This window comes from Hypomesus nipponensis, chromosome 24 (genome assembly GCF_054491055.1).
Source record: "Hypomesus nipponensis isolate SF chromosome 24, ASM5449105v1, whole genome shotgun sequence".
Taxonomy (NCBI): Eukaryota; Metazoa; Chordata; class Actinopteri; order Osmeriformes; family Osmeridae; genus Hypomesus; species Hypomesus nipponensis.
This window is the reverse complement of record NC_140384.1, coordinates 7,968,411-8,036,596: the sequence shown is the minus strand read 5'-3', so window position 1 is coordinate 8,036,596 and position 68,186 is coordinate 7,968,411. Positions and strand designations below refer to the sequence as shown.

Below are 68,186 nucleotides of genomic sequence, written 5' to 3'. Positions count from 1 at the left end.
GCCACATAGGTCACCATTTCTGACGGCCGTCAGAATGTGTGACCAGCAGAAAAAAAAAACGATTTTGTAAGAATATGTGTTCCCACCGTTACTGCTTCCCAAATCTAATAAAACTTCGAAAGATGGTTTGGGGTAGTTATTTCATCAATTCACACTAATCTGGAGCAATTTTTTCCCATTTAGAGTCATCATAGAGCCATTGCCACATAGGTCACCATTTCTGACGGCCGTCAGAATGTGTGACCCACATAAAAAAAAACGATTTTGTAAGAATGTGTGTTCCCACCGTTACTGCTTCCCAAATCTAATAACACTTCGAAAGATGGTTTGGGGTAGTTATTTCATCAATTCACACTAATCTGGAGCGATTTTTTCCCATTTAGAGTCATCATACAGCCATTACCATAGAGGTCACCATTTCTGACGGCCGTCAGAATGTGTGACCCACCAAAAATAAAAAGATTTTTTAAGAATGTGTATTCCCACCGTTACTGCTTCCCAAAGCTATTAAAACTTCGAAAGATAGTTTGGGGTAATTATATCATCAATTCACACTAATCTTGAGCATTGTTTTCTGAATTAGAGTCATTATAGAGCCATTACCACAAACGATTTTGTAAGAATAGGTGTTCCCACCGTTACTGCTTCCTAAACCTTATAAAACTTCGAAATATAGTTTGGGGTAGTTATTTCATCAATTCACACTAATCTGGAGCATTGTTTTCTAAATTAGAGTCATTATAGAGCCATTACCACATAGGTCACCATTTCTGACGGCCGTCAGAATGTGTGACCCACCAAAAATAAAATGATTTTTTAAGAATGTGTGTTCCCACCTAACTGCTTCCTAAAGGTATTAAAATTTCGAAAGATGGTTTGGGGTAGTTATTTCATCAATTCACACTAATCTGGAGCGATGTTTTTCCATTTAGAGTCATCATAGAGCCATTGCCACATAGGTCACCATTTCTGACGGCCGTCAGAATGTGTGACCCACATAAAAAAAAACGATTTTGTAAGAATATGTGTTCCCACCGTTACTGCTTCCCAAAGCTAATAAAACTTCAAAAGATTGTGGTAGTTATATCATCAATTCACACTAATCTGGAGCGATGTTTTCCCATTTAGAATCATCATAGAGCCATTGCCACATAGGTCACCATTTCTGACGGCCGTCAGAATGTGTGACCCACATTAAAAAAAACGATTTTGTAAAAATATGTGTTCCCACCGTTACTGCTTCCCAAATCTAATAAAACTTCGAAAGATGGTTTGGGGTAGTTATTTCATCAACTCACACTAATCTGCAGCAATTTTTTCCCATTTAGAGTCATCATAGAGCCATTACCATAGAGGTAACCATTTCTGACGGCCGTCAGAATGTGTGACCCACCAAAAATAAAATGATTTTTTAAGATTGTGTGTTCCCACCGTAACTGCTTCCTAAAGCTATTAAAACTTCGAAAGATAGTTTGGGGTAGTTATTTCATCAATTTACATTAATCTGGAGCAATGTTTTCGGATTTATAGTCATTATAGAGCCATTGCCACATAGGTCACCATTTCTGACGGCCGTCAGAATGTGTGACCAGCAGAAAAAAAACGATTTTGTAAGAATATGTGTTCCCACCGTTACTGCTTCCCAAATCTAATAAAACTTCGAAAGATGGTTTGGGGTAGTTATTTCATCAATTCACACTAATCTGGAGCGATGTTTTTCCATTTAGAGTCATCATAGAGCCATTGCCACATAGGTCACCATTTCTGACGGCCGTCAGAATGTGTGACCCACATTAAAAAAAACGATTTTGTAAGAATATGTGTTCCCACGGTTACTGCTTCCCAAATCTAATAAAACTTCGAAAGATGGTTTGGGGTAGTTATTTCATCAATTCACACTAATCTGGAGCAATTTTTTCCCATTTAGAGTCATCATAGAGCCATTACCATAGAGGTAACCATTTCTGACGGCCGTCAGAATGTGTGACCCACCAAAAATAAAATGATTTTTTAAGATTGTGTGTTCCCACCGTAACTGCTTCCTAAAGCTATTAAAACTTCGAAAGATAGTTTGGGGTAGTTATTTCATCAATTTACATTAATCTGGAGCAATGTTTTCGGATTTATAGTCATTATAGAGCCATTGCCACATAGGTCACCATTTCTGACGGCCGTCAGAATGTGTGACCAGCAGAAAAAAAACGATTTTGTAAGAATATGTGTTCCCACCGTTACTGCTTCCTAAACCTTATAAAACTTCGAAAGATAGTTTGGGGTAGTTATTTCATCAATTCACACTAATCTGGAGCATTGTTTTCTAAATTAGAGTCATTATAGAGCCATTACCACATAGGTCACCATTTCTGACGGCCGTCAGAATGTGTGACCCACCAAAAATAAAATGATTTTTTAAGAATGTGTGTTCCCACCGTTACTGCTTCCCAAAGCTAATAAAACTTCGAAAGATAGTTTGTGGTAGTTATATCATCAATTCACACTAATCTGGAGCGATGTTTTCCCATTTAGAATCATCATAGAGCCATTGCCACATAGGTCACCATTTCTGACGGCCGTCAGAATGTGTGACCCACATTAAAAAAAAACATTTTGTAAGAATGTGTGTTCCCACCGTTACTGCTTCCCAAATCTAATAACACTTCGAAAGATGGTTTGGGGTAGTTATTTCATCAATTCACACTAATCTGGAGCCATTTTTGCCGATTTAGAGTCATTGTAGAGCCATTACCACATAGGTCACCATTTCTGACGGCCGTCAGAATGTGTGACCCACCAAAAATAAAATGATTTTTTAAGAATGTGTGTTCCCACCTAACTGCTTCCTAAAGGTATTACAATTTCGAAAGATGGTTTGGGGTAGTTATTTCATCAATTCACACTAATCTGGAGCGATGTTTTTCCATTTAGAGTCATCATAGAGCCATTGCCACATAGGTCACCATTTCTGACGGCCGTCAGAATGTGTGACCCACATTAAAAAAAACGATTTTGTAAGAATATGTGTTCCCACCGTTACTGCTTCCCAAAGCTAATAAAACTTCGAAAGATAGTTTGTGGTAGTTATATCATCAATTCACACTAATCTGGAGCGATGTTTTCCCATTTAGAATCATCATAGAGCCATTGCCACATAGGTCACCATTTCTGACGGCCGTCAGAATGTGTGACCCACATAAAAAAAACGATTTTGTAAGAATAGGTGTTCCCACCGTTACTGCTTCCTAAAGCTATTAAAACTTCGAAAGATAGTTTGGGGTAGTTATTTCATCAATTTACATTAATCTGGAGCAATGTTTTCGGATTTATAGTCATTATAGAGCCATTGCCACATAGGTCACCATTTCTGACGGCCGTCAGAATGTGTGACCAGCAGAAAAAAAAAACATTTTGTAAGAATGTGTGTTCCGACCGTTACTGCTTCCCAAATCTAATAACACTTCGAAAGATGGTTTGGGTTAGTTATTTCATCAATTCACACTAATCTGGAGCCATTTTTGCCGATTTAGAGTCATTGTAGAGCCATTACCACATAGGTCACCATTTCTGACGGCCGTCAGAATGTGTGACCCACCAAAAATAAAATGATTTTTTAAGAATGTGTGTTCCCACCTAACTGCTTCCTAAAGGTTATAAAATTTCGAAAGATGGTTTGGGGTAGTTATTTCATCAATTCACACTAATCTGGAGCGATGTTTTTCCATTTAGAGTCATCATAGAGCCATTGCCACATAGGTCACCATTTCTGACGGCCGTCAGGATGTGTGACCCACATAAAAAAAAAACGATTTTGTAAGAATATGTGTTCCCACCGTTACTGCTTCCCAAATCTAATAAAACTTCGAAAGATGGTTTGGGGTAGTTATTTCATCAATTCACACTAATCTGGAGCAATTTTTTCCCATTTAGAGTCATCATAGAGCCATTGCCACATAGGTCACCATTTCTGACGGCCGTCAGAATGTGTGACCCACATTAAAAAAAACGATTTTGTAAGAATATGTGTTCCCACGGTTACTGCTTCCCAAATCTAATAAAACTTCGAAAGATGGTTTGGGGTAGTTATTTCATCAATTCACACTAATCTGGAGCAATTTTTTCCCATTTAGAGTCATCATAGAGCCATTACCATAGAGGTAACCATTTCTGACGGCCGTCAGAATGTGTGACCCACCAAAAATAAAATGATTTTTTAAGATTGTGTGTTCCCACCGTAACTGCTTCCTAAAGCTATTAAAACTTCGAAAGATAGTTTGGGGTAGTTATTTCATCAATTTACATTAATCTGGAGCAATGTTTTCGGATTTATAGTCATTATAGAGCCATTGCCACATAGGTCACCATTTCTGACGGCCGTCAGAATGTGTGACCAGCAGAAAAAAAACGATTTTGTAAGAATATGTGTTCCCACCGTTACTGCTTCCTAAACCTTATAAAACTTCGAAAGATAGTTTGGGGTAGTTATTTCATCAATTCACACTAATCTGGAGCATTGTTTTCTAAATTAGAGTCATTATAGAGCCATTACCACATAGGTCACCATTTCTGACGGCCGTCAGAATGTGTGACCCACCAAAAATAAAATGATTTTTTAAGAATGTGTGTTCCCACCGTTACTGCTTCCCAAAGCTAATAAAACTTCGAAAGATAGTTTGTGGTAGTTATATCATCAATTCACACTAATCTGGAGCGATGTTTTCCCATTTAGAATCATCATAGAGCCATTGCCACATAGGTCACCATTTCTGACGGCCGTCAGAATGTGTGACCCACATAAAAAAAAAACATTTTGTAAGAATGTGTGTTCCCACCGTTACTGCTTCCCAAATCTAATAACACTTCGAAAGATGGTTTAGGGTAGTTATTTCATCAATTCACACTAATCTGGAGCCATTTTTGCCGATTTAGAGTCATTGTAGAGCCATTACCACATAGGTCACCATTTCTGACGGCCGTCAGAATGTGTGACCCACCAAAAATAAAATGATTTTTTAAGAATGTGTGTTCCCACCTAACTGCTTCCTAAAGGTATTACAATTTCGAAAGATGGTTTGGGGTAGTTATTTCATCAATTCACACTAATCTGGAGCGATGTTTTTCCATTTAGAGTCATCATAGAGCCATTGCCACATAGGTCACCATTTCTGACGGCCGTCAGAATGTGTGACCCACATTAAAAAAAAGATTTTGTAAGAATATGTGTTCCCACCGTTACTGCTTCCCAAAGCTAATAAAACTTCGAAAGATAGTTTGTGGTAGTTATATCATCAATTCACACTAATCTGGAGCGATGTTTTCCCATTTAGAATCATCATAGAGCCATTGCCACATAGGTCACCATTTCTGACGGCCGTCAGAATGTGTGACCCACATAAAAAAAACGATTTTGTAAGAATAGGTGTTCCCACCGTTACTGCTTCCCAAAGCTATTAAAACTTCGAAAGATAGTTTGGGGTAATTATATCATCAATTCACACTAATCTGGAGCATTGTTTTCGGATTTATAGTCATTATAGAGCCATTGCCACATAGGTCACCATTTCTGACGGCCGTCAGAATGTGTGACCAGCAGAAAAAAAACGATTTTGTAAGAATATGTGTTCCCACCGTTACTGCTTCCTAAAGGTATTAAAACTTCGAAAGATGGTTTGGGGTAGTTATTTCATCAATTCACACTAATCTGGAGCAATTTTTTCCCATTTAGAGTCATCATAGAGCCATTACCATAGAGGTAACCATTTCTGACGGCCGTCAGAATGTGTGACCCACCAAAAATAAAATTATTTTTTAAGATTGTGTGTTCCCACCGTAACTGCTTCCTAAAGCTATTAAAACTTCGAAAGATAGTTTGGGGTAGTTATTTCATCAATTCACACTAATCTGGAGCGATGTTTTCCCATTTAGAATAATCATAGAGCCATTGCCACATAGGTCACCATTTCTGACGGCCGTCAGAATGTGTGACCCACATAAAAAAAAAACGATTTTGTAAGAATAGGTGTTCCCACCGTTACTGCTTCCCAAAGCTAATAAAACTTCGAAAGATAGTTTGGGGTAATTATATCATCAATTCACACTAATCTGGAGCATTGTTTTCTAAATTAGAGTCATTATAGAGCCATTACCACATAGGTCACCATTTCTGACGGCCGTCAGAATGTGTGACCCACCAAAAATAAAATGAATTTTTAAGAATGTGTGTTCCCACCGTTACTGCTTCCCAAAGCTAATAAAACTTCGAAAGATAGTTTGTGGTAGTTATATCATCAATTCACACTAATCTGGAGCGATGTTTTCCCATTTAGAATCATCATAGAGCCATTGCCACATAGGTCACCATTTCTGACGGCCGTCAGAATGTGTGACCCACATTAAAAAAAACGATTTTGTAAGAATATGTGTTCCCACCGTTACTGCTTCCCAAATCTAATAAAACTTCGAAAGATGGTTTGGGGTAGTTATTTCATCAATTCACACTAATCTGGAGCAATTTTTTCCCATTTAGAGTCATCATAGAGCCATTACCATAGAGGTAACCATTTCTGACGGCCGTCAGAATGTGTGACCCACCAAAAATAAAATGATTTTTTAAGATTGTGTGTTCCCACCGTAACTGCTTCCTAAAGCTATTAAAACTTCGAAAGATAGTTTGGGGTAGTTATTTCATCAATTTACATTAATCTGGAGCAATGTTTTCGGATTTATAGTCATTATAGAGCCATTGCCACATAGGTCACCATTTCTGACGGCCGTCAGAATGTGTGACCAGCAGAAAAAAAACGATTTTGTAAGAATATGTGTTCCCACCGTTACTGCTTCCTAAACCTTATAAAACTTCGAAAAATAGTTTGGGGTAGTTATTTCATCAATTCACACTAATCTGGAGCGATGTTTTCCCATTTAGAATCATCATAGAGCCATTGCCACATAGGTCACCATTTCTGACGGCCGTCAGAATGTGTGACCCACATAAAAAAAAACGATTTTGTAAGAATATGTGTTCCCACCGTTACTGCTTCCCAAAGCTATTAAAACTTCGAAAGATAGTTTGGGGTAGTTATTTCATCCCTTCACACTAATCTGCAACCATGTTTTCTGATTTGGAGTCCTCACAGAGCCAATACCACAGACCCCACTCTAACTGCTGAATAAAAGAGTCAAAACTTCAAAATACAGTTCTGGGTTGTTTTGTCATCCTTGCAAACTAATCTTGACACGCGTTTTCTTATTTGGAGTAATGACAGAGCCAGTTGATTAACTGCAGATTAATGTTACCAATGAAGCTAATAAATTACAGCGCTATGGAAGTTAAAGGGGTACTATTCAAATGCCACCTTGGGCTGCGCTTCAATACACCCATCTAGTGGTTTAAAGTGTGATTTTCAGGTGCAGTTCTCATGATGAACCATCTGGTGGCGATGATAAAGCGCAGCCCGACGGACATGTTTTTAAGGGGTTCCGTTTTGACAGCTTCATAAGGCTGCCTCATTACAAATGCAGTTTTACAGCAAACCACCAGATGGTGGTGGTAAAGAGCAGCCCTATGGAACAGTTTTTTTCCTTAGTGTTTATGCTTATTATGGTAATTGTATTCTATTAACTACAATTCAGAATCAGAATTTTTTGTTTTTGCCATGTATGTTTTCACAAAGTGAGACAAAAAGTTCCAGGGGGAAGCTTACAATTTACATGTTCATAGTCACACTCACATCACATTTCTCATTTGGACGCCAATAAACCCATTAATTACAACGCTAACGTTGTCCTGTGAACGTGGACTAACAAATCAATGAAACAGGGACCTTTATTTTGAAGATTTGGGATTTCACTGCAGTTTTGTACAGTGTTTACGGTAGATGTAAATGGCGTGGGATTTAGACCCACGGGGAAAGATGATTGGTTAGCCACCATGATGCAAGGGGAGGTCCGCAGGACACAGCGCGCGAAAGTCCGATTCGACAACAACACAGAAGTTCAGCTTTCTGTCACATCGTAATGGGTCAACAACACAATTTTTCAGTTTTTAAGTAACATATCTGTCTCTTACAACACATATCTGCGTATGGCAACATTTATTCGCTGACATTTGAGAAACGTTTAATTAGCAAAAGAGGTTTGAACACATCAGAGAACCTTACGCCAGATAGCCAGCTAGCCAAATACTGTAGCTACCAAGCTTCCACGCTTTGCTGCCTTTGGGGATTAATGTATCTTGGAATTTAGGGTATTTTTCCGTGACATTGGCTGCAAACTGTTGTCACGATGGTTCTACAAAATAGTGGAAAATACAAATCAGAGCGCGGACAAAGGGGTGACCAGGATAACCAACAGTAAGTTAATTAGTGAGACGTCCACACGTCAGATTCCGTAATAATCAGTGTATGAGTGATCTGTAACGGTAAATATGACATCTGAGTATACTTAAAAACAAATCTTAGTTGCTAATTTACTGTTTGGTCATACCCAGGGATGACGGGTCATCTATGTCGGCCGTCAAACGGCTGGAGCGTATCCATTTCACCGACGAGATGGATAACCGCTTTGGATTCGAAAGAATGAAAGACCCAGGAGAAAAAACCGGTTGGCTGATCAACATGCACCCTGTAAGTTGACTACTGTCGTTATGCACCGGCTGTTACAAGGGCATACTCAGGGGTCATGACAATGTTTTTTGTCCACCCTTACAGGCTGAAATCCTGGACGATGACAAGAGAATGGTCAGTGCTGTTGACTATTACTTCATCCAGGACGACGGCCGCAGGTTCAAGGTGAGGAGCCTGAACAAGAAAAATCAGTCCTCTTTGTTTATTTCACACTAAAACATTTTTTTTGTGCTATTTTATTCAGGTGGCCCTTCCATTCAAACCCTATTTTTACATAGCCACCAAAAAGGTACGTTTGTAGTTGTGCCAGTACTTTTTTTGCTTTCTCTAAAATCTCTTTTCAAACATTACCCTTCCAGACACTGTTAATACACTTGTGTGACCCACTGTTGTTCCAATTGTGTGTTCCACCCAGAACTGTGAGAGGGAGGTTATTTCATTTATATCCAAGAAGTACCAAGGGAAGGTGGCAAAGCTTGAAGTCGTTCCCAAGGAAGACCTGGATCTGGTGAGGAATCACATGAAATCACAAAACTAAGAAGATCTATAGTAGTCAAACTGCCACTAGTACTGTATGCTCGCTGACGACTAACTTGTGAACACGCTGGCTCTTTTAACAGCCGAATCATCTGGTTGGCCTGAAAAGGACCTACATCAAGCTGTCTTTCACCACCGTGGACGACCTCATCAAGGTCAAGCGGGAGATTTCTCCGGCCGTGCGCAAGAACAGAGAGAGGGAGAAGTCGAACGAGACTTACACCTCCATGCTGTCAAGGTAGCCCCCTCTACATGTACATAGTGCATGGGAGCGGAGATCATGTTGGATATGCAGCTGCAAGAGCCCAAACATGTCCGGGTGTTCTGTTTTAGTTGTATACCAATCGCTGGATGACCCATATCCTGTCTTGCAGTGCCTTGGCAGGTGGCAGCGTCACGACCGGAGAGGAAGACGGCATGTCCAAGAAGGTCTCTGACCAGATGGACAACATAGTGGACATGAGGGAGTACGACGTGCCCTACCATATCCGCCTCTCCATCGACCTCAAAATCCACGTGGTAGGAAGATCTACGGCGCCCAGCTAAGGAACGAAGCTCGTGTCCCACAAAACCCCCAGAGGTCTTTAACCGTCTGCCTCTCTGTCTTCCTCAGGCTCACTGGTACAACGTGAGGTACCGAGGCAGCGCCTACCCTCCTGAGATAGTGCGGAGAGACGACCTGGTGGAGCGACCTGTGAGTTGCCCTTCCCGTTCTTTACATTTACATTTAGTCATTTAGCAGACGTGTTAGACTGACTCTGATCGCTCTTGTGTCAGGATCCGGTGGTTCTGGCCTTTGACATAGAGACCACCAAACTACCTCTCAAGTTCCCGGACGCAGAGACCGACCAGATTATGATGATCTCCTACATGATCGATGGCCAGGTCTGCTCCCCCCCCCCCACCCTCACCTCAGGGATAGCCCCATGACGAGCAAGTCTACTGTTAAGCTGTGCTATGGCTGCTCGTTTTGAAGTTCCCTGTATCTGATGTCCTGTGTCTGGGCGTACCTGGCAGGGCTACCTGATCACCAACAGAGAGATCGTCTCAGAGGACATCGAGGACTTTGAGTTCACTCCCAAACCAGAGTACGAGGGGCCGTTCACTGTCTTCAATGAGCCTGATGAGGTGAGGGAGGACGGTGCACGTGACCAGCTCACAGAGGCAAATGAATGATAGACAAATGTAAGACCTTTGTTGTGTCAACGCAACATGCCTTCAAACTCCTGTTTTTGGTTGCAGGCCGGTCTCATCCAGAGATGGTTCGAGCACGTCCTGGAAACCAAGCCAAACATCTTTGTCACGTACAACGGAGACTTCTTTGATTGGTGGGTCGGGCTTTACGTATTTCCATTCTCATGAATGATGTTTGATTAATTATGTTGTACTGTTAATGCTGTTAAGAGCTTTTGAAGGGAGTGATCCTCCCTCTCTCTAACCCTTCCCCTGTCTGGTCTCTGCTCCAGGCCCTTCGTGGAGACGAGGGCTGCTCACCATGGACTCAACATGTATAATGAGATCGGTTTCCAGAAGGACAACCAGGGGGAGTACAAGGCCACGCAAGCCATCCACATGGACTGCTACCGGTAGGCTTGTGTCACAGCGTGTCTGGGTGGCGTGTCAGTATAGGAGATTCCCCAAATCCAAACCAGGCTCCTTCCTTCCTGTTTCCTCTCAGGTGGGTGAAGAGAGACAGCTACCTGCCGGTGGGCAGCCAAAACCTGAAGGCGGCCGCCAAGGCCAAGCTGAGCTACGACCCCGTGGAGCTGGACCCTGAGGAGATGTGCCGCATGGCCACCGAGGAGCCCCAGGTGCATTGTGGGAGTCGGAGGAATCTCGTACAAAACATGTTCACCATACGCCTTCGGGATTTTGTTGATGTTTCTTTTTTTTTTCTCTCTCTCTCTCTCTCTCTCTCTCTCTCTCTCTCTCTCTCTCTCTCTCTCTCTGCTGCTCTCTTAGACTTTGGCCACCTACTCTGTGTCTGACGCCGTGGCAACGTATTATCTGTACATGAAATACGTTCATCCCTTCATCTTCGCTCTCTGCACCATCATTCCTATGGAGCCTGACGAGGTCGGTCTGTCCGTAGCGCATCAAGCCAAAAACACAAGAAAATGTGTCCTATCAATTTAACAATATTGTATGAGTTGTAGGTTGTCTGACTCCTGGTCCGTGTGTGACTGTGTGCTGTCAGGTGCTGCGTAAAGGATCAGGGACACTGTGCGAGGCTCTGCTCATGGTGCAGGCGTTCCACGCCAACATCGTGTTCCCCAACAAGCAGGAGCAGGTCTTCAACAAGCTGACGGACGACGGCCACGTCCTGGACTCGGAGACCTACGTCGGGGGCCACGTGGAGGCCCTGGAGTCCGGGGTGTTCCGCAGCGACATTCCCTGCCGCTTCAAAATGGTACGGTCCGTCCCCAGCTCTGCGCAGCTCTGGAGGGGGGGGGGGGGCAGAGAAGGATTTCTTTTTTAAAACAATGTTGTACCCTGCTTTAGGCTTCTCTGTTCCCCTCTACCCTCTCCTCCTCTCATTTCACTTCACCTTTTGAGAAAAACGTTTTGTAAAAAGTTTCAAAAAACTTCAAAAAATAAAAAAAATAGTTAGGTGGTGACTGTCTCCTGTGGTCCCAGAACCCGGCTGCGTTCGACTTCCTGCTCCAGCGAGTGGAGCGCACGCTCCGACACGCCATCGAGGAGGAGGAGAAGATCCCCCTGGAGCAGGTCACCAACCTGAACGAGGTCAACCATGCACCAACACCATACACCAACACCCTCCTTCTCCTCCTCAACGCAGCGCTGAAAACCCACAATGTGTCGACTTGTTTTCAGTCGTCCTCCACCCGGTTCAGCAGTGTGTACTCCATGTTGACACCCTCCTGTCCTCTTCCCAGGTGTGCGACGAGATCAAGAAGAAGCTGATCTCTCTGAAGGAGGTTCCCAACAGGATCGAGTGCCCCCTCATTTACCATCTGGATGTGGGAGCCATGTACCCCAATATCATCCTCACCAACAGACTTCAGGTAAATACAAATAAAAACCCAATGAATCGTAGGATTAAACCTCAGAGTCCTAAGATCACGATAACCCCTCTCCCCCTCTCCCCCTCTCCTCCTCTCCTCCACTTCTCCTCTCCTCCCCTCCTCCTCTCCCCCTCTCCTCCTCTCCTCTTCTCCTCCTCTCCCCCTCTCCTCTCCCCCTCTCCTCCTCTCCCCCTCTCCTCCCCTCCTCCTCTCCCCCTCTCCTCCTCTCCTCTTCTCCTCCTCTCCACCTCTCCTCTCCCCCTCTCCTCCTCTCCTCCTCTCCCCCTCTCCTCCTCTCCCCCTCTCCTCCTCTCCCCCTCTCCTCTCCCCCTCTCCTCTCCTCCTCTCCCCCTCTCCTCCTCTCCCCCTCTCCTCTCCCCCTCTCCTCTCCCCCTCTCCTCTCCCCCTCTCCTCCTCTCCCCCTCTCCTCCTCTCCCCCTCTCCTCCTCTCCCCCTCCCCCTCTCCTCTCCCCCTCTCCTCCTCTCCCCCTCTCCCCCTCTCCTCCTCTCCCCCTCTCCTCCTCTCCCCCTCTCCTCCTCTCCCCCTCTCCTCCTCTCCCCCTCTCCCCCTCTCCCCCTCTCCCCCTCTCCCCCTCTCCCCCTCTCCTCCTCTCCTCCTCTCTCCCTCTCCTCCTCTCCTCCTCTCTCCCTCTCCTCCTCTCCTCCTTTCAGCCGTCGGCCATGGTGGACGAGGCCACATGCGCCGCCTGCGACTTCAACAAGCCCGGCGCCACCTGTCAGAGGAAGATGGCGTGGCAGTGGAGGGGCGAGATCAGTAAGCTGCTCCTGTTCTCTCTGCACCAGGATCAAGCTGTCAGTGTCTGGAGCACAACTCTTATGTCCCCCCCCGTCAGGGATACAACTGTGGAAGGAAGTAGTCTGATGTTATCGTCAAGTCGTTCGGACAAGGCAATGTGGAAATGATGTTCCTGCGTTGACATGGATAACTGCTCTGTCCAACCCCTCAGTCTGCAGTGTAGTCTGATACTGTTATGAAGTGGTTAGAACCAGGTTGTGTCAAAAGAGATTCCTGGTTTCACTGGTTCCCACTCCTGGCTCCTGTCCTCAGTGCCCGCCAGCCGCAGTGAGTTCCACCGCATCCAGCAGCAGCTGGAGTCTGAGAAGTTCCCGCCGTTCTTCCCCAACGGCCGGCCCCGCGCCTTCCACCAGCTCAACCGTGAGGAGCAGGCGCGCCACGAGAAGAAGCGTCTGGGAGGTGAGACCGCCACGCCCGCTTCTGGCCCGGTAGACGTCACTGCTTTGCCTTGGAAACCGCAACGATGGGTTTTCACCGACATGGGGGATGGGTACAGCTCAGTGCTAGAGCATAGCAACACATCTTAGGTTCAAATCTCACCCTCATACATTCCTTTGGATTAAACCATCTAAGTAAACACATGACCACATGATAGCACCTGGGTCCTCTCTCTTCCTGGTTCTGTGGGTGCCTTGCACAACGACACCATGTGACCCTGTGTGTCTGGTTGACCTCCTGTTCCAGACTACTGCAAGAGGGCCTACAAGAAGGTGCACCAGACCAAGCTGGAGGATAGGGTCACCACGATCTGCCAGAGAGAGAACTCCTTCTATGTGGACACCGTGAGAGCCTTCAGGGACCGCAGATATGAGTTCAAGGGGCTTCACAAGGTACCACCTACAAGGAGGGTGTTACTCTTGCATCCTCCTGTACTGTTAAAACTCATTTGTACATATTTTATAGTATATATATTTATATATTTATAGTTTTCACATAGGTATAGACAGAATGGCACATTTACTTCCACACAGAGTAAAGATTAACATTGTGTTATTGGGATTAATATGGTTTCATTCTAAATTGACCTTCTGGGAAAAGTTTCTTGTCCTCTGTAACTGTACTAAGTGTTGGTCCCTGTCCTCCTGTCCCCCTGGCCTCCAGGTGTGGAAGAAGAAGCTGTCTGCCGCCCAGGACAGTGGAGACGCAGTGGAGGTGAAGCGCTGTAAGAACATGGAGATCCTGTACGACTCCCTGCAGCTGGCCCACAAGTGTATCCTCAACTCCTTCTACGGCTACGTCATGAGGAAGGGGTATGCACTGCCAGAGAGAGAGAGAGAGAGAGATAGGGACCAAACCAGAACGTTTTGGGTTTATCTTCCACAAATCTTAGGATTTGAGGATGGAAATTCAAAATGGCCGTCTAGCATTTACGAAGGGTGCGAGTGTGTTGTGTGCTTTGGAGACGTGCTCGTACGGACGACTGGAGCTCAGTCTCTGCGTGTGATGTTTGCGTCCACCAGGGCGCGCTGGTACTCCATGGAGATGGCTGGGATCGTGTGCTACACCGGAGCCAACATCATCACCCAAGCTAGGGAGATCATTGAACAGATAGGGTGAGGATCATCCTACCTCACATTCCATCAGACAGGACCACAGTGCACTCTGCAGTGGAATATACACTGTAAATAAACATTCTTGGATTGTATTTTTTGGGGGGGGGGGGTGAATGCAGATGTCCCTAAGTTCTCCTCCTCTCTCCCCTGCTTTGTGGTAGGAGACCCTTGGAGTTGGACACTGACGGGATCTGGTGCGTGCTGCCCAACACCTTCCCCGAGAACTTTGTGATCAAGACGAGCAACGAGAAGAAACCCAAGGTGACCATCTCGTACCCGGGGGCCATGCTGAACATCATGGTGAAGGAGGGCTTCACCAACGAGCAGTACCAGGAGCTGGTGGACCCTGCCACCCTGACCTACGAGACCCGGGCGGAGAACAGCATCTTCTTCGAGGTGGACGGGCCCTACCTGGCCATGATCCTGCCCGCCTCCAAGGAGGAGGGGAAGAAGCTGAAGAAGAGGTAGGAGGAGCTTCTGACCTGGGTACAGGGGGGGTGTAACTGACCCAGGTACAGGGGGGTGTAACTGACCCAGGTACAGGAGGGTGAGTTACTGACCCAGGTACAGGGTCGTAGGTCAACCCCACACATAGCAGATCCTCTCTGGATCCTGACGTCATGACTAGTCAGTGAGACCACCTGCTGAGTGGCGCGCCTGTCCTGCGTCCAGGTACGCTGTGTTCAATGAGGACGGCTCCCTGGCCGAGCTGAAGGGCTTCGAGGTGAAGAGGAGGGGGAGCTGCAGCTCATCAAGATCTTCCAGTCGTCCGTGTTCGAGGCCTTCCTCAAGGGCACCACCCTGGATGAGGTGTACGCCTCCGTGGCCAAGGTGGCCGACTATTGGCTGGACGTGCTCTACAGCAAGGTAACCGCGGGAACCCAATGAGTCGTTTTAGTATAGAATCCAGCCTTGTATTTAGCATTAGCTAACACTGTTAGCATTCAAAGCATTAGCATTCAAACTAAGCATTAGCGTTAGCATTAGCGTTCAAACTCACGTCAGAACTGGAGCGGATGAGGCTGACACCCGTTTCCTTGACGCCCAGGCGGCCAACATGCCTGACGCCGAGCTGTTCGAGCTGATCTCGGAGAATCGCTCCATGTCCAGGAAGTTGGAGGACTACGGAGAGCAGAAGTCCACCTCCATCAGCACGGCCAAGCGCCTGGCGGAGTTCCTGGGGGACCAGATGGTGAAGGACGCCGGACTGAGCTGTCGCTACATCATCTCCCGCAAGCCAGAGGGCGCCCCCGTCACAGAGAGGTGAGCAGACTCCTGGGGAACATCTGTCTGTCTGTTTGTCTGTCTGTGTCTGTCTGTCTATGTATCTGTCTGTCTATATGTCTGTCTGTCTATGTATCTGTCTGTCTGTCTGTCTGTCTGTCTATGTATCTGTCTATGTATCTGTCTGTCTGTCTGTCTATCCTTCCCTCCTGAAGTGGCTGTTGTACTGCTGTCCTGGTGTTTGGTGCTGACTGTGACGGTGTCCCCTCCTCCCTGCCAGGGCCATCCCCCTGGCCATCTTCCAGGCAGAGCCCAGCGTCAAGAAGCACTTCCTGCGCAAGTGGCTGAAGACGCCCAGCCTCCACGACCTGGACATCCGCACTGTGAGTCCACAAGCCGTCTGCTCGCTCATTGTGTCCTCCTAGCACACACACACACACACACACACACTCACACACTCCACTGGCATAAGGGCTTTCATAGAATATCCAAACACAGCTGCTAGCTGGGATCCTAACGTCTTTGTGGTGACAATCTCAGATCCTTGACTGGAACTATTACATAGAGAGGCTGGGCAGTGCCATCCAGAAGATCATAACCATCCCAGCTGCTCTGCAGCAGGTAGGAACATCATGTGACCCCTGACCCTTCAGATAAGAGGGCTCTTTATTACGTTTGGGTGTTACGGCAGCAGTGTCCCTACTCACGTTCCTGGTTTTGCCCCCTCAGGTGAAGAACCCTGTTCCCAGAGTTCGCCACCCAGACTGGCTCCATAAGAAGCTACTGGAGAAGAACGACATCTACAAGCAGAAGAAGATCAGCGAGCTCTTCACCAGCGAAGGAAAGAGACAGGTACACAGACCAAGATGACCAAGATTCCTCGCTGGCTCACATGTCTTTTTCACAAAGACACGTTCCCGCCCTCAGTCTCACACTCTCTCATTCACGCTCTGTTTCTCCCTCCCTCCCTCCCTCCCTCCCTCCCTCCCTCCCTCCCTCCCTCCCTCCCTCCCTCCCTCCCTCCCTCCCTCCCTCCCTCCCTCCCTCCCTCCCTCCCTCCCTCTCTCTCTCTCTCTCCCCCTCTCTCTCTCCCCCTCTCTCTCTCCCCCTCCATCCCTCTCTCTTTCTCTCTCTCCCCCTCCATCCCTCTCTCTTTCTCTCTCTCCCTCTCTCCCCCTCCCTCTCTTCCCCCTCTGTCCCCGGCTGCGACAGGTGGCCCACCAGCCCCTGGGGGAGGGGCAGGCAGCAGATATGGAGGACTTTGGCCAGGCCCCGCGGCCCCTGCAGCCAGCCATCCTGATCAGCACCAAGCGCAGGCGTCCCTCCCAGGGGGAGGACAGCCAGGTGGAGTCCCAGGACACGGAGCTCACCCAGTCCTGGAGGGAGATCCTGGGGGCTCCCCCCCCCATGGGGGACACACAGGTCGGCCTCCTCACCTCTCTCACCCCCTCCTGTGGGGCACACTTCTCATGAAAAGAAGGTTGGAGGGAAAATGTAATCGGATGTAATTCTCCTCTAATCTATCGTGTGTTCATGCCCTCTGTGTGTTCATGCCTGTGTGTGTGTGTGTTCATGCCTGTGTGTGTGTTCATGCCTGTGTGTGTGTTCATGCCTATGTGTGTGTGTGTGTTCATGCCTGTGTGCGTGTGTGTGTGTGTTCATGGCCGTGTGCAGGAGGAGCGCCTGGTGTGGCTGCGCTACCACAAGAAGAAGTGGGAGCTGCAGCTGAAGCAGAGGAAGGAGAGGAGGAAGAGGAGGAGGCTGCTGGACGGCCAGCCGCAGCCCGTAGGTGGGGGCCTGATCAGGGACGGACCCACCACCGGCCTGGGGGGCTTCCTGCGCAAGACGGCCCGCAGCGTGCTGGACATGCCCTGGCAGGTCGTACAGGTGGGACCCCCTCTACGTTCTGGGAACTGTGTCGCGTGGGCTTGAGGTTTCCATGAAGGTAGCGGGTGACATGGGTAGATTTAGTATCTGTAGGTTAAATGGGAGAAGGTTTGGGGGAGACTCTTGGTGGCTCACCTGGTCCTGACTGCGACCCGGGTTTGATTCCCCTCTCTCGTCCTTACGGTTCCTGTCTCTCTGTATCTGTCTCTGTCCAATAAAGCCATAAAAAGATAGCTTTTACCCAAAAAATTGATTCCTCATTTTGGTGGTTTTAAGTCAGAAGTCATTCAATCTGTCTTGTAAATGTCCTCTTGTGGTCCAGATCGCAGAGACCAGCCACCCAGGCCTGTACAAGCTGTGGGCTGTGATCGGCAACGACCTCCACTGCATGAAGCTCAACATCCCCAGGGTGTTCTACGTCAACCAGAAGGTCCCCAAGCAGGAGGAGGGAGCCACCTACAAGAAGGTACGCCACATCAGCCTTTTAACACCTCAAAAACCTTCTGCATCCTGGTGTCATCTGCATGTTAGAACGTGCAGTGATGAGAGGGAGAGACCGAACCGGGTTCTGGGGATTTGACGTTCTGCCGTGTTCCACAGGTGAACAGGATGTTGCCTCGCTCCAACATGGTTTACTTCCTGTACCAGTACTCTGTGCCTGAGGACATGTACCAGCAGAACATCAACGAGATCAACGCCGATCTCTCTGCCCCGGACATAGAGGGTGTCTACGAGACCCAGGTACTGGAGAGGAACGTGCCGAGGCTTAGACAAGACTTTTACATGAATATTGTCTTCAATAGATATATATTTTTGTCTTCTGTATTTGTGCAGCAGTAAAGCATTTCATTCAAAGCGGTGTAGCTTGTAGCCCTGTACTGACGGCACTTTGCTGGGGGTGTCCTGGTGCGTGTGCCTCCCAGGTGCCCTTGCTGTTCCGAGCGCTGGTCCAGCTGGGCTGCATGTGCATGGTCAACAAGCAGGTGGTGAGAGACCTGGCGGGCCGGGAAGCCGACACCTTCGACCTGGAGCACCTGGAGATGAGGTCCCTGGCCCAGTTCAGCTACCTGGAGCCCGGTATGACCCTCTCACACACACACACACACTCTCTCACACACACCTCACACTGACACCTCCTGAGGATTGTATCGGTGACGTTGTGCGTTTGTGTTCCAGGAAGTGTCCGTCACATCTACCTGTATCACCACAGCCAGGGGCACAAGGCTCTGTTTGGCCTGTTCATTCCCTCTCAGCGCAAGGCCAGCGTCTTCGTCCTGGACACGGTACGAGCCCCAGCGACCCTTTAACCCCCTAGACCGAGGAGAGTGTTCATGTCGTATAGATGAATCGAACTTGACCGCCCTTCCCGTGTGTGTCCCCCTACCCTCCGCCCCCCAGGTCCGCAGCAACCAGATGCCCAACCTGAGCACGGTGTATGGGGCCGAGCGCGCCGCCCTCCTGGAGAAGACCAGCGAGGACCTGCTGCCCCCCGAGAAGCACAGCTTCGAGGTGCGGGCGGAGAGCGACGTCAAGGCCATCCACCGCGCCCTGCAGCGCATCCTGCTCAACTACAAGGTCCTCCTCTCCTCCTTAACCTCCACAGTTATACACACAGCGCATCCTGCTCCTCTACAAGGTATTTCTATGGGCTGTGTGAATTCTGCTTGACTGGGAGTCTAAAAGTCTGTCCTCTGTCTGTCTGTCCCCAGGAGGAACGCCGGGGACCCACTCTGGTGGCGGTGCAGTCGAACTGGGAGCTGCGGCGTCTGGCGGCGGGCATGCCGGTGCTGGAGGAGTTCCCGGTGGTGCCAGTGCACGTGGTGGACGAGATCAGCTATAACGTGCTAGACTGGCAGAGGCATGGGGCGCGCCGCATGCTGCGACACTACCTCAACCTGGACAGCTGCCTGTCACAGGCCTTCGACATGGCCAGGTGGGAGGGGGAAAAAAGGACAATAAAAATTGCACAAATATATAGATTATAGGATATGTAAAATCCTACTCAAACAGAATTCACTCTTGCCGTATTAGCAGTAAACCTTGTGACAAAGCATTTTCCATACATAACATACATAGACCCAGACTAACCTGAAGCCTCAACCATCATTTCCTGTGTCCCTCTCTCCTCTCCTCCTCTTCCTCCTGTTCAGGTACTACCACCTGCCTGTGGGGAACCTGCCACAAGACGTGTCCATCTTTGGCTCGGACCTGTTCCTGGCCAGACACTTGCGCAAGCACAACCACCTGCTGTGGCTGTCCCCCACGTCCAGGCCCGACCTGGGGGGCAAGGAGGCCGACGACAGCCGCCTGGTCATGGAGAGCGACGACAGGGGCTCTGTGGAGATCAACGCTCAGGGCTGCTACTCCACAGGTACTAACCCTAACCCTTCGCTCTTTCTCTCTCTGTCTCTCTACTTCTCTTTTTTTCTCCGTCTCTTCTGACTCTTTTCTGTGTTTCTCTCTTACTCTCTCACTCTGCTCTGTCTCTTTCTCTCTCACTCTGCTCTCTCTCTTTCTGTTTCTTTCTCTTTCTTTCTCTCTCTAGCTGTGTCTTTTTCTTTCACTCTTTCTTTCTCCCTCTGTCTCTTTCCCTCTCTTTCTTTCTCTCTCTAGCTGCCTTTTTCCCTTCCTCTTTCACTCTGTCTCTCACTCCATCGCTCACCCACCGTCTATGTATATTGCGTGGGGGATTGGATGTATGTATGTCTGGACTGTAAGGAGGCATGTCTTGTCCTGCAGTGTGTGTGGAGCTGGACCTCCAGAGCCTGGCGGTGAACACCATCCTGCAGTCCCAGCACGTCAACGACATGGAGGGGGGCGCCAGCCTGGGCGTCAGCTTCGACGTCATCCAGCAGGCCTCCCTGGAGGAGATGATGTCCGGGAACCAGGGCGCCAGCGCCGTGGCCAGCTACGACGAGACGGCGCTCTGCTCCAACACCTTCAGGTGACCCCGCCCGCCCGCTTCCTCGTGTCCAATTGGTTGGAGACGTAAAAAAACAACAACATCCCCTTGTGTGTTTCTAAACGGCGCTGCGTGTGTCTGTGTTTGCGAGCAGGATCCTGAAGAGCATGGTGGTGGGCTGGGTGCGGGAGATCACCCAGTACCACAACGTCTACGCCGACAACCAGGTGATGCACTTCTACCGCTGGCTGCGCTCCCCAAGCTCTCTGCTGTATGACCCCGCCCTCCACCGCACCCTCCACAACATGATGAAGAAGGTCTTCCTGCAGTGAGTCATTCAGCTACATCTACCGATCCGCTCCCTTCACGCCCTGTAACCGCCTGTTTTTTTCCGTGTGGAAACGCTCTTTCTCTGTGTCGCAAATGTGGAGGTGGGAGTTCTTCCTGAAAGGTGAGGTCGTGGTGTTGTGTCTGTTCCCAGGCTGGTGGCAGAGTTCAAGAGGCTGGGCTCCACAGTGGTGTATGGAAACTTCAACAGAATCATCTTGTGTACCAAGAAACGCAGGATCGACGATGCTATCAGCTACGTGGAGTACATCACCAACAGGTTGGTTGGCCCCAAATATCTCCTGAAAGCATATTTTTGGGTGAAACTACAGTATCTTGAAGCTAGTGGGGGGGTTTTTATCGGCTGATTTTTTTTCCTTCCCTCTCTAGTATTCACTCCAGGGAGATTTTCCACTCCCTGTCCATCTCGTTCTCCCGATGCTGGGAGTTCATCCTGTGGATGGATCCTTCCAACTTTGGAGGGGTGAAGGGAAAGCTGCCCTCCAGCCTTCTTTATGGAGAGGTATCACACACAAAACACCATACACAAATCTAGAAGACAGAGGTACCGCACACTTCGTCCTCAGGCCCATTTAAATAGGATTCATATCGATCGTTACATCATCTCAAAGTGTCTGGAGATGAAAACATCACAGGACGCCCGTTTTCCACAATCAGGACGGAGCGACCCGGAAGAAGAGGAAGGGAAAAGAGGAGGGAGAGGAAGGGGACAGCGAGGAGGAGGAGGAGGATGGGGACCAGCAGGAGGAGGAGGATGGAGACGGGGAGACAGACGAGGTGGAGGAGATGATAGAGAGTAGCTGGAACATCATGCAGTACCTGCCCCAGACGGCCTCCTGCCAGAAGTACTTCCTCATGATCGTCTCAGGTACCGCTCTCCTCTGGGCCGGATACTCATTAAGAGCAGCTAGCGTTTAGCTAGTTAGCTGGCGTGTAGCTAGTTAGCTGGCGTGTAGCTAGTTCGCTAGCATGAAGCTAACTAGAGAATCTACTACTCAACTCTTGTGACTTTTTTAATCTCTTTATAATTAATTTCGTGAACAAAAATCATTTCTGAAACAAAAGTTGTATTGTTTTAGCTAGGACACATATATTGCATTTGACATTTGTTTTTATTGACCAGACAGTTAAAAGGATATATGTGTTGATCCCCCCCCTCCTCTCTCCCAGCCTACATCGCTGCCGTCTACCACAGCATGAGGGAGGAGCTTAGACGCAACGCTCCCGGAGCCACGCCCATCAAGAGGCGGGGCGGAAGCCAGGCGTCGCAGCCAGCAGGAGACCTGAGTGCACTTCCTGGTCAGTCCGAGGTCACTTCCTGAGGTCACTTCCTCTTTCATATTGTCATCTTTCGCTCCTGAGGTGTGTGTTATTGATCCGTGTGTCTCCGTCAGGTATGATCTCCTTCTCCCAGGAGTACGTGGCCAGCGAGCTGACCCAGAACTTCTTCACCATCACCCAGAAGATCCAGAAGAAGGTGACGGGAACCAGGAGTGGAGCCCAGCCCTCAGAGATGTTCCCCGTCCTGCCTGGCTCCCACCTGCCTCTCTCCAACCCTGCCCTGGAGTTCATCAAATACGTGTGCCAGGTGCAGTCCCCCCATTGGTCTATTAACAGTCATGGTCTTCACATGTGACGCGTGGTGGCCAGCTAAAATATGTGGATCTGTAAAACTGTTTATATGTGTGGGTGAGAATATGTTTTTTTTTATATATTATTGGGGGGCTTTGCCATGTAGAGACGTGGTCCTCCTGTCTTGAGTTTAGGTTCTCCTTCCTGTCATGTGACCCTGCTGTCCCCAGGTGTAGGTTCTCCTTCCTGTCAGGTGACCCTGCTCTCCCCAGGTGTAGGTTCTCCTTCCTGTCAGGTGACCCTGCTCTCCCCAGGTGTAGGTTCTCCTTCCTGTCAGGTGACCCTGCTCTCCCCAGGTGTAGGTTCTCCTTCCTGTCAGGTGACCCTGCTCTCCCCAGGTGTAGGTTCTCTTTCCTGTCAGGTGACCCTGCTGTCCCCAGGTGTAGGTTCTCCTTCCTGTCAGGTGACCCTGCTCTCCCCAGGTGTAGGTTCTCCTTCCTGTCAGGTGACCCTGCTGTCCCCAGGTTTAGGTTCTCCTTCCTGTCAGGTGACCCTGCTCTCCCCAGGTGTAGGTTCTCCTTCCTGTCAGGTGACCCTGCTGTCCCCAGGTGTTGACTGAGGCGTTGTGTTGAACCCCCCCAGGTCCTCTCCCTGGACGGCAACGTTGTGAACCAGGTGAACAAGCTGAAGAGGGACCTGCTCCGTCTGGTGGACGTGGGCGAGTTCTCCGAGCAGAGCCAGTTCCGCGACCCCTGCAACTCCTACATCCTGCCGGAGGTCATCTGCCACCAGTGCAACTTCTGCCGCGACCTCGACCTCTGCAAGGACCCCACTGTGGGCCAGGTCAGACCCATGGACTGGGAGGGGGTGGGAAGGGCTGGGAAATGTCCCAATCGTATGTCACTTTAGATGAAAGCAACTGCAAAATGAATAAAATCTCCACTCACTACGTGAATGTTGTTGTCTGTCGACCAGGATGGCTCCATCCTGCCCCACTGGTTCTGCTCCAACTGCCAGACCCAGTATGAGACTGAGTCCATCGAGATGGCACTGGTGGACGCCCTGCAGAAGAAGCTGATGAGCTACACTCTGCAGGACCTGGTGAGGGGACAGAGCGCACATCACACGGCCGATAGCTACTTCCTGTTTTTACTGTGTCAGCGACGTTACTGCTCTCCTCCTCCTCCTCTGCAGGTGTGTTCCAAGTGTAAGGGAGTGAAGGAGGCCAACATGCCCGTGTACTGCAACTGTGCAGGAGACTTTGCCCTCACGTTCCCCACAAAGGTTTGTGAACCCATTTTTTTTTTTTTCATCATTTCATATTTTTCCTTCCTTTATTGCTTGAGAATGTCCACTCAGTCAGTCTCCTCTCTTGTCTCGGTTCTCAGAGCTTTTCCGAGCAGATCAGAGTGTTCCGGAGCATCGCGGGTCACTACAGCATGAGCTTCCTGGAGGAGACCATCGATTGGCTGCTCTCCATGAGCCCGCAGATCAGCGAGACAACAACACACTGACGGGAACGTCGACCGCGGCCTGTGACCCTTCTGAGGAGGATCCTGGACCACGTACTGACACGGAGAGGCGCACAGAAGTGCCGGTAAACATGTCCGACCAGCGCGCGCCGCAAAATGTGAAAATCTGCGTGGTTGTTCTGATGAAGTGCAGATCGTGCTTCTTTTCTTTTTTTCTGTTGATCTCACACATTATGTACTGTTCTACTAAGACAAGTCATTGGAAATATAGTGATTTGTTTACAGAAAAGCTGAAAAGGATGATGCTAAGAAAGATCATTGTTTCCCGTTTTGTCAATAAAAATGTTTTGTATGTGGGGACAGTCTAGAGTTTCAATTTTGTAATGGACCAATTCTGTGGCTTTTTTCATTTCAACACAGCCATGTCTATGTCCTGTCAGACAAGTATAGTCTAAGTGCTCATCATCAGTCATCAGCCCCACACGTTATTGGATGCTAATGTGCCCCAGAGGAAAGGTCTGGGGATGGGGGGGGAAACTTTTATTTAATGGTCTGTGCGGTGCTTTATTGTCCAATTCACTTAGTATCCTCTATCTCAACTGCAGGGAGTGTCATTATCTTGTGGATGAGGACAGTTAATCTTGTTGGTCGCCGGTGTTGACTGCATGTTACAGTCTTTTCCAGAGTTTTTGTACAATTTAAGCGATGCCAAGCCAATTCTGTTTATTGGATTTTTTTTTTTGTTTCATATGAATTATTGATGATCTTGGGAGCTGTGGGTACACACTGGAAATATTAGGAGTCGGAAAGGCTTTGTTTTCGCACCAGCCCATTAGAATGGTGGTAGGAGCAGCACAAAACTGTATTGTAAACATGTAATTCCAGCATATTCTTCTTGTTCCAGATCAAAGTTGACTCGACTCGTCAGCCTCCATCACAGTAACCTCATTCTCCCAGAGAACTCGTCTGCCAATGAGCGTCTCTCAGATCCGTAATTGCATTTGAGGTCGAGAGATCACGAGCAATTCGATTGGTTACTCTTGGTTCTTTGCTAAGAGGTAGTGAGAGCACTTACTGGACACTTTGTACGTACGATACAAGAATCTTGGGTTTCAGTTTTTCTTTTTTTTTTTACCATGAACACAAAAGGTTATTTATTGTGGATACAGACCGTAATCTTAAGAACAACCATAAAAATGACCATCGAGTCACCTTTTCTTTTGTGAACAGTTCATGAACAGCCAGATGATTAGCTGTCCATACATCAAACTCATCCTTTAAACTTAAGAGCCTGTCAGCTGTTTTACTCCATATATCATAACCCAGATTCAGACATGAGTTCCTTTCAGCATCGACATCTCTATTACTCTGTCCATCCAGATGGATTCGTGCTTCCCCACAATCTCATTACAGGAACCATTTGGTGAGAAATGTTCTCGTTATCAGATTACTGACTCTCAGAGAGCAGCTCTCCTACCCTGGACTCGTTTGACTTCCTGTGTGGCATGAAGTCAACCTTCATGTGTTCTGATGGTAAACTGCATGCACAGATAACTTTGTGTGTTCTGACGGTAAACTGCATGCACAGATAACTTTGTGTGTTCTGACGGTAAACTGCATGCACAGATAACTTCCAAGCAAGTTCATGTAAGGTTGTATAAGATGATGACAAGATAGTCGCAGGATTGGCAGACACAATGCACGGTTGATGCAAGTCCTTTTATTGTTGTGTGAAGGCCATATAGATCATGTTAAGGATAGTCTTTAAAATACCTGTATTTACGACATACATCAATGTGCGCTATGCATTTTTGGTGTTTTGCATGTTGCTTAACACCAACGTGGTGTCATTAACATTCATTTAAATCGGGTGAACATCATCTTAATCCCTGTTATCTGAAGAACAACTGATCCAGTATGGTGCTGTTCCAGGTCCTGAAGTGACTGGATTTGAGATGGCATTGACCCCTAGACATGGCCTTGATGCGAAGACAGGCCTTGTAAGATGTTGCTCTCAGAAGACGACCCCTTCGGGTCTTGTAGCAGTCATTGGGTTCGGTTCCACGAGAACCGTGAGCCCTGTCTGGGAACACCTGAGCGGGTCCAGGGGACGGTCCGTTCAGAGGTTTGGTGTCTCAGGGGGGTGTGGGTCATCCGGCCGTAGATCTGTGTGTCACAGCGCCACGCCCTCTGACAGGTCTGAGTGGTTGGAGCCGTAGCTTATGATGGTGAACTCTGTAGGCAGGTCCTGAGCAGGCTTCGGGGTCCTAGTGCCCTGCGACGACAAAAGCAAAGACGGGTCAATCAGTAGGGCTAGCGATGTGCATGAGAGGTTTATGCTGAAAACGCTACTTTGTTAAGAGTTGTTTTTTCCTCACGTCGTCAAACTTTCTGTCGCTGAAGACTTCGTTCTTGTCGATGAAAGTCAGCATGATCCAGTCACAGATGATGGAACACTGGACAGAACATGATTGGATGAGAGGAATGTGGCTAAAACACCTGCGGAGCTCAGTTGTTAAACGAAACAACGGGAGGAAATCTATCCAAACCTACTATTCCAACTGATGTCATGGCCGTCACTGTGTTGATGATAGTTGGGATTAGGCTGAATTTTCCTGCCTGCAAAGAAAATATGTTAAATATAAACAACTGCAGTGGAACAATGGAACCCATTCTTGATGACTATTCTATATCAGTGATGTCGAACAGCTGTTGGTGTTAGATGCAGGCGCCACTTACATGTCCATGAACGATGACATCCAATCGAATCCCAAACGCCTTGACGAGTGTCCGAAACTCTTCCCCATCGTTGCTGTAGTACTTGGCGAACCTACAGGTATAATTTCAACATTTAAACACAAAATAGGAAGAGAGAGATATAGAGAGAGAGGGATAGAATATAAAGCCAGGGAAATATAGGCAGAATGAGACTTAGTTTTAATGAGATGTCCTACGTGAAGTTAGATGTGATGAAAGCCCACCTGTAGTTGTACCCCGAGCTGATCAGGTTCTTACGGAGGTCTAGTCGGCGGAAGGAGTAGGTGGGGGCGCACTGAGACGGGTCAACGTCCAAATCACACTTCCAATTAATGAAAACGCCAATCACCCCTCCCTAACAGAGCACAACCAATCAGCACTCCTCGCCACAGCGATGGCACAGACAGCATGACTGACTTGGGTTGTATTGAACAGAATTTCACAGTTCGTCACACGCTTGGTTTCTTACAGTTTTGCACAGCTCGCTGAACTTCTCCCTGGCTTGTTCTGCAATGTAGCCCAGGCGAAAGACCGGGCAGTAAGGGGCTTTTTCCTCGTGGTAGTGACACTTATTCAAGTATTTCTTTAAGTTTCGTTTGTGTGGCTTGATGTTCCCTCTGTTGAAAAAGCAAAGCAAGAAATGTTTGGTTACCTTTAATCAATGCGGAATTAAAGGTTAGGTTGCAGCCAGGCAGGGTATAAAAGGTTGTATGTCGTTGTGTGTTTGTGCAAAGGTGCAGAGATTCTATAGTCTACCTCAGCACTTTGAACTTTGGGAAATGGATGGCATTTTTGATGAACACTGTGAAATTGATGGCCTCTTCTAATGCAGGTTCCCTGTTAATGACAGTGAACAAGTGAGACTCTTGTACCACTGACTTATGAAATAATATTCTCAGTCCTGCAGTCTTTGATCCTCACCTCACAGCTGCATAGCCTTCCACAGGACACCAGGTTTGTATCTCACAGGTCTTGAAGGTGAGGTTGTAGTAGGGCACACAGCGCCCAGTTCTCGGACCTGCAGAAAATGTCAGAAGCAAATTGAGAAATAGTCTAGGGGATGTCGATTATTTTACTAACACTTAAATTGAAATCTGTACCGCTGCCATCAAAGTCCACCTCTCCTGCAATGCAGTCAGAATCCGTTGTACAATTGGCATTGGAAACAGTGAAATGCTATGAAAATGGAACAAAGTCGGTTTTACATTGTTTACCAAGACAACTGCTCTACAAATGTCCATTCATGCATGATTATGAACACATTTGTAAATATGATTAGCCTATATTGACAACATGGCGACCTCCTACCTCAGCACAGATTCCCTGCCTCTGGTTATACGTAACCTCACGTCTCAGGATGGTGCTTATCACATCTCCACCCTGCACATAAAATGAACAAATTATGAACAAATATAGCTTAATGCAATAATACATGTATTACCACAGCTCTGGTCGGTAGGCCTACACAGATTTGAATTAATTGGTCCTTGTAAACAAATATCCTGGTACTGTAATAGTAAAATAAAAGTTTAATGGAATTGTCAAGTGTAATGTAGGCTATTTGAACATGCATCGTAACGAATAATAGATTTGGTAAATAAAAATAAATGAAAAACAGACATAAATATACATTTTCATTCATTATTCATTATGCTGCTAAGTATTTCCGGCACTCAGTTACACCTTATGCCTTATGCAGAAATCCCATAGGTTGGCTTGGCCTAAGTGTAATTTTATATTACACCCTTTTCTGATTTATTACTTAATTGACCGACAACATATCAATATCATAACCAAATTACAGGTTAGCTCACTGTGTAAAAGGCACCGTCTCAGTGGTGTGTGAGGCGTCCTGTGGACTTACCTCCGGCGGCTGGACATACTCCACCATATCCAGGATTTTGTCCCCCTGAAGGGCTATTCCCGTCATTTTGGTGTACACTGAGCTCTCTGGGCGAGTCTCGCTGTCCTGATAGGCTTTCTGACTAATGAACACGTACCTGTGTGGGGGATGGAACAGACACAGCATCGTCGAGGAAACAGTAGTTCTGTAGAACATGTCTTGATTTTTAGGGGAATCCAAACTTATTACTTTTATAAACTAGTTCAAATAATCAACACATTCCTATCCTGTTCTAAAAACACCATTACATAGATCAAATGTAATGTAAGGCTAAATGTAGATGACCATGGTTTTTGAAACCACCCAGGTTTTTTACATTAATTGCCAGCCAACAGCTTTTCCTCTCAAAATGTTTATTTTACGCATTTGGACTTCAAACATGTTGGGCTTGTATACAAAACACACTTCATACAAAATAAACGCTACCTTAATTTGTGCACAACCATAATAATTCTAATATAAAAATAATCAAATTAGAAAACTTGACATCATACAGTGTTAATCCAAAAAAAAAAATCTCAACCATGCATTCACACATTCATTGATGAAATAATCTTGTATTAACACATGAGGACAAAGCTTACCAGATAAAATAGGTTACCACTAGAAACTGTACCCCTCTATATATGACTCCAAGAGTTTTGTTTTTAACCACCATAACCTTGGGGGTTTCATAGTCCCAGAAACCAATAAAATAATCCTTGATGAACTCGAGTAATCCCATTATGAGTTTTCGAAGTGAGGTTTAGATCATGGGTTCTTGAAGATTTGTCAAATTGAACGTGAAGCCCTTGTTCGTAGATATTTCAAAGCATGTGTAGTCTTCCTTCCTTTCCCCCTCTGTCTGTTTCTCTCTCTGTCTCTCTCTCATCCTCTACCTCTCCCCCTCTCTCATCCTCGGCCTCTGCCCCCTCTCTCTGACACACCCCCTGCCTCATCTCATCTGCATTAATGACGGGATGTTTGGTTATCGTAATATATGTTTCTTGTCCACTACAATGATTACAAATTAATTTGCTGGCCAGTGCACACAACGTACTGTACATTTATGTTTAGTTTGTTGAAAGCAGTGTTAAATATGTGTCGTTAGTGAATGTGCGTGTCTTTGTCCAACTTGATCCAGTGTAAGGTTGATCCCTAAATATATAATTGATAAACATGTAATTGTCAGTATATCAATTAAATATCAAGATCTTACGACACATTGAAAATTGATGAGTACAATGTCAACACCAATTCACAAACGAACAGATCCAATTAATAGAGGACTACACTTCACAAATATAGTTGATAAGCGATGCCGATTAAGTTGTTTTTGTTCAGGCGCTAAAATATCATTTTTTGGGGTCCTTGACGCAGCAGCGTTCCTAACACGTGTATGAACCAGGACCAGCACCCGTGTCTCGTAGATAGCTGGTACTGTTGTGTTTACATGATTGTATAGAAAATAAAAGGAATCGGAATCAACAATTTGACGGCACACACATTCCATTTAATAAATGGGGGGTCTTCAGAAAAAGAAAGTAAGTTCACAAGGTGTAATGTCATAACAGATTTCTGTTGCAACAAAAACTAACGTTAGCTAGCTGGTTGGCTAACATTATCACGAGCTAACTATTGCCAGGAATTTATTATCTAGGTTAATTAGCTTGCCAGATTCCTATCCATGTATATATGGCGTGTTACTTCGTGTTAACTGTGTTACATTAACTTAATGTAAATGTTCTGTTTGAAATATCACATCACTCGTCAACTATTATGTGCGTCTCAATTATTTGCAATCTACAGCCAGCTAACCAGTTTGCTAGCTATACAGTTGTACTAGATCTAATGTATCATTATAGAACGTTATGTTTTTATGTTTGTGAGCTAAATAACTATTGACTGTTCCAGTATGAGAGGGGGTCCGCCACCAACTACATCACCAGAAACAAAGCTCGCAAGAAGCTTCAACTGAGTTTAGCAGATTTCAGGTAGCTATTGATGGCTAATGTCCAGCTCCAATTGTAATTGTCAAAATATTGTGCCTCTGTGTCTTTCAAACTGCAAAGGTTCATCCTTTTCCTGTCTGTCCTTCTCAAACCTACTCTTCGTTTCGATGTGTTCCACAGACGGCTGTGTATCCTGAAAGGCATTTATCCACACGAGCCCAAACACAAGAAGAAGGTGAACAAGGGCTCCACTGCTCCGAGGACGTTCTACCTGCTCAAAGACATCCGCTTCCTCCTGCATGAACCCATCGTAGGAAAGTTCAGGGAGTACAAGGTAACGCTAAGGTGTTTTCTCTAACTGACCTGGCATGTTTGATGTTGATATGGCCGTCCTCTGTCCAAATCTTTTTACGAAAATAAAAGTCGAAGAACTTAATTTGCTCTGGCGTTTAATCAAACAATGTATTTGTTCCGTTCTGTGCTCTGCAGGTGTTTGTGCGTAAGCTGCGGAAGGCTTACGGAAAGTCAGAATGGACAGGAGTGGAAAGACTGAGGGACAACAAACCAGGATATAAACTGGACCACATCATCAAGGAGAGGTGAGACTCCCAAGTGTCGGTGTCATGCTTACAGTTGTCCACCAGGGGGCACTAAGGAGCCATAATAACTCTGCCTGAGAGAGCGGACTGCATGTCTGCTCAGGCTGGATTCCAAGACAGTGGCTTGAATCCCCATGACTGCCGTTGCGAGACATCTATCGTCCTGTTTGTGTGTCAGGTACCCAACGTTCATCGATGCCGTCCGTGACATCGACGACGCCCTCTCCATGTGCTTCCTGTTCTCCACGTTTGCCCGCACAGGGAAGTGCCACGTTCAGACCATTACGCTGTGCCGGCGCCTCAGTGTGGAGTGGATGAACTTCGTTATCACGTCTCGCTCCCTCAGAAAGGTAAGGGCCGTCGGCCTGCTGTCGGACCTTTCTGGCTCAAAATGAAGCTTGTCATTCAGAGACGTGATCTTTTCATGCGTGAGAGCGTTCGTGCGATTGGTTATTCTTTTGTTTATATTGACAGATATGCAAAACGCATGTTTTGGTATGTTGTTCTTGTGAGGACATTACATTTAGTCATTTAGCAGACGCTCCTATCCAGAGCGACTTACAGTAAGTACAGGGACATTCTCCCCGAGGCAAGTAGGGTGAAGTGCCTTGCCTAACAGAACGTCATTTGGCATGGCCGGGAATCGAAATTAATGAATTAATAGCCCGACTCCTTAACCGCTCAGCCATCTGACCCCCACAGATGGGGTTGTGTAAACCTGGACTGGGGTTTTGCCTGTAAACATCTAACTCGCTGTGGTTTTCCCTGACAGGTGTTCCTCTCCATAAAGGGGATCTACTATCAAGCGGAGGTTCTTGGACAGACCGTCACATGGCTGGTCCCTTACCAGTTTGCTCATGATGTAAGTATGGAGTGATGATAACCTACCAGTGATGATAACCAACCAGTGATGATAACCCTTTCCTATAGGACCTAACTGATGTTGTTGGCTTGCAGCCTCTCCTCAAGCAGTTGTTATTTTGACTTGAGTTCTACATGCTCTGTTGGAGGTGAATGCATGTCAGTCTGTAAGGTTTTGTACTTTTCACATCTTAGTTTGCTGTCTGCTTAAAGATCCACTTCTGGATCGGTTCCCATGATTTTTGTGGTTGTGGCAATCAAAGAAAAAGGTTGTACTGTACATATTCCACTCTGCTGGTCAACCCTGTATAGACAGGCTGTGCAGTATCTCTTTAACCCAGTCCTTTTCTTTAATCATCAAATACTTTTTATGGATCTCTTCATTCATTTTGACGGGTACATGGTTTATGAGATGTTTTCAGGTAGTGTATTTTCTGGAGCAAGGCTGCTGTCGGCCATGTTGGAAGGCCTGTAGTCCTCACCTCTCTCTCTCGCTCTCGCTCTCTCTCGCTCTCTCTCGCTCTCTCTCTCTCTCTCTCTCTGGCAGCATCCCACAGATGTGGACTACAGAGTCATGGCCACGTTCACAGAGATGTACACAACCCTTCTGGGGTTCATCAACTTCCGCCTCTACCAGACCCTCAACCTGGTCTACCCACCCAAGGTACCCCACGCCCGCTCTCTGACCTTCCCCCTTAACATCCGGCTGGACATATCACCACTGTTGTCTTTAACTTGTGTTAGTCAGTGTACTATATCGTAGCGAAAGGAAGTTTGTCCTTGACGTGTAAGTTGTGTCTCGTGTCCAGAGAGCTTTATCCAAGCGTGTCTTTTTCTTCTTCTCCTCAGATGGACAGCAAAGCAGAGGCAGACCTGAAGGCAGAGTATGAGGAAGACTACGCCATGGACTCTGAGAGCTACCTGGAGGTAGGACCACCAACCGCCATTTCTCCGTTGTGTTTCCGTCACGCTGTGCTGTGGTGATCCTCTGTGTTGGCACGAGTCTCTCTTCACGCTCCGCGGCGTCTCGTTTTTGTCCAGAAACTGTCGGCCCTGAGCGCCAGCCTGGCGCGGGTCGTGTCCACCGCCGAGGAGGAGGAGGGACAGATGGACAAGTTTCCTGCAGACGAGGTGAACACATCTCCCCCGCCATCCACACCATCCACAATCCCTTAAACCAGGGGTTCCCAATCCTGGTCCTCGGGCCTCCCTGCCCTGCATGTTTTAGATGTTTCCCTGCTCCAACACACCTGATTCCAATGAATGGGTCGTTATCTAGTTATGCAGAAACCTGCTAACGAGCCATTCATTTGAATCAGGTGTGTTGGAACAAGGAAACGTCTAAAACATGCAGGGCAGGGAGGACCAGGATTGGGAACCCCTGCCTTAAACCAATCCTGCATGGCCGTAGATGTTTGTGAAGTTTAAACATGGCAGATATAACGGGGGAGGCAGGTGGTGCGTGGGCTGTAGGGACCAAACACTAGACTAGCTGAATACTCTGATGAATTGAGGTGTTGGACAGGGGAACACTCGGGTTGCTAGGCGAGAGGGCTTTGTAAACGAAAATGATAAAACCAAGCTGTTTGTGGTCTTCACGACAGGCCAGTGTTGAATATCACCCTTTGTTTTTACCTTAGGAGGACATGGAGAACATGGAGGCCAAAGAGAAGGAACAGAAGGAGCAGGAGGCCCAGAAGAGGATCTTCGAAGGTCTGAAGTTCTTCGTCAACAGAGAGGTTCCAAGAGAGTCCCTGGCATTCGTCCTGAGGTGAGACCCAGCTCTCCACTCCACTACAAGATGTTCCCACAAGTTCCCACCATACTTTGAAAACACTACAGGCTGTAGATGTTTGGACTCTTAGACCTGGTCTTGACGGTCCTGTCTTCCTCCCTGGTCCCACTCAGGTGTTTTGGTGGCCAGGTGTCCTGGGACAAGTCACAATGTATCGGAGCCACGTACGACATGACCGATGAGACCATTACCCACCAAATAGTGGACAGACCCAACATGGATAAACAGTACATCAACAGGTAAGGAAGCAACACTAACACACACGTTGGACTACAGCCATATTAGGCTGGCCTTTTTCCATGTTAAGTCTAAATGGAATAAATATGGCAGTTTTCCCTCCCACAATGGTCTCTTTCAGATGGTTCATCCTTCTAGAGAGGGTTCAAAGAAACCTTGCTGTACTGGCATCTTGTGGGCGGGGCACCCACTACCCCCGCCCACAGGATGCCAGTATAGCAGGGTCTCTTTGTGTCTTTGGGGGGTGAGGTCACAAGGTCACGACAGAGCCGGTCGCCCTGGTAACTGAGCGTAGATACTTCCTCGGTCACGAGGCCTTTGTCTCAGCCCACCAGCCTTGAAACGCTCTGGAATCGTGATCTAACGCTCTGGAATCGTGTTCTCGGTGTGTCATCTCTGCAGGTACTACATCCAGCCGCAGTGGGTGTTTGACTGTGTCAACGCCAAGATCCTGCTGCCGGTGGAGGACTACTTCCTGGGCGTGACCCTGCCCCCTCACCTGTCGCCCTTCGTGGAGGAGAAAGACGGGGACTATGTGCCTCCGGAGAAGCTGAAGCTGATGGCCCTGCAGCGCGGGGAGAAGCCTGGTGAGAGGCCTCTCTCTCTTTTCCTCCCGCTCCCGTCACTGTGGCCTTCTGCTCCATCCACATATCTCGATATAAATATAGATGATGAAAGCGTAATTATTTATTTTGAACATCAATTTTGATTTTGTTTTACTTTAACCCCAGGACAAGAAGAAGAGGAGGAGGAAGAGGAGGACGAGGAGGAGGAAGACGATGATGACGAAGATGAAGAAGAAGAAGAAGAAGAGGAGGAGGATGAGGAGGTGGCAGATGAGAAGAACCTGAAGGAGATGGAGAACAGGAGAACCCAGGTGAAGGTAGGTGGCTGTCAGCCTGCTCTCTGTCCTCACCTCCCGGGGGAGAAGCCGGGATGGAGAACCGCCATATCCCGACCAAAGCTGATGTCAGACACGTTGTTCTGACTGAGAACGTCCTCTCTCTCCCCCGCAGACCCTCCCTGTGAAGGTGACTCCAGGCAAGATGAAGGCAGAGAACCGCGCGCGTCTGGACCAGGAGGAGAAGGCCGAGGAGAAACGGCTGGCCATCATGATGATGAAGAAGAAGGAGAAGCACCTCTACGACAAGATCATGTTCGGCAAGAAGAGGACAGTCCGCGAGGTGAGCAGCGCTAATCTCCGTGGCTGTGGGTTGCCCCAGCGACCTTCTGCTGTCAATCATCCCTGGTCACCTGTCCGCATGGGAACAGACTGTTCCAGTGGTCTCACACACCTCCAGGGAAACATAAGATATGGAAATAAAATCATTGTTTGCCTCCAAGCCAATTCAATTTTAAGGGATAATGGTTAACGCGGGCGAATGGCTTGGTTCTGGAATGCTCGCATGTGAAACGATAACCTCTGCAGTGGTGACACGACCTTGGTTCGAGTCTCGAACGCCGGTAGGTTCACTGCCCTCATCACTGTTCATTAACTACATCCTCTCTCACATGACAGGCAAACAAGCTGGCAGCCAAGAGAAAAGCCCACGACGAAGCCAGCAAGCCGGACAAGAAGAAGAAGAAGGCCAAGAAACAATAGGAGAGAACGTCGACCACATAAAGGACTCGTATTGTATTTGTATGTGACTTGCATACATCAGCGGCTGAAATCTCCTGAAACTCATGAGTTTGTTATCATGCAGAGAGTCCCACGAGGGGGGATGTGGGTTTGTCCTGGTTTGCGTGTCGTGTTTCGAGAGTCGTCCCAGTGAGGGGAATGTGTGAGAAAGGACTGTTGGCACGCAGTTTTCCCTCAAGATCTTTCACCCGTTTCCAGTCATTTTAATCTGTTGTAACACTTATTAAATGGAGTTGGATACTTACATTTTTGTTGTAACAATGTCAATTTTATACCCTGATGTGTTCTACTGCCAATTACAAACCAGACATTGAAACACTCTCACCAACCACTATTTGTGCTACGCGTACATTTAAACTTGTGGAACATTTACATGTGACACCTGCATCCATCTCCTGTTGCAAAAGCATATAATTTGCATGTTACCCCAAAAGGCGTGGTGCCGAAGTAAATAATGATTGATGCTGTCCAGGAGTCAGAATAGCATGCATGGATTCTTACGTGATTGAAGAAAACATGCTGGAGCTAAGGCCAGAGGGCTCAACATCTTCATTGGCTCAGAGGTCGCCATGGAGTCAGTGTGTGGGAGGCTGAGTGATTGGTTGGAGTCGGGGTCAGGTGGGCGGTGATGACGACGAAGCCCCGCCCTCCTCGGCCCCTGTGATGAAGCTGTGATCTCAATGGGCCAGGGGCCAGGCCAGTCATGCACCCCCTCGCCCCTCAGTCATTGGTCAGGCCGACGCCCCCTGCCGCGTGCCCGCCCAGTCCGGGGCTCAGCCTGGCACTCAGGGGTGCTCAACAATGGCCTGAGTGTTGTTGCCGGGCGCCGGGGTGAGGAGACCACCAACGTGATCCCCGATGCTGGGTTGCTGGTGCATAGAGAGGACAACAGTGAGGAATGAGACCCTCCCTCCCTCTCCAACCATGTTGTTGACCAGGGGTGTATGACCACATATTGCTGCATCCTTGCTCCCAGTGCCAAATTAACTCATCAGTCTCTAGCTGGAGGTCTATCTCCACACTCTCTATTGACAATCCTACTGTTGTGGTATGGATGTGTGCAGTTTTAAAGGATAGATACAAAATATCCAGACTACAGGACAGACTCCAGGTGGGTGTCTAATGATAACCCATTATCAAACAATTATATGACTTGGATTTTAAAATGCATGATCGAATTCCTATGATTACGCCTATAGAGACTACAAGTCAGAGCAAATCCAGGGCAGGAAACACAACATCAATTGTATGTGTCAATATGCAAACTTCATCTCTAGAAAAACAACTGTTCTGCTTTACTACGATGTTTTACAGTCGTATATTACCAACTGTATTTGACCATGAACATGCTTTATCTGCTTCATAACTATGCTTTCAGAGCAGGACTGTAAGATGCTTTATCGAATGTCACAATTGAGGCCTTTGTGACTTGGTTTGGTGCTTTGTTCCTTTTCTGCTGCTTGCTATCAGCTTGCAGCTCAGACTGCAGTGTCCACTCTCAATAGCCGCCTGTGTGCAAACAGAGAATAGAGGCCATAGAGCTACACCCTCTCTCCATTTCTCTCTCTCTATCTCCCTCCTCCACCCCTTCTCCCCCCCCTCCCCCCGCCGGGCCATCTCTCATTTCACACACACACACACTGACAAGCTCGAGTCCCTTGACAAGGGAGAGCTGACGTCACAGGTGACTGTCTGAGCCTCTCAGAGGTGCTGGGTCAGTCCTCGTTTTTGAAATTAGAACAAGCAGAGGAGGAGGAGGAGGAGGCCCGAAACAAGCGCTCTGCATGAACAGACGAGAGGAAGGAGGGAGGGGGGAAGAGAGAGAGAGAAAGAGAGAGACCACCTGCCGGGTGAATGGATCTTGCAAAGTTGCATGAATGATAAGGAGAGTGCTGGGACTGGGTGAGACTCCTGACGGCATGTCTGTCTCAGGATCTGGCCACCAGTGGACTTGATAGCTTCTCTGAGACTGCAGTGGCTTAGGGGCAGATACCAGGGTTGTCCACTCAGAGCTATGCATCTGGTGGAGCAACAGCTATCAGAGGACTGAACGAGGATTACTGCGCCAGAGGGTAAAGTGTCTGTTGTCGTCCCTATATGTTCGGAGTGGTAGACGGAAAGCAGTGGGGTAAAACGTACGTATGTTTGTTTTATGTACTTGCATCAAATTATCAGGTTATTGTGCATTATTATGTGTCAGTTTGTAGGATGTAGGAAAATAAATTAGCAGAAAAATATTTTTGTGAATTCTGTAGTATAAGTTTCTGTTTGAGGTTTATCTACTGTACAATCACTGTCTGTGATGGAACTGTCAACATGCACTTTTGCCCCTGAAAGTTAGAGCTTACAATTTAAATGAGTGCTTATGTTATAACTCACATATTGTGTTCCTACTATTACTAAGCAGGAACCACAGAGTAAATTGAGTTATTGAGTGACACATTCAAAAACATGGCAAAGCGAAAATGACCACAATTAAAAAAGGATTAATGGTGAATGGGTCTTCAGGTAAGCCACACCCTCATCAGGAGAGAAGAAGGTAAACAATCTGATGGCAGGTGCTTGTTATTGGCCCCGGGGGGCCTCCCATGCTGACGGCTTATAGAGGCAGCGCTACTCCAGTCAAGCACCTTGTATCCAGATTAGCTCTTTAGTGTCTGTCTTGCTGGGCTCAGAGCAGGGAGAAAGCTCCCTTACACGCCCCCACAAAGAGCCCTTCACGGTCAGAGACAAAGAAGGAGAAAACACAGGCCTTTTACCCGATATCTGGGCAGACAACTTTTAGAAGGAAAATGAGTTGTCTGTTAACACGCAAATTGATTGACGTCAATACAACATGTTTTACTTGTTCTCGTAGATTGACTGGTCTGACAAAAGGGCATTCTCTGACTAGGCTTGTTTACGGGATCGATAAAATGATTTTGTCTTGTAGCTTTAACGGTAAAGAAGATGTTTTATTGATTGGTGTAGGATCTTGTCTCCCTCCTGTGCTTCAGTGTGTCTCCCATGTTACTTTTTAATGCTGAGTGAGGCATGTCACTGTACAGATCTCATTACACACCACAACGAGAGTAGGCGGGGCTGAAGGATCTTTCCACTGTCTTGCAATATTAATCAAAGAGATAGATGGCATGGGAAGACAAGGTACACCAGAGAACAGGTATAACTATTGTGTCAGCACAATTGGAATAATGACATTAAGTCAATAAACTATTCTGTCTGAAGTTGATCTCATCTCTTATCTCTTATATTCAGGTTCATCTCATCTGCATTTACCTTAAGAACTGTATGTATTTGCCTAAGTAAACACTCTCCCAGTTTAGGAGTTTATCTCTGAATACAATAATTGGACACATGAGACCCCGGTGTAATGAGACAAACAGATCAACTTGGCTTCAGCCCCTTTACCTTGATAAATAATCCTTAGAAAACATTTGAACATTCCTTCTCTCGACTCTCTCTTCCAGAGAGTCTGTCACTTCTGACCATGGTTGTCAAGCAGGGAAGACAGTGGAGGTCCGTTTGTAAAGGCTTGGTCTTGGGTACCCTTCTCACCAGCTGCATGATCCTGCTCTACTGCCTGTCTGCTCCTCAGGTCCACCTCAACCTCCCAGAGTAAGGCCTTTTTCCAACCCAGAAGTCTTCTCAATGACATTCTGTGTACTGGTTATAGATGTGCAGTGTACAGTTACTATAGCGACATGGTGGCTTGAGTCTAGATGCTATGTTTTCTTTATCTTTCAGGGTTCCTGTGCCTTATTCCTGTGCGCATCGTCCCAGCCCACCACACACCTCGTCAATCCCAAACAGCTCCCAGCGTCTCCCGGGACAGGCTAGCCTCTGCACCCCCAAAGTAGACATCCTGTTCATGAAAACCCACAAGACGGCGAGCAGCACGCTCCTCAACATCCTCTTCCGTTTCGGAGAGAAGCACAGGCTCAAGTTTGCCTTCCCCAACAGCCGCAATGACTTCTTCTACCCCTCGTCTTTCCAGCGTTCCCAGGTAAGGGACTACAGACCTGGGATGTGCTTCAACATCATGTGTAACCACATGCGCTTCAATGCCCCCGAGGTGGCCAGAGTGCTTCCCACAGACACTTCCTACGTCACCATCCTCAGAGAGCCGGCCGAGCTCTTCGAATCCTCCTTCCACTATTTTGGCCGTCTGGTGCCTCTGACGTGGAAGATTCCGGGCGAAGACAAGCTGGCCGAGTTCCTGCGTGATCCGCGTCACTACTTTGACCCGGAGGGCTTCAACTCCTTCTACCTCAAGAACCTGCTGTTCTTTGACTTTGGGCAGGACAACACTCTGGCCCCGGGCGACCCCAGAGTGGAGGAGGGCATCAGGGTCATCTCCGAGCGCTTCCACCTGGTCATGCTGGTGGAGCACTTCGAGGAGTCCCTGATCCTGCTCAAGGACGCCCTCTGCTGGGAGATGGATGACCTCCTCTTCTTCAAGCTCAACGCTCGCAAAGGCTCCACCGTGTCCAAACTCACCCCCGAGCTGAGGGCCAAAGCCCGCGAGTGGAACGCCCTGGACTGGAAGCTGTACCGACACTTCAACGCCACCTTCTGGAGGAAGGTGAAGGCATACGGACACAAGCGCATGGCCGACGACGTGGCCGAGTTGAAGAGGAGGAACGCGGAGATGGCGGCCATGTGCATTGAGGGTGGCCATGCCGTGGAGGCGGGAAGTATCCAGGAAACTGCCATGCAGCCCTGGCAGCCTATGGGTGAGAAGTCTATCATGGGCTACAACCTGAAGAAGAATGTGGACAAGGCCTACCGGAAGATGTGCCGGAAGATGCTTACTCCAGAACTGCAATACTTGACAGAGCTGGGGGTCAACCTGTGGATCACCAGGCTGTGGGGCCATGTGAGAGATCTCATCAACTGGTGATCAGAGACATGATCAAAAGGGGCCAATTCACTGTTAGAGAATGAGGTGTTAGAAGTGTTAAGGAGAAGTGTTTAGTGTTTGTGACAGTGATGAGGAAGGGGATTGGAACAGGCTGTCACGGTCTGAATGTCTTTAGTTCTGTGTTTTATGTTTGTTGTGTTATTCAATCGCGGGCTTGTGAACTTTTGTTTTTGTTTCATGTCAAATGTATTGACTCCATTTACCTGTTTTGAAAAATAAAATGTTTCCGATGGGTGCTAGAAAGTTGACCTCACAATCTGAACACATGGTGATAAGTATCCCCTTAAAGTACCTTTTTTCCCCTTTTAAAACATATTGGTGTTGAGTGGGGTTTAACTTATTATTTTTTATTGATGTTTAAATCGTTTTTGATGGTGACACGTTGCTGATCAAGAATAAACATGCAAGAACCTCTTTTATTGGGCCAAATAAGGTCAAATAAGGAATTTCCTCACACTTATGCCAATCTTTTCTATTGATAATCTCTCGGTGTCGTCAACAAGTAAAGACAAATGAAACTCCTCAATCTCTGTTGTGTTTTTCAAGATTTTATATGAAACATTGAAATACATAATAAATGGCTTCTCCTTATTTTACTTTTGGAACCACTTTAAGATACTTTGGGAACATGTTTACATTTTATACCAGTAGGGGGCGACCGTACACACTATACAGAAAAAAAAACAGCTGATCACTTTCCTTACAGTGATTGGTCAAATATTTCCTTCGCTACTTATTCTGTGGTTTTGTACCAGGAAGAATTAGGTGAAGGGGAACTGTGGTTCTTGTTAACGCCTCGTGAATTGGAAGGTGTTGTTGATAAACTACAATTTCCAGCAATCATTTAGAGGTGTGGGTGTACGACCGTTCTTGTTATGCTTTATAAAACACACTTACGACTAAAACAAAGATAGCTAGCTAGTTTTAAACAAAATGAACTGTAATAGGTTTATCATACGATAAAGCAGACATAGATAGGGTGACGTTAGCTGGCCTAGCTAGCTCCCTTTCGCTGTCACTCGTTTTGTTGACAGCGTTGTAGCTAGTTTCTAGCTAACAGCTAGGCTAATATTTTTCTATTGTAATCTCTTGGTTGTGTTTTGCTACAGTTTTTTCGAGGACTATGTAATGCCAAATGCCTTGCAGTTCGCAGCAAATTCTCCAAAACCGTCACAAACGGCTTCTGTTCTTTATTCGCTAGACTTGTTTTGCTCATTTTAGTGTGACTGATTGAACGTGTGATGGTTTGCCGCGACAACCATGTCTTGTAAATCCAAAGTTGCCCCAAGTGTTGATTTCGACCACAGCTGTTCGGACAGCGTGGAATACCTGACACTTAATTTTGGCCCTTTTGAGACCGTTCATCGTTGGAGAAGGCTCCCGCCGTGTGACGAGTTTGTTGGGGCAAGGTAATCTGGCTAATCTCACATGACATTCCTTTCGCTAGCTAGAGCAAAATGAATGTTTTTGGTCATGCCACAATGTATTAATCCATGAACTCTTCACGTCACACAGGCGCAGTAAACACACCGTGGTGGCATACAGGGATGCCATTTATGTGTTTGGGGGAGACAATGGGTAAGACAACAATATTGTTGTGATAGCGTGTAGTTCGCAACATGTCTACCGAAACCCGGTGTGTTGTTTTACTTGTACGTTCTTAACCCGGCACATAGGAAAAACATGCTGAACGATCTGTTACGTTTTGACGTCAAAGACTGCTCATGGTGTCGGTAAGAATGGAATGCACCCTCGTTTTAATACTCGTTTCAATACTCGTTTTACAATATTAGCGAACAATCTTGACATGTGTTGCGCTTGATGTGTATCGTAGAGCCTTCACCACGGGCACCCCGCCGGCACCCAGGTACCATCACTCCGCTGTGGTGTATGGCAGCAGCATGTTTGTATTCGGTGAGTTTGCGCAGTCATTCGGATGTCACAGCCTGCGTAGCAATTAACATTTGTTGTTGGTGGTAATGTTTTGTCTGTTTTCAGGGGGCTATACGGGTGATATCTACTCCAACTCCAACTTGAAAAACAAAAATGACCTCTTTGAATACAAGTTCGCAACAGGACAGTGGACCGAGTGGAAAGTTGAGGGCAGGTAAGAAATTAACAACATCTTGCCATGTTTTCCTAATCCTCCATGCCTGTACATTATAACAAGCAGTGACGGGACCTTACCTGTGTTTCAGTCTTCCTGTGGCCAGATCAGCCCACGGAGCCACAGTCTACAGTGATAAACTCTGGATATTCGCTGGCTATGATGGGAACGCCAGGTAGTACGAAATCAATCGTTTCCCACATTCCACGAGAGTGCAGTAGTTGTCGTCTCTGACGTGGCGAGTGTTTCGTCTGTTCCCCATCTGCAGGTTAAATGACATGTGGACCATCAGTCTCCAGGACCGAGAGCATGCTTGTTGGGAGGAGGTGAGAGTCTGGAACATTCTCCTGGAGAAGGAGAACACCCTCGGAACACACACCTCCTTCATGTTTACAAAAACAACCCACGAAACATCAGTTTGTGCGATAGATAGACTAATGCGTTCTGCAGAGAAGGGAGACTGTTGTTGGTTACAGTTTGGAATGGAAGGGTCAAAAACAGAACAACGGCAGATACCGCTATACATTTTATGTATTTTTTATTTTTTGATTAAGTAGTTAAGGTGGCAGGCATGTGTTGCTTAGGCGGCCGCCTTAACTGAAAAGTGCCGCGGGAAACACTGATGTTGGATGTGCCGCGGTGTGTTTCAGATCGTTCAGAGTGGAGAGATTCCGCCGTCCTGCTGCAACTTCCCCGTGGCCGTGTGCAGGAACAAGATGTTTGTGTTTTCTGGCCAGAGCGGAGCTAAGATCACCAACAACCTCTTCCAGTTCGAGTTCAAGGGCCACATGTGAGTCCTTAAGTCCAGCTCCAAACCAGACTGAAACCTTTTTCCAGTCAGGAATACACAGACTCAAAACATGCTATTCGGGGGGGGGGAGGGCGATGACACACGTCTAAAGTGAAACGTGAGCTTGTTTATCAAGGTTTAAGAAGGTTTAACTGTGTGGTCTGACCCAGCCTGTGCCTCTTCCCCCTCAGGTGGACCCGCATCCCCACCGAGCACCTGCTGCGGGGCTCCCCTCCCCCGCCCCAGAGGCGCTACGGACACACCATGGTGGCCTTCGACCGCCACCTCTACGTGTTCGGCGGGGCGGCTGACAACACGCTGCCCAACGAGCTCCACAGCTACGACGTGGACTCCCAGAGCTGGGAGGTGGTCCAGCCCAGCCTGGACAGCGAGGTGCGCCCCCTACGCAGCCGCTCTGCCAGCTGTGTACCATGCCGCTCTGCCGGCTGTGTGCCATGCCGCTCTGCCGGCTGTGTGCCATGCCGCTCTGCCGGCTGTGTGCCATGCCGCTCTGCAGGCTGTGTGCCATGCCGCTCTGCCGGCTGTGTGCCATGCCGCTCTGCCGGCTGTGTGCCATGACTCGCAGAGTGTTGTCACTAACCTGTCTCCTGTTTGATGTAGCTTTCGATGCTTTTTGTTGTTGTTGAAGTACCACTGTTCTCTCAACCCCTCCCAGGATCCCCTCGGAAACGAGATGACTTCATCTCAAGGGTCAATTGTGGTAAAATACCTTCATTAAAATCCCAAACGTGTGTACTTCTGACATGTCTTCATTTCTGGCTCCGACGAACAGCGCACACTCATTTGAGCATGTGGTCGTTTACGGGGTGAAAACAAGTCTAGCTAGCGTGTTTACAGACCCATAGCTGTGGTGTGTGACTAACTGACTGCTGTCAACGAGCCCAGCCTCAAGTTCACAGAACACCAGTCACTAACCACTGGTTTAAAAACTGGGACAAATAGCTGGGACGGGGACCTCATTCACACCTGTTCTCCCACAAACGCCGATCTCATCTGCTTTGCTCTTTTCTCTTTTCCTCCAGTCACTTTTCAAGGATCACCCTCCAGGCCGTCCCGCAGGGGGTCTGTGTCGCGCCAGGCCTCCTAACCCTCTCTCTGCCTCTCCTCAGATGCCCAGCGGGCGTTTGTTCCACGCCGCCGCCGTCATCCACGACGCCATGTACGTCTTCGGAGGCACGGTGGACAATAACGTGCGGAGCGGCGAGATGTACCGCTTCCAGGTGGGCCTTTTAACCCATCTGAACTCTGAAGAAACCCTCGAAATCTGATATCGGCTTGACGTTTCCTGCATATCAGCCTATCCATCTAATTGTCTATCTGTCAGTCTAAAATGTGTGTTTATCTAATGTACCTATCCTTATTTATTTATTCATGTGGTTGCAGTTTTCATGCTACCCCAGGTGCACCCTTCACGAGGACTATGGCAAACTTTGGGAGAACAGGCAGTTCTGTGACGTGGAGTTCATCCTGGGGGAGGTGGGTACTCATGTCTGTCACGGCGTGTGATTGGAGGGGAGGATGTAGGCTGGGGGGGGGGGGGCGGGTGTGGTCGAGAGCTTCTTCATCTCCTTCTCTGTCCCTGGTGCAGAGGGAGGAGAGAGTTCTGGGTCACATCGCCATAGTGACGGCGAGATGCCAGTGGCTGCGTAAGAAGATCCTGCAGGCCCGGGACAGACAGAAACAGGTCAGTCTGGACACGCCTCCACTGCAACACAAACAAACAAACAAAAACAACAACAACATCATTTCCCCTCCGTAAGTGCATGGTGTCCACTCCCCCCTGCGTGCGCGTGCGTGTGCGTTCACAGAGGAACAAGCCGGAGAGCTGTGAGGAGAGCGAGGAGGGGCCCCCCCAGGGCCCAGGGACCTCCCATGTGTGAGCCGGCCCTCGGGGGCCCAGCCTCTCCTGGAGGTGTCCATCAGGGAGGCCGAGGCCAAGCCTTTCGAGGTCCTCATGCAGTTCCTCTACACGGATAAGATCCTGTACCCTCGCCGAGGTGAGCGCTCACACACACGCGCGCACACTTTGCCGATCGTTATCTGCAGTTGCTCTGGAAGGTGGCGTGTCGCCCTCCAGGTCACGTCCAGGACGTGTTGCTGATCATGGACGTCTACAAGCTGGCTCTGAGCTTCAAGCTGTGTCGTCTGGAGCAGCTGTGCGTGCAGTACATCGAGGCGTCCGTCGACCTGCTCAACGTCCTGAGCGTGTGCGAGAACGCCAACAAGCTGCAGCTGGACCAGCTGAAGGTCAGCACATTCCAGGAGAAACCCACAGCCGTAAAGATGGAGGGAACTCCCCGGAAGATGACCCCCCCCCCCCCCCCCACGGGGTCTTCACCCTCTCCTCCGTCTTCCCCCTCAGGAGCACTGCCTGAACTTCGTGGTGAAGGAGACTCACTTCAACCAGGTGATCATGACCAAGGAGTTTGAGCGTCTCTCCACGGCGCTGATCGTGGAGATTGTGCGGCGGAAGCAGCAGCCTCCTCCTCGAGTGTACTCGGACCAGCCGGTGGACATCGGGACCTCCCTGGTCCAGGACATGAAGGCCTACCTGGAGGGGGGCGGCCTGGACTTCTGCGACATCATCCTGCTGTTGGACGGACACCCGCGCCCCGCCCACAAAGCCATACTGGCCGCCCGCTCCAGGTACGCAGTCATACTGCCGAGTGCGCACTCGCACACTACTGCATGCGTACTCTACTGCATGCGTACTGGTGTGCGACCGCGTGCGTACCGAACAACAAGAATGCGACGAGTCAAATTCTTCCTGAACGCAGGAAAAAAAAAAAAAAACGATAAGAGCCTAACAAACTCACTTCAATACATTTGATTTCCTCGCCATTTGAAATCAATCGAAACGTTTTACATCGTCGCACGCTTAGAATTATTTTGCCACGTTTATCTTTAACATCAGTCATCACTAGTCTCCCTACCGTTTACCTGCAATGACTGTGGGCGCTTGCTCCTTCTCCGACTTCTTTATTATGATTGATTCCAGTTACTTCGAGGCCATGTTCCGCTCCTTCATGCCAGAGGACGGCCAGGTGAACATCTCCATCGGGGAGATGGTTCCCAGCAAGCAGGCCTTTGAGTCCATGCTGCGCTACATCTACTACGGAGACGTCAACATGCCTCCAGAAGACTCCCTGTATCCTTCACCTTCCACCACCCTCCACAACCACCCTCCACACGTCAACCACCCTCCGCTCACGTCCGTGTCGTGGGGACGGGGGAAACAGCTCAGTGGTTAGAGCAGTTAACTGCAGGTCACGAGGCCTTAGGTTCAAATCCCCCTCTGTAGGTTTTCTCTGGATAAAAGCATCTACTAATTGGTGCATGAATGGTTGTAGCATTATTAGTTTGGGTCCTATTCTGATGGTGTGTTCTGTTAAAGTGCGCCCTGACTGAACCTGCTGCTGTGTGGTTCCTTCACCCATGTTGTCAGCTACCTGTTTGCAGCTCCGTATTACTATGGGTTCTCCAACAACAGACTCCAGGCCTACTGCAAGCAGAACCTGGAGATGAACGTCACGGTGGAGAACGTCCTGCAGGTATCTGGTTTGGGTTCCGACATGCATTTGGGGTCTTTTTTTGCACGCACGTCCCGTCGTCGCCACGACGACGTGTCAGGTTGTGGGTGCGACCCGATCGCGACCTCTCTGCGATTGGCCCGACGTGGTCCCGATCTGGGGTGACGTCTCGGAGCCGCCTGGTCCTGATTCTGCGCCGTGGTGGTAAAAACCTGTCTTCCTCGTCTTGGTCATGGGTCGTCCCCCTGGCGTAGCCCCTGGCTCCGCCTCCTACAATGTAGCCCGGGGAAGGACAGCTGCTTCAGACCCCCCTCTCTCTGTGCCCCCCCCCCCCCTCCCCTCAGATCTTGGAGGCTGCAGACAAGACCCAGGCCCTGGACATGAAGAAGCACTGCCTGCATATCATCGTCCACCAGTTCATCAAGGTGGGTGGGCTGGTCTCTGGAGCCTTGGCGTGGTGCTGCCCCTCCCCTCTCTGCAACTGAGATATAACCCCGCCCCCTTCCCTCCCCACCACCACACCCCCTCTCTCCCCTCCCCGGGCCCTCGTAGTGGGAACCCGACCCCCCCTTCACCCCTCGGTGGACCACCCCTTCTCTCTCTGCCTCAGGGAGAGACAGTTCACAGGCCGGCCGGCTGAACAAGCACCTCATCCCCCCCGGCCGTGTCGTTTGGTCACAGTGCCGATCGGAGTGTTGTTTGTTTTAAAGAACCAACGAAAACACGACGGAGCACTTTGTTTACATAGCATAGCAACGCTAGCGTTAACGCCGCCTCGCAAAGTTCACTTTAACGTTAAGATTATAATTTTTTGGGGGGTCTTTAATTTTTTTTATTTTGTATTCCTTCTCCCCCTCCTCCCCCCCCCTGTTTGGCTTCGTATGAGCATGTTGCTGCCACCGCTGCCCCCGTTCCAGGGCTGTGCTCGAGTGTGTTTGTTTACGTTTGGATTTGGTTTGCTCTCCTCCCCCTCCTCCCAAGGTGTCCAAGCTTCCCAACCTGAGATCCTTGAGCCAGCTGCTGCTGCTAGACATCATCGAGTCTCTGGCCACGCACATATCAGACAAACAGTGTGCCGAGATGGGCTCCGACATATAGGACTGTAGAGGGGCGAGCCAGTGTCCTCCCGTTTCTGTTCGCCCATTCATGCTTCACCACTTCTATCCCTTCCTGCTCAGAATCTGTCTGTCTGGATGTTCCTTTGGACCTTGCATGTAAAAAAAAAAAAAAAAAAAGGCAGCGACCTTGCGTTTTATCCATGCTGGCGGACGATTTTATTAGGTTGTTTTAATCGATCAGAAAAGTTCTGATCTCAGAGAACTGAGAGGAGCGATTGAGTTTCAGCGTGTGGAGGCCCAGACAAGCTCTCAAGAAGGCTGTCAGAAGATTTCACTGGCATGAAAGTTCCCTCTTGTCTCTGTTCACTCACACAAGACACCACCAGGAGTCCTGTGCATTTGTTTCCTCATATATACTTCTCCTTATACATTATTTTACATTCATGTGATATATAGGGTCAAACCCAGCCTATGACTATGTCCTGTATAGTAACGTTACACTTGTACAGTACCTTTCCATGTAGGTTCTTATCGGTTATAGGCATACTGTGATTATTTCACCTACTTGTATTATTGTATTATAATAACTATATATATATATATATTTACTTATGTCAACATGTTATTCATGAATATACACTTGATGTATTCAATGCCTTAAATATATGACCTAAGTCAAATTGAATTTGTGTCTGAAAAGATTGATATCTACTGATGGACACTGCTTGAAACGGTGAGACAAAGTCTAGCACAATGGTGCCTATTCTCTGAGTCACGGCGGTGCCTGCCTACGCGGCCACACCGGCCAGCTGACTCTGTCGTCGGCCATTACTGCAGCATGCCTTTCTGATAGCGATAGTCCTGTTGGTTAGGTGTCAGAGCTAACGTCTTCAAATCTGGCAAACCTGCCGCTATTACTAAGGAACTGTTTATCTGATAAACAGTGTGTGGACAAGATGAGTACCTATCTTGGTGCATCTGAAGTCAGTCAAGGGGTCAAGAAAACCAGTGAGGCCGAAGTCAAAGCTTATTCGGGACAGCTTCATCCTTGACCTTTGTCCTATTAGCAATGACCTTCAGCAATTTGGACTTCCAGGGTCTGATGTGTGGGTGATAAGCTTGCACAATGCTTCCTATGTGACACGAACATTCCAGTCATATAGGCAAGGGGTATTAATGCATATACACCCAGCTGTAGGTTTGTTAGAGTGATCGGATTGCTAATTCCAATCTTCTTTGCAACTTCTGTCCTGTAACTTCTGTACCTCCTAAATCACTTTCTTTACCTATGAAAAGCATGTTTTGCATTCATGTGTTCAAGTTAAGGAGGACAAGACTGACAACCAAGATCAAGTTTCTTCTTCAATGCCAGTTACAAATCAGATATCTTAAAAACTCATGGAGGACCCTCGACTAAGTGTTGGGTCTTTTGTAAGCAGGATTGCTGTGAGCACAAGGTACCATTCATGGTCCCGACACTTGAGACACTTGGCAGGTCATCCGATTTTCTCAAAGGAGAAAAAGGACACCTTGACTGCGGTAATGACCCAAACTCATAAAGCCACATCAGTGACATCAGCAAATAATTGGAAATGATCATTACTGCAAGAGGCAGTAGTGGACAGACTTAAAAGACTTTGACCACCTGTCTGACCACCCCTGGGCGAGTTCTTGGCCTTGTTTGTTGCTTCGTGCCCAAGTGGCTCCTGTTTCATTCATTGGACACTGCTCGCGTCCACCCTCAGGCCCAGATTCCCACTGGACATATCTGGTTTCATTTAAAAACAGTGCCCATTGTTCTCTGCAACGATATTTATCACGACGCCAAAACAGTATGTCTGTTGTAATGGCACAGAGCTGGGCTTATCTTCCTTTGCGTTTTATTAAGACGCTGGGCAGGGTGGGCTGGCGGGCGGGGAGAGATACCTGAGGAGGAGGAGGAGGAGGGCAGGGGCGGTCCTCTCTCACTCTCCACCTGCACTCTGACTGGGACGCTGCACCGGGGAGAGAAACCGAGAGCGTGTGAGACACAGGGAGAGAGGGACCAAAGATGGTTTTCCTGACCACCAAAATCATGCAGAGGACGGCTCTGTTTGTGTCCTTCGGAGGTCTGGTCACCACCCTCATCACCACCTTCATCCCCCTGTGGAAGACCATGAACTCGGACCTGAACGAGGTGGAGAACTGGTACTCGGGGCTGTGGCACACCTGTATCTTCACCGAGGAGGTGGGGGTGCAGTGCAAGGCCTACGATTCCATCATGGCTCTGCCCGTGGACCTGCTAGCCTCCAGGGTCCTCATGCTGGTGTCCATAAGCACCGGGGCGCTGGCCGTGGTGGTGGCCTTCCCGGGGCTGGAGGGCGTGGAGCTGGGCCCGCGGAGGCAGGGGCTGAAGAGGGGGCTGCTCATCCTCAGCGGGCTCCTCTCCTGGGTGTCGGGCCTCACCACCCTGGCCCCCGTCTCCATCGTGGCTTACGTGACCGTGGTGGAGTTCTGGAACGAGGGCCTGCCAGATGTGGTGCCGCGCTGGGAGTTCGGGGAGGCCATGTTCTCCGGCTGGTTCGCTGGGCTCGCGCTGGTGATCGGAGGGACGTTGTTCTTTGTGGCGGTGTGTATGGGCGACCACGACCGGCAACCCCCCAGCCTGCCCAGCTCCCCCCAACGGAAGCCCAGGACACAGCACCACCTCAGGACTGAGCTCTTGTAGATTGTGGTTTGCAGCTTTGAAGACCTAAGAGAAAAATGGGGAACACAGATATATGGCTTGTGGTGTGATTTCGGGTTGTGTTAAAGGTCCGATTTATAACAGTGTTTGATACTCAGTCTCCTTGAAATGTTCCGAAGCCACAATGGTGTATTTTGATGTTGATTATGGATAAAGTATTTTTGACTGGAAACTGCAATGAAGCCCCTTTTCAGTAAATTGTTTTTAGTACATTTAGTAATTAAGTCATTGTTTTAACCCTTTGGTCAATATGTATTTCATTAACATTCTCCTGAATTACTTTTCTTTGTCGGTTGTCCTGCTTCTGAGCGCACTGTTGACCTAATGGATGCACAAACATGAATGAACCAAGTACAATAAGAATAAAAGAGAGCGCTTTCGCTCACAGCTGATCAATCGAAAAGTTAAGGAGCTACGTAATGCTATCGCCAGTGAAGAGGCAGACAGTCTTGCGGGCCAGTTTGAATCAGCATTGTCATAGCTAAGAGTAATTGCGCAGAGGAGATACATTCCGCCCACGTCGATATTGCCAGTCTCTGTGTCCTGCCGTTCAGAGTTTAATAAGAGAAGCATTCCAGTCCTGCTGCTAGTTTGTGTTGGGTTTCCTACAGGGGAGGAACTTGGCTTTACAAGCTTGCTAATGCACATGGACTGGACAGTCTGTTGACTGTAATTGACTGTAGTTTGAATCCGATAAAACCATAAGAAATCGATGACAAATCATAATTAGTTCTGGTCAAAATGATTAAAATGCTTTCGAGGTATCTTTATTCAGTTAAAACACAGATGATATCGAATATCTGTACATTTTAAACACGTACATTTGAAATGATGAATCTGTCCCCATGTGTGCACAGGGATTGCCAGCTCACTGGGGGAAGGTCTCAAATCCACACTTCTCACAGTACTGTTCAGAGAGCCTATGATATCTCGGCCCATAAATGATTCACTCATCTGACGTACTCCTCTGAGCTGTTTTGTTCTTAGTCAGCACCTCCGAGCCAGGCTCGCTGGGCGGGGCGGAGCACTCGTGTAATTAAATTCAACTGACTGATGTACTCGTGATGTCACAGACCCCCGCCCCTCCCCCACCCTGTTCCCTGATGACAGCTGGTCATCTTTGCTGAGTGTACAGCGTCAAACGCACACGACAGACCTGCATACACGTGCAGACGCACACACACACACACACACACACACATGCTTTTCTCTAGCTGACCAGCAGAGGGACCATTGAGTAGAAAACTAAGGCAGGAGAATCACATTGTGTTGATTGATATTAATTATATTATGTAGCACTGTTATAACTGCAGAAGGAGGAAAACACAAGCAGCAGCACCATCTTGTTTATGTAATGAGGCAGGGACAACTGAGCAAGCTGCAGTGAACGTGCAGTGAAAATGAAGTGTGTGTCAACATCTAAACCCAGCCTGAAAACGACCATAAAGTGGTTACATCAGTGCATAGGCAAGCAAATTGGTGGTCAGTCAGGTAAGTATTTACAAGAACCAGATAGATCAGTGCATAGATCAGTTAGCAGATACAGACAAGCAGGCAGGCAGACACACAGGCAGGCAGATAGGGATACAGACAGATACACACAAACAGGCAGCGAGACAAGCAGGCAGGGAGACAGACACACAGGCAGACACACAGGCAGGCAGACAGATAGGGAGAAAGACACAGACAGGCAGGCAGACAGGCAGATAGGGATACAGACAGATACACACAAACAGGCAGCGAGACAAGCAGGCAGGGAGACAGACAGGCAGGACATGGGGGAGCCCAGCGAGTCTTTGATCAGGCTAAACTGGCAATTCAGGACTTTGGCATCTGAAGTCGAGGCTGAAAGAATCAGAGCTGTGCAAGGGAGTGTGTGTGTGTAAGTGCATACGTGTGTGTGTGTGAGAGAGAGAGGGAGAGAAAGAAAGAAGGGAGGGGTGAGAGGAACGTTTTGAGAATTCCTGCTGTGTGAGCATCCCCCCAGCCAGTCCATCAATACTGCAGCTGAGAAACCGGGGCCCTGGTGCTGCATGTGTGTGTCCTGCTCACAGAACAAGAGCCCTGTTCCTCCAGAAGCACCCCCTCTCCGGCAAGGACCCAGCGCCCACCACAGCCCCAGCCGCTGCCGACGCTGCATCGCGGGGGGAGAGGAGGAGGAGGAGGAGGAGAGCTGGAGGAGGAGGGCAGAGAGGCAGGCACAGAGAGGGAATACTCCAGGCAGGAGAGAGAGCCAATCCCCGAGCAGGGACGGGATTCTAAGGGAGTCTGGCGTGCTGGTTGTTATACGGTGCAGCAGGGGAGTTTGGACTGCAACTCGGCACACCTGCTCCACAAAGACTCGGGTAAGCCTCTTTTTTTTTTTTTGTTGTTTACAGCCGCTCACGGCCAAAATGTATGATCGGGTGCTATTGAATGCTGATTGGCTGTCTTTGTGATGCTGTGGGAATCAATACTTTACTTTGACGCGTGGTGCATCTGTGTCGGTGCTGTGGCAATTAGTTCAGAGTGAGTAGTCTCGTCAATGGTATGAGCTTCTGGTCCCAGCTCTGCTGATCTAAGCAGTCCCTCGGTAACAACTACGACGTAGTGGTGCAGTGTGTTGTTATACACACTGCTCTCGTAACAAACACAGCGTTCAAACGTTGAGAAAACAAGAAAACAGACAGGCACGTGGATAGACTACCACAGAACTCAGTGGGATTCACTACAAATCGACTCAGAAAAGAGTGTACTTGTAGTGAATTAGTTTATTTGTAAGTTTTTGTATACATACAGCATGATATACTTACTTTACATTGATAACTGGAATTGCATTGTGTGTGTGTTTATGTGGACACAATGTGTTTACTTGTGTGCGTGTGTGCGTGTGTCACCTGAGAAATGTTTTAATTCGATAGTTGTTTGTGGCACCCGGGCCTAGTTCCCCTGTGGGATTGGACACTCCAAGGTACAATGGAATTCAGGTTTTCCATGACATCATAGAGAGGCCAATGCTGAAGGTAACTTCAGAGGGACCCGACAATACAACTCTGCTATTAAACCTCTCTGCATCTGTAACGGGTATGTAACAGACGTGGTCTTGCAAGCTCTGTCAGAGGTATCTGTCCAATGTTCGCTCCCACGGGGAGTCGAACCTGCCACCTCTCGACTTCCAAGCGCAACCACTACCAACTACGCCAAAGAAAAGCTAGCTATTAGTTGACGGTCGATTCATTGACAGGCGGCCCATTACATACCTGACGAGTGAGTTTCACCCATTCACACCGGTTACACATCCGCTAGTAATGCTGTCACAAACCTCCGTTTACACAAATCTTACAGAAGTTTACTAACTTTAACATAAGTGTTCTTAGTAGGTATTTAGTGTGGACCTGTTGGTGTGGACGTGGTGAACATGGTTATGTGCAGGTACGGCATGTCTGTAGTCACGTGATCTTACTGTTTTATCCTCTCCAACTGCACTAAGAGTTGGCCTTTGAATTCCACAACCAGTTGAACAACATGACCTCTGGATCCTGATCATGGTGAAAACACATTTCATTACATTCCTGAGCTTCGTCCCTTACAGTGGGTGGATGTAGAACAGACGAGGTGGTGTGAATGCATGTTTCATCCTCCAATGGTGTAGCAGTACACATAATTATGACATCAGGATATTTATTGATATCAAAGAAAACGATTTACTGGATGTGGGAAATAAAAACATTTATGCACTAATTGTGTTTGATCTAAGATTAGCTATAATCCAATGTTGATCATTTCATCGTGTAAGACTGGTAGTCTTGAGAAAGGAATACAAAGTCATTTGACAACTTCTTTCCATCCGGTGACAATTCAAACATCTGTTTCAAGCCTGTTCCTAATCCTACACAGAAACAATCTCTTTAACCAACCTGTAATTCTGGATTTTTTACATAACAAGAACGCCCATTTTGGTTAGGTTTGACTTTAAAAGCTTATGCAATTTGAGGGGAAACAGATTGTAATTGTCGTAATTGTCGTTTATATTAATTGTCTTGTACCAGACAGCTATTGCTTAAGTGAAGGCTGATGCAATCCTGGTACGATGTCCTGGTATTTCACAAACCTCAGGATGCTAGTACAGATTGTGTTATCACATTGTCAAACATTAAGAGTGGTGCGAGTTTGTCAGGAGACTTTATCAGCTCTGCATCAAGCAGGGGTCTAATCTTTAACCAGAGAGTGCAGAACAGGTGTTTGAATAAAAGTAACAGCATTCTTGTGACACCTACTCAACCATGTTTCAGGAACAAAAGATGGATTCAGTGACTGATTGATGGACTAATTCAGTGATTGATTGATTTATTGATTGATTGGTTGATTCAGGGATTGATTGGTTGATTGATTCAATAAATACTCGCACATTTCTGTGAGGCATATGGTTAGCCTACAACTGATGACGACCTATCCAGTGAAATAATGATGTCTAAAGTACAATTACTTTTTAAGATAAATCAATGCCTTTCACTTTTGGTACATGCTTGTTATCAGTTGTAACAGGACAAGGCACTGTACATTTAATGTTACACTTATAGTTACGACCACAGGACCAGTTAGAGTAACAGTGACAATAACAGCTAAAGTTACAGTTACATTGCAATAACCGGTAGCTGTTCCGAAGGCTCTTGTTTTAAGGTTGTCCGGTCTTAGGGGGCTGTGGGCTGTTCCTGGGCTCTCTATCAAGGGAAATAAAGTTATCTTGGTGCAGGGAGTGGGTGAGGAGGGAGGGGCTGAGGAGGGAGGGGGTGAGGAGGGAGGGGGTGAGGAGGGAGGAGGTGAGGAGGGAGGGGGTGAGGAGGGAGGGGGTGAGGAGGGAGGAGCTGAGGAGGGAGGGGGTGAGGAGGGAGGGGGTGAGGAGGGAGGAGCTGGGGAGGGAGGGGGTGAGGAGGGAGGGGGTGAGGAGGGAGGGGGTGAGGAGGGTGGGGGTGAGGAGGGAGGGGGTGAGGAGGGAAGGGGTGAGGAGGGAAGGGGTGAGGAGGGAGGGGGTGAGGAGGGAGGAGCTGAGGAGGGAAGGGGTGAGGAGGGAAGGGGTAGCAGAGTATCTTTGAGGGTTTGATGGATGGAGCCTTCGCTGAGTCGGGACGCTGGATCCTCTGTGTGTCCTCTGTAGTTCACGAGTTCTTCTAGCTGCGGTGGACAGCCATCTCTGGGGCAGTACTGTAATACTTCCGTCCTTGAGATGGGAAGATTTGTGTGGTTGTCTGAAAGCGTCTGTGTGTATCCGCGCTCCAAAGTTGCTGCGTATTCAGACTAACCTGGTTCCCCTCGTCACCCACCATACAGATACATACTCGGGCCGAGGGAAAGCACTGAAGGGCCGCTAATACCCTCCTACATTCCAGTAAAAAGTACTGCATTTGTGGAAGGGAGTGAAAGTGACAGCTTGTTTGCAGGAGGGGATTATCAGCCCTGCTTGGGGACAAGCCCAGCAATAAGAAACGGAGATCTGCGTCATGTGTTGTGAGGACCAAATCTGCTTAACCTACTTTAGGTTAGCAGCAAATATCTCAGGCTTGCTGGGACCCAGTGATGGCAGTCTTTTTCCGATTTGAATTTAGTCTTCGTAAAATGTGCAGTTGTGCCAAATGATTGAAATAGAAACGCACAAAATAGTATGTGTTTCTTTTTTTGACTTCTCCAAATGCTTCATAGAAGGACAGCAGAAAGAGGAGAGGGAGACACAAGGGTTTGATTCAACGAGGCATGTTCGGTATGACAACACGCTTTTCTCCAGACTTCAAAGACGGCGGCAAAGTTAAACGTGTGTAGGAGAAGATCCCATGGTTGCCATGGAGATTTGGATACGCGGTTGAGGCAAGGGCTCACGCCCACGTTTGGCTAAAAAGACGCCTTCCCACTTTCTGAATTCCTGTTCTCAGTTTACATTTACAGTACGCTCCTAAATCAGTCAAGTATTTCTTTAAACTGATGTCAGTTTGTCTCTTGATGCTCTAAGTTCCTCCTTAAAAATAATTTGCTATCTCATTTTACAAAAGAAACATATACTGTAAACAAAGGAATCACTTTTTTGTGCAGGAAAACCTTTAGCCTCAGGCTTTTTTTACTTACAACATCTCTCATCGCTCTAAAGAGATCTTTCCACCTCCTCTTTGGTCTCTGGGACTTTGTTAACAACCGATTCATTCAACAGGCAATCTTTTCCCTACTTTAACAACATAAAGTTGTGCTCTGAATATCAAGTAGGTGCTTTCGTTGTTTCATCAAAGGATAGTTTACTAAGGAACCAAACTTAGTCGACTGCTTCACCTGCCATCTAGTGAGAGGTTGTTATAGCATTCATATTCCTATCAACTTGCTGCTTTGCAGAGTTACATTGTGTGGGTGAAATACCAGGAGAGCGGTCAGGGGGCGTGTGGGCAACATGGCAACCTAACAAAGGGGATTCAGAGCCTCAAGGGGCCTCCACTTCATTCCCAAACACGGTGTGACAAGAAAGTTAATCGGTGTCTGAATTCAGTTAATATTTAACCGTTTTTCACTGCAGAAAAAGGACAGTTTTTGTCACACACGAGACAAGAACATGGTTTTCAAAACATCCTGTTTAGATGCTTTTAAAATGTCAGTGATGAAATGTTTAAATGGAGAGACAGAGGGAGGGAGAGAGAGGGAGAAAGAGGGAGAGAGAGAGATGGAGAGAGATAGAGAGGGAGGGACATCTTAAAGGATGGGTCACTACGTTGTGTAACATTGTCCTATATTTAACGCTTTCCCGAGCCGCATTCATGAGCACGAACAGGCACGACGACCGTGGGAAAGTGTTCCTAATTAACCCTAGCTACCTTTACGAGGACCCGCACGCACGCTCAAATGCCCGCGCTCACAACATGCCTGCCACTGCTGCCACCACCGCTGTTCACTTCCTTGGTGGTATGTCGTTTCACAGCAGAGGGCAGCTATTCTTTCAGATTCTTCTTCATGTGTTGGTCTGAGAGCCCTCTGTCACGTCAAAAACAATGTTGTTTGGCCTGATCTACAGTTGAGAGCCTTGTGGACGACTACGCGCTTCTTCTTCTATTCAATTGAAGCGCCGCCGTTGTTTGGTTTCTGGTTGCTTAGGTGCCGTGGATACCGATGGCTGTTGTAGCAGTTTTAGACGTGTTAGCTGCGGTTTTATCCTTGTACCGTTATGTTTTATCCTTGTACCGTTATGAACAACCCACGCAGGAGAAGTAACTGCACAGTAACCACGGTGTCGTGATGAGGTGTGTGATGTTGGGGCGTTTCACGGTCGCATCACCCTGTGTTGTCCTCTTGTCTCCAGGGGATGTGGAGGAGCTGATGTCCACGATGGCCGGCCTGGACCTGCAGGAACTCGTACCCCGCCTACGCTGTTGTCGTTCTCTCGCGACCAAGCGGCCTAGCCTGAGGATCTGACCCCCGCGGCCCCACCACCCCACCCCCGACCCACCTCCACCTCCTCCGCCAGGCCTGCTGGCTCCACCCTGGGCCCATCATGGGAGGATGCTTCTCCAAACCCAAACCAGGTGACCACCAGCCCTTCCCAGCAGCCCCCCGCACGCCCTCACTCCAATCCACCCCCCTCCCAAATCCTGTAATAATTGGCACTTGTTTGCCTTCTATATATAGGTCACACACGCTGCTCTCCTGACTGCCTTTGTAGCACGGAGGTGGGCGGAGGAGGAATTTTAATGCTCTCGATTGCATTGTGTTCAAGAGGATTACGTAGTAAAACACAGGCATAAAATGTGTCCCAATGTATGGCTGTTTCAAATGTGGTCTTGTATTCACACGTCTTCGATGAGGCGGGCAGTTTGTCTTCGTTTATGTTTGTGTTGAGTCTTTAGTTACCGTCAAAGTGCTGCATCTTTCTGCTCTCAGGGAGTCGCTTGGCAAAGCTAAGACCCGTAAAAGATTATTGAAACTTCTGAAAATGACCGAGACCATTAAAAATGATTGAAAGCTACAGAGGTTACATGTAGCGACTGAAAACAGCTGTGGTGTGGTTGTGTACATCAGGCAGTGACACCAGGTTTGTGCCCTGAGGGGGGAGTGGCATCGTACAGACCCCCTGCTGGGGCAGTCAGACCCCCTGCTGGGGCAGTCAGACCCCCTGCTGGGGCAGTCAGACCCCCTGCTGGGGCAGTCAGACCCCCTGCTGGGGCAGTCAGACCCCTTGCTGGGGCAGTCGGGCTCCCTGATTGAATTAGTCCAAGCCAATTAAACTTAAAAGGCTCTGGCCATGACCTTTGACCCCTTTGTGAGGGGCACCGAGCGAGATCATTAACCAAATGAACAGAACACAGCTCAAGCAGATCATGGAATTGTCTCAGGACTTAGGAGATGGTGTCCTGTCCTGATATGAGACTGTTCAGTTGAAGAGGAATAGTGCTGATGGTATTTATCAATTCAGCTGTCTCTCTCTGACTTGGCTGTGTGTGTGTTTGGGAGGGGGAGAGAGAGAGTGAGAGAGGGTGGGAAAGAAAGATTGAGATGGAAAAGGGAGAGCAAATCATGTGTAAATAATACATTTGAATGCATTTTTACAAACTGTACACAAAACTGTCTTCATGTTGGAATGTGGAATCAAATGGGCAGGTAGCATAACAGATACCTCGACAAAAAAGCATGACTGTATGTTTTTTTCAAAGATGTAGGATATCTCGCTGTAGTGTGTCTTTGAAAGAAAGATCTCCTGTAAGTCTGGGAATAGAGTGCTCTTTCCTCTTTGATTTTCCATTGATTTTAATTAAGACTTACTCAGCAGGTGAAAATTCCAGACAGATTACAGAGTAAAGAACCGGATGGTCAGCAAATTTTTCCAGCCGAAGAGATAAAGCTAGAACTGCAGTGAAAAGCAGTTACACAACCGGCCCCTTCAAACGTAGACATGCAAACCCCTCAACGCAGAGCATCCCAGAACTGCAATGTAATGATGAATGGTCTATCAGCGTCCCTCTACTTAGTAAAGCGACTGTGTGGAGAGAGTGTCAGGGGGGATGGAGCTGCTGACGTTGTATTGCTGATGAATTTGGGTAGCCCTAAATCATTTCTACAGCCAGGCCAGTTTTGCAGGCCTTTTTAAGCAATGGCAGACTGCTGAATAACGATGATCATTATTCAGATACAGTATGTTCCCAGAGGTACAAAGACATATTAGGTCTGGAGAGTATCTGTTTGAGAAGTGTTTCATATCTGTTTGAGAAGTGTTTCATATCTGTTTGAGAAGTGTTTCATATCTGTTTGAGAAGTGTTTCATATCTGTTTGAGAAGTGTTTCATATCTGTTTGAGAAGTGTTTCATATCTGTTTGAGAAGTGTTTCATATCTGTTTGTGTAGTGTTTCATATCTGTTTGAGAAGTGTTTCATATCTGTTTGAGTAGTGTTTCATATCTGTTTGAGAAGTGTTTCATATCTGTTTGAGAAGTGTTTCATATCTGTTTAAGAAGTGTTTTATCAACTGCAAAGTGTGTGTGTGTGTGTGTCCCACAGTTGAGGTCAAAGTGGAGCTAACCCTCCTGGAGAAAGAAAAAGAAGTGGACGTGATGTCACCAAACGGAAAGGCGAGCCCGTTCTCTGACTGCCGTCCCAACGGTGCTCTGGGGCACAGCTCCGACGAGGACTCCTCCGCCCGGCTCTACCACAAACCTCGCGACTACGTGGAGGCCTCCGTCTGTCACGTCAAAGACCTGGAGAACGGACAGTAAGATCTAGAACCACCTCGGGTCACCCTAGCCCGGTCACCTGCAGAATGCTCGGGTTTCTATGTTATGTATTCTTATCTGCAGCAGTAGCATTTGTTCTGATGTGTGTGTGTGCCTGCCTGTGTGTGTGTTTGACTGCCTGTGTGTGTGCCTGCCCGTGTGTGTGTTTGACTGCCTGTGTGTGTGTGTGTGTTTGACTGCCTGTCTGTATCTGCCTGTGTGTGTATCTGCCTGTGTGTGTGTGTGTGTTTGACTGCCTGTGTGTGTATCTGCCTGTGTGTTTGTTTGACTGCCTGTGTGTGTATCTGCCTGTGTGTGTGTGTGTGTGTGTTTGACTGCCTGTGTGTGTATCTGCCTGTGTTTGACTGCCTGTGTGTGTATCTGCCTGTGTGTGTGTGTGTGTGTGTTTGACTGCCTGTGTGTGTATCTGCCTGTGTGTGTGTGTGTGTGTGTGTGTTTGACTGCCTGTGTGTGTATCTGCCTGTGTGTGTATCTGCCTGTGTGTGTGTTTGTTTGACTGCCTGTGTGTGTATCTGCCTGTGTGTGTGTGTTTGACTGCCTGTGTGTGTATCTGCCTGTGTGTGTGTGTGTGTGTGTGTGTGTGTGTAGGATGCGAGAGGTGGACCTGGGTGCTGGCAGAGCTCTGCTGATTAAAGAGCACGGAGAGTTCTCTGCCATCGGTCACAAGTGTCCACACTACGGTGCACCGCTCGTCAAAGGTAAGTCAGCGTTTTCGTGAATCTTCCCTGTGATACCTAGAATCTTCTCTGAGTGATAATGATTCATTGTTTGTGGGAAATGTTTTTACCTGCGTACTGCAGGTGTCTTGTCTAAAGGGCACGTTCGTTGCCCCTGGCACGGAGCGTGTTTCAACATCGCTACGGGAGACATCGAGGACTTTCCCGGACTGGACAGTCTGCCCACCTTCCAGGTAACCCTCCTCCTTGGTGATGTCATGCACATTCCGTGCCTTGTCCTGTGTCTAAAAGTCCTCCAAAAACTGTACACTTCATATCTGTTTACTTAAGGTCAGAGTTGAAAAGGACAAGGTGATCATTCGAGCGAACAAGCAGGTATAAAGACAAATATTCAGCGAGTGTCATTAAAGGTAAATAAACACAAACGTCTCTATGACCTATGACCTGTGACCTCTGACCCCTGCAGGATCTTCAGTCCCAGAAGAGGTCAAAGGTCATGTCGCGGTGTTCAGCGGTCATCAACTCCAGCACAGGATTCAGCCACATCCTCATCATCGGGTCAGGTGAGGGGCTTCGTTAACTCTCCCAAAAACGGCCATCATTCAGCACTGGTTGAACGATGGCTGCTGGTGTCTGTGGTTGACCCTGGGCTGCGCTCTGCTGGTGTCTGTGGTTGACCCTGGGCCTGTGCTCTGCTGGTGTCTGTGGTTGACCCTGGGCTGTGCTCTGCTGGTGTCTGTGGTTGACCCTGGGCTGTGCTCTGCTGGTGTCTGGTTGACCCTGGGCTGTGCTCTGCTGGTGTCTGTGGTTGACCCTGGGCTGTGCTCTGCTGGTGTCTGTGGTTGACCCTGGGCCTGCGCTCTGCTGGGTCCTCAGGTCCGGCTGCTCTGGTGTGCGCCGAGACGCTGAGACAGGAAGGCTTTACCGACCGCATCGTCATGGTGACCATGGACAAACACCCGCCCTACGACAGGACTAAACTGAGTAAGGTTTGTACAGAGACCCACGGTGCATCACAGAGACCACACAGATGTCCCTTCAGTCAGTGTTGTTGATACAAGCCTTGTTTGAGTTGGACAGGGAAAACAACTTGCAGATGAGCAGTTGCCCTATCCAACCCGTCCATATTATTTGTATAATTTACTGTATTTTTCGGCTACTTTTTTTCCCCACAGATTTCATGCTTGAAATGTTTTGGCAGGTTGGTCTTGTTATTGAGTATTAGTACAATTTGAACTGATATTTAGTTGTTAATCCTGAGAGAACATTTCTGGACAATTTTATTGTTGGTCCTGAAAAAACGATGGGAAGATCCTTTCCCGTTGACATCCAAGCCACTTATTTAACACAGGGAAACGTCTTCACATTGTATTCACTCGTCATTGAACCACAGAGAAAAAAACCCTGTGTGTGTGTGTTTGATTCGTGAACCATCTCCTCCCGTCAGTCCTTGGAAAGCACGGCGGAGCAGCTGATCCTGCGCCCGGTCGACTTCCTCCAGAGCCACGACGTGGAGCTGCTGACCGAGAAGGAGGTGAGAGGCGGGGGGCCAGGCCTCCGGGGGGCCCTGGGACGAGGGGTACCCCCTGTTTGATGTGTGGCTCAGAGAATGTCCCCTGTGTAAACCTGCCATGTTTGGATTTCTCAGGCGGTGGCTGTGGACGTGAAAACGAGGACGGTCACGTTTCAGGATGGCCTCAAGATGGAGTACAGGAAGCTGTTTGTGGCCACAGGAAGCAGGTGAGAAGTGACATTTTTTGTTGGAAAGCAGTTCTGTACATAGAGGACTTCACTTTTGCTCCTTTCTTGACCCGATGCACTTTTTTTGTTGCTTAAGACCGAAGCCCATGAACTACATAGGCAAGGACGTCGGGAATGTGTTTTACCTCAGGACCCCTGAAGATGCTAACAGCATAGCCAGTCTCGCCAACAACAAGAATGCAGTCATAGTGGGAACCTCATTTGTTGGTAAAAAAACAAAAACTGTTTTCAAGCCTTAACTAAGTTAACTACTTGAACTAGACCCAGGAGATACCAGAGTACTTGCCTTGTGGTAGCCTGGTAACAGAGTCTGTTCTGTGTGTCCTCTGAACCAGGCATGGAGGTGGCAGCAGCGCTGACAGACAAAGCACACTCCGTCTCCATCATTGGGATGCAAGCCATCCCTTTCCGGAAAGCTTTTGGGGAGAAAGTAGGGAAAGCCATAATGAAGGTAGGGACCTCTCCCCCCCCCTCACACCCCTTCCCCCCTCCCTACTCCTCCAGGGAAATTCCTTACAGCCCACCTCTAAAAGTCCTTCATCAGCATTGTCACTGAGACAAAACACAATTTTACACGCAAATCATTCCTTGATTGATCCTCTGACACAAACACAAGAGACCTCAAAGGGAAAGACAATATTTTACTCTGGCAAACAAGTGTGTGTCTTTGCTTGTGTGTGTGTGTGTGTGTCTTTGCAGCTGTTTGAGACGAACAGGGTGAAGTTCTACATGCTGAACGAAGTTTCAGAGATGAGGGGTCATCATGGACAGGTATTCAGAAAGTGAGAGAAACAGCATGACATGATGCACAGTAGTCTCTTTGTCTGTCTGTCTGTCTGTCTGTCTGTCTGTCTGTCTCTCTCTCTCTCTCTCTCTCTCTGTCTGTCTGTCTGTCTGTCTGTCTGTCTGTCTGTCTGTCTGTCTGTCTGTCTGTCTGTCTGTCTGTCTGTCTGTCTGTCTGTCTCTCTCTCTCTATCTCTCTCTCTCTCTCTCTCTCTCTCTCTCTCTCTCTCTCTCTCTCTCTCTCTGTCTGTGTGTCTGTCTGTCTGTCTCTCACTCTCTCTCTCGCCCCCACGGCCCTTCATAGAGCTGGCCCAGAGGTGGGACCCAGACTATCAACAGTCAGCCGACAAACGAAGGATAAGCCATGAAATTACTACCAACCCCCCACCCCCCCCCATTAGGGTGTGAACTGGTACAGGAGAGGTGCCAGGGTTACTTTCGCAAAAGTAGCAACAGAAAATGGAACTTTGTACTCGGGAAGGAATTACCGGAGCGGTTATCTAATGCCGTAGTAGACGCTGGGTCTAACTGCTGTTTTTGCCTCCTCCTCAGCTGAAGGAGGTGGTTCTCAAGAGCGGGAAGGTGCTGAGGGCAGACGTGTGTGTCATCGGCACAGGTATGTCCAGGTCAGATCAAAGACCGGCCTGTTTATTGCCAGTTCAAACCTGAGGACTAAGACACCCCCTAGGATTGTTTTGGTTACCCCTTTGCTGGGCTCAACCTTCCAGCATCCTTCCCAGGCGATTTCTAGACGTTCGCTGACTGGTGGTGTGGTTGTTGCTGGTCATGCCACTGGTAACCTGGTGTGTGTCGTGTGTGTTGGCCTGCAGGGTCTGGCCCTGCCACGGCGTTCCTGAAGCAGAGCGGAGTTCACATGGACTCAAAGGGCTTCATCACCGTCAACAAGGTAAATCCCCACCGATTCCCAACGTTCGTTTCATTCACGAACCCCCTAAATGGCCCGTGTGGCCTGTGGACCATGGACGCTGAGCCATCTAAACCCGCCCCCGCCGCCTGGTTCCCTCCTCTGGCCGTCAGATGATGCAGACCAACGTGGAAGGCGTGTACGCCGGAGGAGACGTGGTGACGTTTCCTCTGCTTCAGCGCGGCAACAAGAAGGTGAACATCCCTCACTGGCAGATGGCCCATGTTCATGGTGAGCGCTACGCATCCCACACATCCAAACCCCACCAGCTGCACACACCCGCCCCCCCTCCCTCCCTCCCGCCCCCCCTCCCTCCCGCCGTGGCCAGACCCACGGTCTGTTGACGTGACCGAGCTCCCCGTGACCTCTGACCTCATGAAACAGGAAGGAGGTCATGAAAACATCCTCTGTACTGTTGTTGTTTTGTGTTGTATCGACAGGGAGAGTGGCAGCCCTCAGCATGATGGGGAAAGCCACTGAGATTAAAACGGTGCCTTATTTCTGGTCGGCCATGTTTGGGAAAAGCTTACGCTATGCAGGTAAACAAACTGTAGCCTTTCCACCACACAGGCTAACAGGACTGGGGGGGGGGGGGACAACGATAAGAAACCTCCAGTTGAAGCAAATATGTGGGGAACTAATTTATAACCTTGTTTATTCATGACTTGTTTACCAGACCAGACCTGCAAACTCTTTTGTACGTTAAATTAGAGGTTCATTACTGCCATCTAGCTGTGAGACCAGAACTAGGAGTCTGTGTGTCATGTTGAGGGGAGTTTGGGGAGTAACAGATAGTAAACAACACTGTTTTGCGCAGGTTATGGGGAGGGCTTTGATGATGTCGTCATCCAGGGGGATCTGGAGGAGTTGAGGTTCGTGGCGTTTTATACCAAGTAAGTGTTAGAACACCTCTGTCACTCACACTACGCGGCTCGGGAGGTTCGACGAACACGATCCCTCTACTGGTTCTGACCTCGCATCGCACCCACGGTCTTACCCTCCGAGGAGTCCACTCAAAACTCCTCCTCTGACTGGTGACTTTTAGACGCCTGTGTTTTGTTTGTTTCCCCCGTCTATAGGAGTGAGGAGGTAGTGGCCGTGGCCAGCATGAACTATGACCCTATTGTATCCCGCGTGGCGGAGGTCTTAGGGTCGGGAAAGACGATTAGGAAGAGAGATGTGGAGTAAGTGCATTTTTTCACTTTTGGAATCTTTTGCGAGGGGCACACTGGTTGTTCTGGGGGGTGGTGGGGTTGGTTGTTCTGGGGGGGGGGGGTGGGGTTGGTTATTCTACGGTTTGCGACAGAGACCGAGGACAACACTAGACATTTAAGATAGAGAATTGAAAGATGATTGTGAATTTACAGGAATCACATCAGATCTCAAAGTGCAAAACATCATGTTTGTATAATTCAAATCTGATATGTATTTTCATGTAGCTTGTCCGCCATTAACAATTGACCACAATATGTATGACTGCCTTTGATATTAGTATTTGTCTGTATTATTCTTTAGTTTTGTTTTTCTGTAAAAACAACTGTCTCATGTTTCGCATTTATCTCTCGTTTTAATTGTGCGCACAAAAAAATGAAGGATGTTAACCCGACTTGGCAAGTACGACAACGTGCCTCTTTTCTCCTCACCAACTGTTTCAACCTTTCATTCATCACCTCGTTGTGTTCATGGAGTCTAGATCAATATTCTCAACCAGATGAAGGTTCATCCTGCCTCAGTCACCATGGCTACAGCCCGCATGACATCTGTGCTCTTTCGTCCTGGTTTGTAGGACAGGCGACATGTCTTGGCTGATAGACAAAGACTCCCAGTGACGACCCCCATGGCCACAGGCCTCTCTGTGTCCCTGGAGTCTGCAGGACACTGAACTATAGACCCTTCTGGTGCAGCTATCTCGTGGACCTTTTGGACCAACCTCAGACCTGGTCTGGTCCGGTTGAAGCCCCTCCCCTGAACCCTGAAGCCCCCCCCCCTCGCCTGAAGCCCCTCCCCTGAAGCCCCTCCCCCTCCCCTGAAGCCCCTCCCCTGAACCCTGAAGACAAGACGGTCACTGTTTTACATTGCATTCTATAAAGACACTATTGGTGATGGGATTGTACAATACACTGACTGTCTTCTTAATAATAAGTGTGCCATACACAGTTTTACTGTGATGGGAAATCTTGTGGTTATGACAGTAATGTTTTATCCGATCACAGCGAAGCAATACTGGTTGAGCTGCCTTTGCTACTGCATGCTGGGTCTACATGCCCAGAGAGCTGTGATAACATTTTTTGTACATGCAACTTTGTATATAGCTATAATCTTCAATGCACTGTAACAAAAACAGGACTGTACAATTTAAACTTAATTTTTAAGTATTTGGTTGAGAATGCTTGTGTGGGTTAAACTATGGATCTGATTTTAGCTGAAATAATATTTTGTTGACCCCCAACTTAAGTAAAGAGAAATGCTAACCGCAAAATAGAAACCTTGTAAAATAAACTTTCAATGTTTTAGCTTTACATACACTGTGAACTGCACAAAGCCCATGCAAAGTAACGCAACAGCAAAAGCTACATAATCTGTAGCTGCATCCTTGCCCTGAATGTTCTCTTTCCCCACTCGACACAAATGTACACAAACACAGAGGCGCATGAAATCTCCACAAGACAACTTGTGTGCTTTAAGATGCTAGTAGCATTAAGATTACAACACACCTCTTCCTAATGGTGACTTTGTTGCCTTGCTCGTAGATTGCACAAACAAAAATTGAAAATGTACTCTAATCTACTGTATGCCTCTGCTTGTGCACTAGAATAGAAGTATTTTCTAACCAAATTAAAACAGCCATTGTTATTTTAAATAAGATGCAATAGTTGCTGAAAAGTTGTTTTTGGTAGTTTGGTAGGAATAAGCTAATATGGATGTTCTTTGTTACTAAACTCAGGGAACTGAGCTTTGAGGCCCTGTCATACTGGAGATGGTCCTGTTGCGTAAATAAAAAAAACAAAATATTTGTTGCTTTTGGTATAACAGATAGGAATGATCTGTTTTGTGAACTATCATTGTCGTTCAAAATCAGTTTTTAATACTTTTAGGGGTGTAGCGATGGAACATTCCCATTGTCGTATTTTTAATAAGTTGAAGATTCCAAAATACTTGAGCCCTGAGGTAGACAAAATACAACACTTTAACCGACATTTTGAAAAGCATATTCTTCATACTGAAAAGCTTGGAATGGTATTTTTATAACAAAAATATGAAATAAAAATCTTCAACAATGGGTTCTTTACTGCTTTGAACTTGTTTGTGAATTAAAATTGACTCGGATTGGGAATGATTCAATTATGCACTTTATTAGTATGACATTTTAAATATTTCTAATAATAAAATGCCTCGTGTTTGAGGTATTGCGATTATGACATTCACAGACACTTGGAGGAAGACATTTGATGAGAAATTGTAAAAACACTTTTTGAAAA

General features: G+C 47.9%; 8 protein-coding genes across 13 annotated transcripts in view; 6 read left to right on the top strand and 2 right to left on the bottom strand.

Annotated features, from left to right (window-relative positions):
* The first annotated feature begins 7,957 nt into the window (after positions 1-7,957).
* Positions 7,958-24,313, top strand: pole (polymerase (DNA directed), epsilon). Its single transcript, XM_084690652.1, is given in 49 exon segments — positions 7,958-8,345; positions 8,483-8,618; positions 8,703-8,783; positions 8,863-8,907; positions 9,034-9,126; positions 9,239-9,393; positions 9,530-9,674; positions 9,769-9,849; positions 9,933-10,040; positions 10,173-10,283; positions 10,398-10,483; positions 10,622-10,741; positions 10,834-10,966; positions 11,118-11,231; positions 11,353-11,565; positions 11,793-11,900; positions 12,053-12,181; positions 12,854-12,956; positions 13,251-13,397; positions 13,683-13,828; positions 14,100-14,248; positions 14,459-14,551; positions 14,713-15,015; positions 15,224-15,282; positions 15,285-15,418; positions 15,600-15,814; positions 16,056-16,158; positions 16,316-16,396; positions 16,505-16,627; positions 16,988-17,197; positions 17,450-17,662; positions 17,985-18,128; positions 18,263-18,403; positions 18,586-18,739; positions 18,839-18,945; positions 19,061-19,237; positions 19,372-19,595; positions 19,813-20,033; positions 20,402-20,606; positions 20,719-20,892; positions 21,046-21,171; positions 21,282-21,414; positions 21,570-21,780; positions 22,083-22,211; positions 22,307-22,500; positions 23,127-23,327; positions 23,460-23,585; positions 23,679-23,768; positions 23,873-24,313. Coding segments are annotated over 49 exon segments (6,888 nt in total). The 5' UTR covers positions 7,958-8,277; the 3' UTR covers positions 23,999-24,313.
* Positions 24,314-26,129: 1,816 nt separating this feature from the next.
* Positions 26,130-29,340, bottom strand: p2rx2 (purinergic receptor P2X, ligand-gated ion channel, 2). The gene is made up of 12 exons (XM_084690562.1): positions 29,201-29,340; positions 28,578-28,713; positions 28,022-28,093; positions 27,814-27,889; positions 27,635-27,731; positions 27,470-27,550; positions 27,183-27,330; positions 26,938-27,068; positions 26,696-26,786; positions 26,510-26,575; positions 26,309-26,412; positions 26,130-26,223 (listed from the first exon to the last, which is right to left on the bottom strand). Exons 1-12 carry the CDS (start codon positions 29,338-29,340, stop codon positions 26,130-26,132), a joined length of 1,236 nt encoding a protein of 411 aa, XP_084546688.1.
* A 641-nt stretch (positions 29,341-29,981) lies between these two features.
* Positions 29,982-35,927, top strand: pes1 (pescadillo ribosomal biogenesis factor 1). 2 transcript variants are annotated; one of them, XM_084690722.1, is made up of 15 exons: positions 29,982-30,139; positions 30,510-30,589; positions 30,728-30,881; positions 31,037-31,146; positions 31,325-31,496; positions 31,919-32,008; positions 32,555-32,671; positions 32,857-32,934; positions 33,049-33,138; positions 33,648-33,778; positions 33,916-34,041; positions 34,442-34,626; positions 34,771-34,916; positions 35,056-35,223; positions 35,559-35,927. In XM_084690722.1, exons 1-15 carry the CDS (start codon positions 30,116-30,118, stop codon positions 35,640-35,642), a joined length of 1,755 nt encoding a protein of 584 aa, XP_084546848.1. In that variant the 5' UTR covers positions 29,982-30,115; the 3' UTR covers positions 35,643-35,927. The 2 variants fall into 2 exon arrangements, with proteins under 2 accessions (XP_084546848.1, XP_084546847.1); XM_084690721.1 differs by having other exon boundaries at positions 34,771-34,922.
* Positions 35,928-37,406: 1,479 nt separating this feature from the next.
* Positions 37,407-41,128, top strand: gal3st1a (galactose-3-O-sulfotransferase 1a). Its single transcript, XM_084689991.1, has 3 exons — positions 37,407-37,816; positions 39,149-39,296; positions 39,426-41,128. Exons 2-3 carry the CDS (start codon positions 39,169-39,171, stop codon positions 40,579-40,581), a joined length of 1,284 nt encoding a protein of 427 aa, XP_084546117.1. The 5' UTR covers positions 37,407-37,816; positions 39,149-39,168; the 3' UTR covers positions 40,582-41,128.
* A 266-nt stretch (positions 41,129-41,394) lies between these two features.
* Positions 41,395-48,793, top strand: lztr1 (leucine zipper like post translational regulator 1). Its single transcript, XM_084690162.1, is given in 20 exon segments — positions 41,395-42,011; positions 42,118-42,180; positions 42,279-42,335; positions 42,437-42,516; positions 42,601-42,709; positions 42,801-42,884; positions 42,978-43,035; positions 43,360-43,499; positions 43,691-43,892; positions 44,630-44,740; positions 44,904-44,996; positions 45,109-45,204; positions 45,329-45,371; positions 45,374-45,517; positions 45,598-45,767; positions 45,883-46,166; positions 46,519-46,668; positions 46,966-47,071; positions 47,395-47,475; positions 48,032-48,793. Coding segments are annotated over 20 exon segments (2,337 nt in total). The 5' UTR covers positions 41,395-41,862; the 3' UTR covers positions 48,149-48,793.
* A 139-nt stretch (positions 48,794-48,932) lies between these two features.
* On the top strand, positions 48,933-51,113 carry cldn26 (claudin 26). Its single transcript, XM_084690166.1, has one exon. The coding sequence runs from the start codon at positions 50,159-50,161 to the stop codon at positions 50,813-50,815; it is 657 nt and encodes a 218-aa protein (XP_084546292.1). The 5' UTR covers positions 48,933-50,158; the 3' UTR covers positions 50,816-51,113.
* Positions 51,114-58,152: 7,039 nt separating this feature from the next.
* On the top strand, positions 58,153-67,987 carry aifm3 (AIF family member 3). 4 transcript variants are annotated; one of them, XM_084690164.1, is made up of 19 exons: positions 58,153-58,362; positions 60,329-60,539; positions 61,150-61,259; positions 61,362-61,471; positions 61,569-61,613; positions 61,705-61,801; positions 62,115-62,227; positions 62,686-62,772; positions 62,887-62,978; positions 63,076-63,206; positions 63,335-63,450; positions 63,699-63,770; positions 64,335-64,398; positions 64,613-64,689; positions 64,821-64,938; positions 65,148-65,246; positions 65,525-65,600; positions 65,787-65,891; positions 66,494-67,987. In XM_084690164.1, exons 1-19 carry the CDS (start codon positions 58,332-58,334, stop codon positions 66,534-66,536), a joined length of 1,797 nt encoding a protein of 598 aa, XP_084546290.1. In that variant the 5' UTR covers positions 58,153-58,331; the 3' UTR covers positions 66,537-67,987. The 4 variants fall into 4 exon arrangements, 3 of the variants coding, with proteins under 3 accessions (XP_084546290.1, XP_084546289.1, XP_084546291.1); XM_084690163.1 differs by lacking the exon at positions 66,494-67,987 and adding an exon at positions 66,301-66,487; XR_014742234.1 differs by lacking the exons at positions 65,787-65,891; positions 66,494-67,987 and having other exon boundaries at positions 64,335-64,408; positions 65,525-65,603.
* A 52-nt stretch (positions 67,988-68,039) lies between these two features.
* The window catches only part of LOC146233013 (uncharacterized), a 10,881-nt gene continuing 10,734 nt past the window's right edge, over positions 68,040-68,186 (bottom strand). For both annotated transcript variants that reach the window (XM_084690160.1, XM_084690161.1), the window contains one exon: positions 68,040-68,186. This exon is cut by the window's right edge and continues 1,179 nt beyond it. The gene's annotated coding sequence lies outside the window, so the exon portion shown is untranslated.

Coding starts and splice junctions, on each gene's coding strand:
- p2rx2 (XM_084690562.1), bottom strand. CDS start 29,340: ATGGGATTACTCGAGTTCATCAAGGATTATTTTATTGGTTTCTGGGAC. Junction 27,732..27,813: donor GGTGGACTTTGATGGCAGCG/GTACAGATTTCA, acceptor CATTTTCTGCAG/GTCCGAGAACTGGGCGCTGT. Junction 27,069..27,182: donor TCAGCGAGCTGTGCAAAACT/GTAAGAAACCAA, acceptor GTGCTCTGTTAG/GGAGGGGTGATTGGCGTTTT.
- pes1 (XM_084690721.1), top strand. CDS start 30,116: ATGGGGGGTCTTCAGAAAAAGAAA. Junction 30,140..30,509: donor GGGGTCTTCAGAAAAAGAAA/GTAAGTTCACAA, acceptor TGACTGTTCCAG/TATGAGAGGGGGTCCGCCAC. Junction 30,590..30,727: donor CTGAGTTTAGCAGATTTCAG/GTAGCTATTGAT, acceptor TGTGTTCCACAG/ACGGCTGTGTATCCTGAAAG.
- gal3st1a (XM_084689991.1), top strand. CDS start 39,169: ATGGTTGTCAAGCAGGGAAGACAGTGGAGGTCCGTTTGTAAAGGCTTG. Junction 39,297..39,425: donor GTCCACCTCAACCTCCCAGA/GTAAGGCCTTTT, acceptor TTTATCTTTCAG/GGTTCCTGTGCCTTATTCCT.
- cldn26 (XM_084690166.1), top strand. CDS start 50,159: ATGGTTTTCCTGACCACCAAAATCATGCAGAGGACGGCTCTGTTTGTG.
- aifm3 (XM_084690163.1), top strand. CDS start 58,332: ATGGGAGGATGCTTCTCCAAACCCAAACCAG. Junction 61,260..61,361: donor CGGTGCACCGCTCGTCAAAG/GTAAGTCAGCGT, acceptor TGCGTACTGCAG/GTGTCTTGTCTAAAGGGCAC. Junction 64,939..65,147: donor GCAGATGGCCCATGTTCATG/GTGAGCGCTACG, acceptor TTGTATCGACAG/GGAGAGTGGCAGCCCTCAGC.